This window comes from Puntigrus tetrazona, chromosome 6 (genome assembly GCF_018831695.1).
Source record: "Puntigrus tetrazona isolate hp1 chromosome 6, ASM1883169v1, whole genome shotgun sequence".
NCBI lineage: Eukaryota > Metazoa > Chordata > Actinopteri > Cypriniformes > Cyprinidae > Puntigrus > Puntigrus tetrazona.
This window is the reverse complement of record NC_056704.1, coordinates 18625351-18697439: the sequence shown is the minus strand read 5'-3', so window position 1 is coordinate 18697439 and position 72089 is coordinate 18625351. Positions and strand designations below refer to the sequence as shown.

At 37.1% G+C, this 72089-nt stretch overlaps 1 long non-coding RNA gene and 3 pseudogenes across 1 annotated transcript; 3 read left to right on the top strand and 1 right to left on the bottom strand.

Annotated features, from left to right (window-relative positions):
* Positions 1–4826: 4826 nt before the first annotated feature.
* Positions 4827–11155, bottom strand: LOC122347291 (annotated as a pseudogene).
* A 2347-nt stretch (positions 11156–13502) lies between these two features.
* On the top strand, positions 13503–28483 carry LOC122347258 (annotated as a pseudogene).
* A 23254-nt stretch (positions 28484–51737) lies between these two features.
* On the top strand, positions 51738–54037 carry LOC122347289 (annotated as a pseudogene).
* Positions 54038–54086: 49 nt separating this feature from the next.
* LOC122346470 lies at positions 54087–54718 on the top strand. The gene is made up of 3 exons (XR_006251132.1): positions 54087–54224; positions 54323–54423; positions 54680–54718. It is a non-coding gene; the product is annotated as an uncharacterized LOC122346470 (long non-coding RNA).
* The last annotated feature ends 17371 nt before the right edge of the window (positions 54719–72089 follow it).

Sequence of the window (72089 nt, the reverse complement as noted above, 5' to 3'; positions counted from 1 at the left end):
ATTAAAACAGCGTAACGATCAAACGGTGTCGAGAAGGCGCTGAGGCGTGAGCGCGTGGCAGCGGCGTACAGTGTATACAGTCACGCCTTCTAGTCGCTTTCATTTTCATTTCAAATAAATGAACCGACAGTATTAGCGTAGCAGGAAGCGTCCAGCTGACAGCAAGACTTACTGTAAGATGCGTGAACTCGGTGCCGTACCTGTTACGCTTGCCTTTGTTACTCGTTGAATGATCGCCTCATTGTTTTGGTTTCAATCATGCGCACCGCTCGAACACTTTGCTCTTCCGGTTTCTGCGAGCTCCCGCCCCTCGGCGGCTGCGCGCTGGCGCTTCCGCCCCCTCGCGGACGAGTGTCAATAACAAATAAATAATAAAAAGGAAAATAAGAAAGAAAAATACACGAATAGACAGTAAATTAAGTAAATAAATTGTACTGCATGAGCTTTAAGAAATTAAAAACACTCATTGTTAAATCTTTCTGGAGAAACTTAGAAAATGGGGGAGTTAGTAAAAATCTGCATTTTATGAATGGAATAATTTTGCCAAGTCACAGTATTGTTAGCTAAAATAATATGCCACATAATAATTCTGGCATAAAGATAAATATTTTAGTTTTAAAATCAAAGTCAGGTACTTCTCAAACTTAGCCAAACAGTGATGTTATCCTCCATAAATTTACAAGTTCCTGAATAATAAATAATAATAATAAGAATTCCTGAATAATGCATGAATTTCAGACAGTGCCACCTACTGCTTGGAGAAGATTACCTAACCCAGAATTCAGTTGATGAGTTTATTTTTTATCAGTGCTTGTTGTAAATACGAGAAATGATTGAGATACTCCCCTCGTTTAAATATTTTTCGGTCATTTGTTTTCCTAATTATTAAAGATTTATCACATCGCATAGTATTGAGGGGATGAACTCTATACTTGCATACGTGAGTCATTTTCTTACACCAAATCCTTTATTTTTGCATTCTTTTTAATGAGGCCTCTACAAGATGCTGAGCTGTAAAACAATGCAGTGCACATGAAAAACAAAATTGGGTTAATAATAAACATATTTGTTATCACTTTGAGATTTGTAAATTACAATAATAAAAGAATGTGCATTATTCTTACACTGCTACTACTACTAATAGCAAATGTATAAAACTAATAGCAAAGAAACAAAACAATTTATTACAAAGCTAATGACTTTATTTAATGACAGTAAATGGTGGGCTGAAGTGCAGCGGATTGCTGCCCAGAGTTTTTATCTGGCCGCCTGACTCTTTCTGGATAGCACTCATGCACTGCAGAGGATCCACTGAACAAGAAGACGTAATGTTACATTTCAATTAATCTTGTTCTGGAAGCAAGACTAAATCACCCTTGTCCTTAATGTGTGAGTAAACTCCCTCATTAGAATTTCCCTTTTTAAAGTCAACTGTTTATTTTAACACAGATCTGCAACGAAACAAATATTCACTTTAGATTCCTTTAAAGCCAACCATCAGATATGTTATTCATAAATGCAGCATTTGCAAAACATAGAATTTGCTTTTTAATTTAGAAATGAAAAAAATGAAAACAAGCAAGCAAACAGTCAGCTCATTTCCCGCTCTTCTTATTTTTGACTCTCTAGTAGAACGCCCAAACTTAGAATTGATGTAGTTGAGAAGCATTGTGGAATATGGCACAGAATCCTTCTTGTAGATAATTTGTGGTCCGAGTATATTTTGCTTCATATACTCTCCACGTTGTATAAATCGTCATCGACCTGTTCAGCTAAAAAAACTGCATTAAGACAACAAATTTTCATGTTTTGAAATTGACACACACAGCATTATTAATGCTTCAGTTCTATGGCTGCCAGGATACATCTTAAGTCAAAATATCAGCGAGATTAATAGACTTTACCCTCGCTGCATACAGACCTATTATAATTTACCTTTGGCTACGTTGTCTCCGGAACTGTATTTACAAAATAAGCTACCAAATAATCGTCCAAACACCAATAGCATGCCAGCATTGAAGCATTCCGGTACCATTTATCAGGATTAAGCTTCCATAGCATAAAAATCGTAAAATTGCGCGGTTGCCAACGTTCACTGGGACACCCGTGTTTGTCTTCTTCTTCTTATTTCTTTCCGGCAGCGTAGACGCTACTTGGCGTATTAGTGCCCCTCTGCAGGATGAAGTTTGAACTAAATTATTCTTATATGCAGCCCTATATTATGTAGTAACTGGAGAATTTGCTTCAGAGATACCACAAACTGTTAAAGGTGGACTGATGGTCGACGCGACTCCACTTGCTTCCACTACAGAAAGTGAAGACAAAACATTAACAGTATAAAATGAGCAAACAGCGTGAGTCTGCGCAGTAGAGACCGTGAGGTGGGGCCGCGGAATCAAAGTCCCGCCCAAACTCCGCCAGACCCAATCGCACGCTCGCAATCATGAAAACCACCCCGTTTTTATAACAGCAAATCATCACTATGCAAAAATACAAACTACTTATTATTATACTATATTAGAAAATCTGTTATTTTAAATTCTTATAATAAAGGATGGCTTAAATTTAATTGGCTTTAATTCTTAATTCTTAATAGCACCTTAAAAATCAATTGTCTTAAACTTTTTCTCCACAACCAGTCTTCTATTTGGAATGCAACTCCTTAATATGTCTTTTCACAATAAGGTGGAAGGTTATTCTTTATTATTAATATGTAGTTCTTAGCAAAGTCCCTATCAAACTTTTACTGTTATCAGCAAATGCTTTTGGCTTGGAAACTTATTTATAAGCATGATTATTCACCACAGAACTTTTATTTGAAACAACTGTTATATTTTACATAAAAGGAAATCCCTGTTTTTGGAAAATTGGTTTCAGTAATGGTTTGTTTTTAGTGAACCACTTGTTTGACAGTGATGGCAATTTGATGAATTATTTAGATTTTATCTTAAAATATCAACTTTATGCTAAAGATAAGAATCTGCTTAATGCAAATATAAATTTTGTATAAATTATGACAAAAACAAAACAAAACAAACAAACAAAAACTATAAATATCTGTGTTATTTTTATTCGTTGTGCCCGCTTTCTTTTTGTCCATTTTTCTTTTTGCGCTGCTTATTCTGTTATCCATTAATCCATAAGTAGCTTATTACTGAAAGATACTATTTGTATGCTCTGTTGGTTTAGTTCTTACTGTAATCTTTGTTATTTGTTTATTAATGCATAAAACAAACAAAAAAACATTTAATTTATGTTTTTTCATTTTTCATAATCAGCAATGAATTTGCTTAAAACCTGCTGACATTAATTTTTTTATTAAATTCATTCAGATACTATTAATTCAAATAAATTCAATTATTTAGATGAAAAGTACTGTCCAGGTCTATGATTAAGTGTTAAATAAAAGCATGGTCACTTTATTTGTTAGTTTTTCTTAGCGCTGGCCAAAATGAACCAATCGCTGTAGTAGATTTAATATAAACGTTTGATAAAGATTTATTTGGATGGGAGGTAGCAATCTTTGCTACTTTGCAAATTTAATAAAATTCAAAGTTTTTCAAAAAATTTAATAAGAGTTCAGTCACTAAAACAACCTAAGATTTAAATGCGAGTCAAGTTTCTTTTAATGTTCACAAGAGGTGCCAGATTGCACTAATCTAAAACTTTGGTGAAATAAAACTTTTGTCCATTTTGCAATTTAAAGGAGCATCTCAATAAATTAGAATGTTGTGGAATTATCTCAGTAATTCAACTCAAATTTTTATGAAACTCATGTATTGTAAATAAATTTGAATATGCACACACACTAAAGCTCTAGTTGAAATCTTTCCACTTATTTCTATTCTAATTTATTGAGATGCACCTGTAATTATTGTTATTATGATAACATTATGATGATCGTGATGAACATGATATTGGAATGTCCATTGTAATGAAATTATGATAAATTTAGTTAAAATTGTGTCAAAATTTTTTGTTTTACAATAAAATAATTATACGGTAGACAAATGACAAGCCATATTTGATCTTTACAGTTACAAATAATAATGTGCATAAATACAAAGTTTTTTCATTTTCATTTTAATGGTTCCACATTTCATCAGACATAAAATCCTGATATAAATAGGTACAAATGCCTCAGTCATTTTGATTCGTAATGTTTTATTTTAGATCAAGACCAGAGTTTGCGCATTCAAGGTGCTCAACTTCGGGTTTTTCCTTTGAAATGAAGTAAACCTACAATAGATTTTCACTATAAATATTATGCATAGCATTAGTCCATAATTGTAGATCAAGATAAAACTGGAATGTGGGTCACAAGTCACATTTAAATTCTTTACATACAACATTCATTTAATTACAGGACTGGAGGAACAGGAATATAAAACACTGTTTCTCCCCGCAGGTGAGCAGATCACAGGTACAGTTTATGAGTGAGAAGACCAGATCTGTGCAATAAACAACAAACAAACAAACAAACAAACAAAACGAACAAGAGGATTCTTGCAAATAAGCATTAACAGGAATTTCAGTCTAAAACATGCTCGGGAAAGAGCGACAAGCAACATGATGACATTTCTCTTTGGGAAATCAGACGTTATGTTATTAAGGATTAACATGTAACACTTTCTGTTAGACACAAACTAAACTAAATCAATTAAATAAGCGAACAAACATGACATACAAATCATAATTACTTGCGTAGATGAGAATTAGAAAACATCTAACAACCGTTTCTCTGGAGGACCTCCTTAACAAACACAGAGATGCATTTGGTTGGATATGGAAGTTTTTCCATAAGATTAGGCCAAAAGTTCATTTCTTCAACCCTCTAAATGTACATCTTCACTGATCTTCAGCAGAAAGTTTATGCAGAACTCAGAAACAGCCAGTTTCTTGAGATGATCCATAAAAACTTGCAGACTGGCGTGCGTCTGTGAGGATTGGTGCTCAGACTCCTACAAAGGAGGAGATATACCATTAGAGATCAGACATTCTTGTCAAAACTGAAATCATTTCAAGGACCTAAGGACACATAACGAACATACTGCTCTGTCAGAGCTAAAGGTGTGTACCTGGCCCCAGGCGTAGAGGTTGTTGTGTGTCTGGGAGGGGTTGACTTTGGATAGGAGGAAGCGTGCCTGTGAACCTCCATGCTCGGTGTCGATGTATCTGGGCATGGGAAGCGTGTCTGCAAGATCTCCTGAGCATCGTCTAGAGGAGCCTGAAGGAGCTGCTTGAAGTTCTCATACTCTGCCATCTCCTGGTATCCAGCCTTCCTCCACTGAGCGATAGTCTGTGAAGATGAGAATAATACCATCGCTAAACTTACCTCGGACAAACACCATGTAACATTTGAGGAACCTTCTGAAAATAACAGTTTGGATCCGACAAAGCATTTGATATGTACCTCTCCGTGGAAAATCACCAACTGGAAGAAGGTGTCCATCAACAGAATGCGATCAGGAAGGATGCTGCTGCTGTCCAGAAGAACGGGCTACGAAACCAGACAAATATGCGATGAGTGTGAGGTGAATTAAATAATGTTCTGCACAATAATGTTACACGGGATGGTATCAAATCACCTCTGGAGGGCCGTAGAAAGAGTAGGAGTAGAGGATGGGCTGTATCATTATGAGCGACTGTGTCAGATCCTGACGCACAAAATGATGCCTGTAATAGGACGACTTCGTCCGGACTGTTATTGAACACCTGCAGGAATGAGGATCTCCTCAAGTGGAACATGAACTGTAAAAAAACAAAACAATAAAAATAAGAGAAATGTGATATTCTCATTTATTTAATCTTAGTTTTTAATCATACAGTACAATCTCTAAATAAATCATGCAAAATTTAAGTTATATATAATTTTTTTTGATTCATGCAATATATAAATGCAAATAAAATATGATGTGATAATAGCATCATTAATAAACAAGCTACAAGAGTTTACTTTGAATTAAATGTCAGATATTTAGGCACAATTTTTGCTACCTGTGTGCATATATTTTTGCTCTTAATTATAGATAGACTGTGAAACCTAATTTGCAATGTCTAGTACTTCTAAACACCATTACATAAACATTTATTATAACATTTGTTATACTGAAAAGTAATAGTATGAATTGAAGGCTTTTTAAGGACCCTGTCCTATCACAAATATAAGAGTTTAACCAAAGGAGTTTTACCTGTGGGTACAGTGAGAGAGATTCAGACAGTCTGAAGGAGTTTGGATCATCTTTATTGAACTGGCCAAACTTCTGACACTGAAACCAAACAACAAACACAAAAGTTGAGTGTGACGCACCTTCTACATCCATTATTGTTATAATCATAATGGTTCAAAGATTTGTCATATCGCCTCTCCTGAATGGAGGCACTGACCTACTTTTCTTTCTAAACAGCTGTGATACTCACCAAGCGAATGAGTTGCCTGTCTAGCCAGCGAAGAACATCAGGCCCCTCCTCTGATTCTGCCTGAAAACGCCGAGCCAGACCATGAGAGCGGCAGAGGCCTCCTGATCAAATGACGACTCGATATGTTGGATCTGGGACTGTGCGTCAGCCCAACTAGGTGTGACAATAGAAAGAACCGGTTTGTCGAGAACATATGACGCACAAATTGAACACTCAAGAATTCGACTACCGAAGAGCTATTCAGGGCTTAAACTACACATATTTACGCAGCTAAATCTATTTTGAGCAACAGCAAACACAAATAGCACTTGGAAACATGACATAGGTTGACTTTAGATAACTCCAAGGCCTTTTGTTTCACGTCAAAGTTGATATTAACAAAGGAAGACCTTATGAATGAAAGACCAACCAAGACCTTGACTTTAATATGATATCGACTGACAGCTTCAAATATCAACGTCATGAAATTCTGTAAAGACTTACTTCCTGGCTATGGTGGTGACACGAATCCGCCGCTGTGTGTTCGAATGCTGGTATTGCGTAACAAACTGGATGGCTCCTCTTCCTCCTTGAGGAATTGGGGCGTTGTGCTATAAGAATAAAACATACCGGTGTCATTGATACATCAATACAAACATAAGCTCTCACACCCAACTGCATGTACAATAGAATTGATAATTATATAACAATATACCTGATTTACTACTTCAAAGTACAGGGCCAAGGTGGTGGCAGGTGTGAGATTACAAATCTTCCACTGACACGTTCCTCCAACACCCATTTCCTTTGAAAAAAACCAAACACGAGACACTCATATATGTGTGCACATGTGTACAGTCCTGTTTGAAATCCATTGCAAAAGCTGGCATGAAATGGGAGGTTACATGCTCAAGACTTACATTGTCTGAGACACTGGGTCCTTTGGTGTTGAGAGACACACACGGCCCGATTGCACCAGATATCTTCAGCTCTCTTGAGGTCTGAGAAGAAAAAAGGACAATGGTTTAGATGGTTGACTTACGCTACTGCTTAAAAGTTTAGACATGGCAAGAAATTGCTATGCATTTAAATTCAAATATTTTACCTTCACTTCCAAAGTACCACCAAAAGCCATGCGAAACTCTCCATTGTAGTCTTTGCTGAAGACTCTTTGGAAGGTCTGCTTGAAAAGAGATGTGTTGAAGGAATCTCCCATGACAATGTGGCCCCTAAAAAACAGAGCAAGAAATATTTTGAAATGTATCACGTTTCACTTAAATTACTTAGTCACAAAGAAACAATACGTTGATATTGAAGACATTAAATAGCATGTAAGATATATGAAGATCAATAATCTTCGATCAATGCTCACCCTGTGAGGTTTGATAGACATTTCATCTCTAGCAGTCCCGTCTGATCCAGCGCACAGGCATAGATGTCGGCGCTGTGTCCGTTCACTGCTGCGGGTTCGCCAGAGCCTCGTAATACTAAATACACATCAACAGAATGAAAAGAATGAAACAGAATGTTTATGGAAAACCATAAATATAAACAGAATAACACCAGAATGTTGCAACAAAATTCTCTAATCACCTTAGTGGCCTTCTTTAGATGGCGGCGTTGTCTTTCTGGATGTCGTGCCAGGAGCGGATGGGTGTCTTCAGTTCATCTCCAACCACCATGCCGGGCCCCTGTGTTGGGGGCCACCGGTGAACAGCATCACACGGGCCCTGTGTTTAGGAAAGTGCCCTACAAATAGAAGCGACAGAGAGACGTTGTTTTAGTTCAATGTGAAAGTATGTATTTTTCCACATATTACAAACTTCATTGGTGTCTTTCAAATGGAATGATGCAGGCTAAAGTCAAATCTGCCATGCTGGCTAGACTTTTATCAAATAAACTCAAAGAGTGCAGTAGGTAGTCTGTTTCCTATCTTGAGAGTTATGTAAGAATAATGACTGGCTCGAGTACTAGGTACAACTGTTCTGATATGACATGACAGCTAAAGTGGACTTTGAATTTCACAGCCAGCATTACGGACACGTTGCCAATTTAAACTCACAGACAGTTATAATGAAAGGAGAAAAATCTCTGCAGGAATTCTCAGGGTACTGAATATCAGTTTAGTGAAGATATGCAAAACCGTGCATTTCCTGAGTTCTATCCATACATCCAGCTTTTTTTAAATTCTCTTCTCTCTCTCTCTCTTTGGTCGAATACAGATTTATTCGAGAATAAATAAATAAAAATTAGCTTTTGAATGATTAACATCCCGGCTGTACCTCCAGTAGTCCAATAGCAATAGAAAGGGCGATGCCCGTGGAACGGAGAGGTCTCTTCCCCTGAGGAACAGGCCAGGGGTCTCTCTGCAACTCCCCCAAAAGGTCAGTTAGGTTCATGTCTACTGCTTGCACAGGTTGCAGAAATCTAAAACAAGAGCGAAGAAAAAGAAAATGAGCATAAATGGCTTTACATAAGAAATTTTCTTGAGACTCTTATGTAAAAGCTTCCGTTCACTTCTAAGGTGCATGCTGAGGAGAGTGCCGGATGATCGTCTCATACCTGCAGGAAGCAGCAGCATCATGAGGGGCCAGTGGTTTGCCTTGTTGTCCTGACGTAGCTGGTTTCATCAGTCCCAGCATCTCCTGCAAACAGATGACAGACTTGATAAGCACGTATCTGAAAACTCTGCTTCACTTGGTTGCATATGGGTTATTTTATAGATTTAAAAAAGGTAAATAGGAAAGATCACTGACTTGTATCTGTTTGGGCGTGAGCTCTTTTGTGCCACGGAAGACGTAGCTCTTGGCGATACCTTCACAGCTGAGCTCGTGGACCTGAATCATGCGGCCGAAGGTGATGAGACCCACCAGGGCATTAGGTGGCAACAGACTCAGAGACATCTGAAGAGATTCTTTCAGGGCCTGGAGGTCTTCCTCCTCCAGACATGTGTCCACCACGTACAGGAAGATGAGAGGGGTGGTAGGAGCCACGCTGAAAAAATGAATCAGAGAATTAAAATACTACATAATGTTTTTAATTGATAAGTACTTTCATTTAAATAATTTGTTTACACTTGCATGATAGTTAAATAGTAACACATAGCCTACATTACTAGAGTAATTTTAAAGAAAAATTAAGTGTCAGTAAAAGCATTCATAAAGCTACAAAAGATTTTGTATTTCAAACTGATTCTTGAATGGAAGTGTATACACACTTTTAAATTGCAAGGTAAACTATTTATTTAAACAATAAAAAAAAAAAATAGCTTGTCAAAACACACTGAGCACTAGTTTCAAAATGACAACGTGGCTTTTGACGTGCAGCCATCAGTGAGCTAAAGGAGTTCTAGTTAGTCTATATGTTTGTACAGTAAAGTATGCCCATGTACAGTACAGAGTACACAGTAAATGTAAATTTACCTGCACTATGTACTCAATGGTGGAGAACTGAGGCATTAGTTCTCTGTGGGCTGATTCACTTCTGAAATGCCTGCTGTATGATGGAGGAAACTGTAAAGAAATAGATTCATATTTACTCACAGTGACAGGTGTGACTGATGTTAGAAAAGCACACAGAGCTAATCCAAGACAGAAAATGAGTTTCAGTACTCACAGAGTTCCTCTGGAAGCAGAAGTTGCAGGCCCATATCTTAGCTCTGAAGTCCACTTGACTACAAAAGGAAAATGAGCGTTAAAGGTGCTAAACTTGTCTATGACGAAGCCTTTCTAATGTAAGTCATTAGCACACGAAAAGACAGTCGTCTTCCTTTAGTCTCAGCGGTTAAAGGAAACAATTAGCAGTTGATTAACCTGATCCAATTAACATACCAATGCTAATATTGGAAAACAATACTCTTTTAACATTTAAAAAGCTCTGAAATAATGCAATTAGCAAGTCTGCGGAAAACCAAACTTTGAGCAAAACACTATTCTAACCCTAAAATAAAAGTTCCACATCCAATCCAAACCAAACCACCTTTACTGTGCGTATAAAATGACAGCAAAAGCAATGTGATCCAGGACACCAATGTTTCATTTAATAAACAGGGAATTAACTGTTCTGAGCTGATACTCAAAATCCATACCAATTCCAGTCCACCATCTAATCGATAATTCAGATATCACGATTCAAATGATATTTATCTATACTGACCACACGCTGTACAAACAAACAGAACTCAACGCTGCTTGGAAAAGCGATTCAGCCCTTACCAGAGTGGGTTGAGGACGGCTTTGCAGTTGGCCCGGCTGCACAGAACTGGCTCGTACTGGACCGGTGGCAGGTCTGGTCTCTCTTTGAGAGGAGTGTAGAGGCAGGAAACAGGAACCACTAGCCGTGTGGCCTCCAGGCGGCTGGAAGGCCAGAGGTTCCAACTGCAGCGTACTCCATCCCGATCTTCGTTCTGTTGGATGAACTCTTGGTAGGTCGCCATGACAGTGTGAACTGTGGACGACCAGAAACATCGAAATGAGTAAACAGTGAGCTGCGGAGTCTTTTTAACACCAAACCACACCTATTGGGTTGTGCCTCCAAAACTGGACAGGCAGGATAGCAGAGCCTAAAATTAACAGCAAATACTTGAGTGACAAGGACAATTTCACCCATGAGAGCAATGTGAGCAGAAATTACATTCCTTTATGTTTGTTCATAACATAAGGAACTCTTTCACGCAAGGAATGTTCTACGCAACCGTCATCTTCGAACAAAGACACTTGACATGAGTGCTTACCCATGCCAAGCCCAAAACGTCACTAAAACGTGTTGATCAGAGATAAGCGCTGATGTGTTGAGAAGCAAAACCAGATGCTATTTTTGAGCAGGATGTACTGCTGGGACACACCTGTCTTAGAATACCTCCTCAACTCCAGTCACAGGTTTGCTGACTAAACACAAAAGCACTTCAAAATATTAAAGAAGACTTTGGCCTCTGATAACCTAAATCAGAGGCATCCCTGGAAATGCCTGCACTAAACAGTGGCCCAACACCTGTATTGACTGTTTGGTTACGCAATGATAAGAGTTTCCAAACAGACACGAACTCAATGTTCCAAGAGACACTGGACAGGCTGAAAAAAGCCTAATAAAAATCAAATGAGTGCAACAAATTGCTAAGATATTGTCAACACGTTAGCCAACTTAATAACAACTGAGTAAAGGTTTTTAAATCAAACAGGGGTTAACGTATTGCTATTAATACGTTACTTCACAATAATATATGTTTTAGTGAAAATAAGAAATGTCATGACGTCACGCGTATGTCTACATTTCAGTCGACAAGCTCGCGCTGGCTAATTCCATCACACTCTCGACATAGCACAAGTAAAGAAGCAGAGGAAAAGCAAGCAATCAAAAAAAGAGGCAGTTACATTATTTCAAAATGTAGAATATCCCGAACAATAATGTCAAAGCATACGTTACTACTATACACCCGAGTATGCCGTACACACACACTAACGTTGATGACTTCCGCCGACCTAATCTGCGGGGTCTGCGGGTTTAAATCTAACAAATCAACGAATCCCGCCTTCATTGGTGGAACACAACGATACACGTACCTTTTAATCGATGTGGCTTTAATAAATAAAATGCGATAACCGCGATCACACGACCATTGAAAGTGAAAATTACTTCGTCGAACAGGATTCGTCTCCAGCCGGTTCCTGGTGCTCCGAAGAGTGACGTGTTACTACACACTCCGTGCGCCGCGATTGGCTGCCCCCGCGTGACGTCAAAGGAACGTTCCGCCGCAGTGTCGAATTTCTGTGCGTAGATGCGCTGAGCAGTTTCTATAGCAGCGTTGGATGCAAATGAGTTTTGCGTAAACACCTGTGACCTCACATTTCTCACATACTTTCAATAGTAGCTAAACAATATTTTCACAAGTTATTTCAATGGATACTTGTTATATAATATTATCCTTGTAATATAATATAATATTATATTATAATCAAATTAATATACAACTAAAGTAGGCTATGCACATTTTGACCAAGCACTGTTTTTAATCGTGGATCGTCACACACACACACACACACACACACACACACACACACACACACACACCATAACAGTACATACCCAATAGCCTAAATTTGTTCTTAGATAACGTATTACAATCTATATTTAAATGAATAATGATTTCTGTTTATGAATGTTGATGAAATTTACTAGGCGTAGAAAGTATGAAAATAATGGATGAATAAATAAAAAGTCACAATAAAAATAATCTTGTTTAGTATGTCATTTAGTACGGTCACAAATTTGCCAGGTCAAACGACAAAAGTTTGAATGTGACTAAATGTTATTGTACATTTATACATATGTTATTTGTCAGTTAATATATTTAGTAGTTTTATAGGTTGTCTTAGAGGCCAGTATTAATTTTTTTTAAATGAAAAAATATCTAATTCAAGAGTTGTCTGACACAAAATGCTTCAAGGAAAACATGTCAGTCCATTCATACGTAGTACTTAAATGTGTCCATAGATGGCGCTCGATACAAATGTAAATGCTAGTTTGTGGGCAGCATCACCTCTTGGCAACACACACACACACACACACACACACACACACACAAACATGCACGACACAACAGAGGGAGAAACAGAGAGAGAGAGAGAGAGAGAGAGAGAGAGAGAGAGAGAGAGAGAGAGAGAGAATTTACTCAGTCGCTGCAGTCACGCTCATTTCTCCAGAGCTCTGGCTGAGGATGCTGCCGTCTCTCCTCCTCCATCTCCATGAGGATGCTGGAGCGCGCAGAGGCGGACGCAGGCGAGCGCATCGGGCCGCCTGAAACCACCCATATCTCACCGGCTATCCTGTACCGTCACTTTTACAAACTTACAAGAACTATGAACGGGAGTCGATGCTGAATTATCTGGGCGGACCTGTTCTGTATGCCGCCCTTCCTTCACCTCGTCAGCTGCATCAGCTGTTGCTTTGGGAAAAGTCGAGGCGAGTCCCACTCTAAGGGCATCGGATACGGGCATCACTCCACGATGCGTCCTCTGTCTCCCTGACTCCTCCTAACACAGCGGATGCTGCCTGCCTCATTAATATTTGATCAGCACCTGGTATCACAGCAGCGGCTCATACTTCTGATGGAGAAAGCACAGTCTCTACAAGCACAGCCTGGATCCAAGGCGCCAGAAAGTACAGCAGAAGATATCTCCAACCTCACGGACGAAGAGCTCCTCCAATGGAGCAAAGAGGAGTTGGTGCAGCGACTCCGAAGGTCTGAAGCCGATAAAATGAGCGTCATTCTGGATCACAGTAATCTGATTCGGGAGGTGAACCGCAGCCTCCAGCTGCATCTGAACGAGATCCGGGGGCTGAAGGTGAGCGGATGAGATCATGGGTGTCTGGAGCACACCTGTGCTCTCTAAAGATGCGCCAGAAGCACCTAGGTGCACATCGTACTGCTTGTATAACGCATTGAATATTTTCTTACTGCATTATTGCATTATATATATATATATATATATATATATATATATATATATATATATATATATATATATATATATATAGTATAATTATTAATTTATTATTAATATTTAATGTTTTTGATGTTTGAACTGTAACCATAGAACACCTGTTGTGCATGAATGTGAGCCTTGCCCAATTTTTAACCATGAATATTGCATATAAAGACACATTAACATAAAAATGCATGTTTTATGATTTTAACACACACACACACACACACACACACACACACACACACACACACACACACACACACACACATATATATAATTAGCCATATAAAGACATTCACAGTGACCACATCTGTCAAGTTCCATGAAAATAGTCCATATGACAATTGAACTTATACTTGCATTTTTTAAGCAATGCAATATATTTTGAAACTCTTTCATCTCAGTTTAAATTCAATCATCATATGTCACGCAAAGTTTGGTAACAGTTGTGCCAAATGCATTTGGTTCTTGTGTGTGTTTCAAATGAGGTGTTGCTCTAATGATTTTGTTAAATCATAGTTTTAGAGTGTTCTATATTAGATCAGTGACATATACATGAGAACATTGCTTGAACAACACCTTTTAACTACATTCATACTGAATTATTAAATCAAAGAAATTATATGATATAGTTTGTGTGGCCTTAGAAATTGTCCTTGAATGGCAACATTTTAAAATATGTAAAAACTTTTATATATTTTGTGTTCTCAATTGTGGTGAAGGAGGTAAACCAGAAGCTGCAGGGCGACAATCGGGAAACTGCGAGACCTCTGCTGTTTTCTGGACGATGACCGGCAAAAGGGCAAGCGAGTGTCGCGCATGAGTGGCAGCGTCTGGGCCGCTTCAGTGCCAGCGTTATGCGTAAGGAGGTGGCACTGTACCTTCAGAAGCTGACAGAATTGGAGCGCAAGCAGGAAGAGGTCATTCGGGAGAACCTGGAACTTAGGGAAATTTGCCTGCTGATAGACGAGGAGAAAGGGGGCAGTGTAGGGAAGGGGGCCAAAGTGGCACGGGTCCGTTGGGTGCCGTAACTCCATTGATAGCCAGAGTGGGCTCTTGGTACCCGGCTTGATGCGGGGCGTGGGGACGGGCCCAGCACTTCGCTAGCGCTGGAAGCGCAGACAGCTCTGAGCATCCACACCATAAGCAGCCACAGCCACCGTCTAGCGGAGGACCTGGGAATAAAAGCCCAGAGATCCAGAAGGCTCGCCTTGGGAAAAGAGGGGAAGGAGATCGGGTGGAGATCTCTAGCCCTGACCCTCCCGTCCGACACAGAAGCACCAGCCTGGAGTATCCTTCGTACTGCCCCAGCCCTGCCGACCACGCTGTGGCTCCATATCTGTGCCTGACCATCGGCTGATTAGAGGGCTTAGTCCGGGAAAAATATGGTCGATCCCTTGGTCACGGGTCAGAGACTCATCCAAAGCACCATCTGGCTCCAGGACAACCAATGAGTCCTGAGCTCTACATCCAGAGGCACAGGGGCAGCTTAGGAAGTGGGCCTGGGAGTCCAGAAGCTAGACACCTGCTGCTAGGAACGTCAGAGCTCCACCATGACAAAAGCAAGCTGGGGAGGAAGTAGTCCTGAGATGTTGAGGCACCAGTACAGCATGAGCCCTGAACATGGGAAGTTTGGCAGCCCTGGTAGAGACGTCACCTCGGAGGTTGGCAGGAGAAGAGCTGTCGCCACACCATCGGAGCCTTTACAATGGTGTGAATGGTGGGTCTGAAATGCAAAATGACATAACAAAACAAAGTTGTGCTTTTATGCCTGAAAAATGTTTCTCCTTTCTCTATTTTTATCTCACGTTCACCAGTTCAGTATCTGATTAGTAGCTAATACACCAAATATACGACCTGATAAATGGTAAAAAGAGAAACAGAACTTTAGGAGGTTTAATCAAAAAACTTTCCACTTCTGATGTCGTGATGATGAGTTTGTCACGTTCAAGTGCTTTGTTGTTGGAATGAATAGAAATCGTGGAGGATGGCAAGTTTATTCTTGCCTATTTCTTTGGAAAATCTGATCAAAGCCAAAACATATACAATATTTTTAGTCAGTATTTAACTAAATGTAACATCCCATTTATTTGGCAACCATATAAACATCATCCACACTGTCTAGATGAGGGGTGTTCAATCCTGTTGTCGGTTCCTAGCACTATCCTGCAGAGTTTACATCTGAAAAGAGTTTACCTCTGATTTACTCTGCCTGAAACAGCTAATCAAGATTAGTAGACACATCTGGTGTTTGGACAGGTTGGAGCTAATCTCTGCAGCACCTCTATCACCAGGACTGGACACCTTAATCTAGCAATAGACTGTCAAATAAATATTATAAATGCTATAACATGCATACAATATGCATCATATGGTTATTTATACTTTTGGTTCTCTCCTACGCCATATTTAAAGTTTCTGACCTGATCAAAATGATCTCTAAATTCCTAATCATAAATATGGCTTCTGAGGTAATTTATGTCCAATTTGCAGTAAAACAGCGTTACCCGGATATCTGATGATTGCTGATGTCAAGGTCTTTGAGGTTTCTAGCGTGCCGACCACTTTCAGATTGCAATGGACTCTGCTGAAGTTACTCATGATTGGCTCATCTATCTTGAAGCACAGTTAATTATTTCTCCAGAGACACCAGACCTACTCCTGGTATGGCGAGAATCAAAACTAAACAACTTGGACATTGTGTTAAACTTCTCCATTCACTGTTTGGCCTCCTTTATGACATGCAAATTTCTGTGCAAAGTACTAAAAATGTATAATAGCATGGTTCGGTACTTAGAGGACCTCTATAGAGAAATGTAATACTGCACATTTAAAACCATAGAATTAGACATCACAAACATCTTTTTAAAACTGAAACATCTTTCAAAAACGTCAGCACAAATCAAACACATATAAAATCACATACTTATTACACTGGATGAAGGACTTTCTTTGTGTCTGTTAAAAAGTATCTTCTATATATTCTATTTGTCTGCAGTAAGAACGTAACTGGGTCATACTACATCCGCCATATTGTTTTTGTCATGTGACCTAATGCATCAGTTCTGCCGCTTCACTGCCATTCACAACTCCTCTCCTGAGGCCTATAGCAATAGTAAAATGTATCTATTTTTTTGTACCCTATATGGCAGGGAAGTAGGCATATTAAGACATAACTCAAAATTTTGTCTTTTGCTGCTTTACATAAGTTATTTGTGCAATTGACTACTTATGATATAAAAGATGTGCTGACTGTTCAAAATCCCCATGATTTTAAATAAACACACACAAACACACATTAGAGAAATGGTGCAAATCAAAGGAGCTGGGCAGCTATGTGCATATCCCACAGCTGCAGATAACGATTTCTACAGGAGAACATGCTGAGTAGCCTATAGTTCACGCCGCCCATAAAACACTCACCTCAAGGTGAAAGATGTGACTCACTTTGCATTCATTAGCTTCAAGAAATGCCCCCTTAAGATGAAATAAGAACCAAGAAAGAGCAGATTGATGCCCCGATTTAAATAACTCAGAATACAGAACTTCTTTAGCTGACTTTCGGCAGTTAAACTGGCTTCTCTCATCTTTTCAGAGAAAATTTATTCGTTACGTTTAGGGTAGCACCTTCCTGGTGATGAAAAAACATTTTCTAACTTGACAAGGTCAAAAAGAAATCGATGATAGTTGTTGAAAGATATAAGCTTTACAAATGGCAGAGAACCTCAAGAATGGCTTTCAGCTCAGCACTAACAATAAAAGGTAATTGCTAACAAGATGACTGTTGTTGGATGCTGTGGTTTCAGCATTGTCCTATGTGTCTGTAATGCTGCTGTAGACATTTGTCACTGTCACAGACTGTTCTGGTGTTGGTCCCAAAGGGGAAACCGCACGTCCACTGACCCTGTACACTTCCACATCATCCATATCTTCCCCTGAACGACCCTAATGCTGCTCTGAAATGCCTTGCGGTGTCGATGATCTAATAGACTAGAGTGTGTGTGTGAAGTATTGGGTTTTAAAGGGGTAGTGCACAAAAAAGAAAATCCATGGACATTTTCTCAGCTTTATATAACTTAGAACCTTCTGTAGAACAGAAAATAAGATATTCTGAATTAGAATTTTTCCGAACACTACAAGTCAAGGGAGTTCAGAATGTCTAAAATGATTAAAACGATAAAACAATCCCTTTAAAATGAATCAGTTTACTTTAGAGTGTTCATTTATTACTTAGATAACAAGGATATTGTTGATGTTTCTGTCAGTGACCGGTTTTATAGAGAATCTATCAGCATTGTCGGCATTTACCGTTGCAGTCACGATGCTCGGACCAATGCTATTTATTTATTTGGTTCATTCAACTGTAGTAAACTGAGTTTTATAAGATATATCACAGTTATATCACAGTTTAACTGGGATTATATCGCAGTTTGTGACATAAGAGCTTTGGTTGTCTATTTGCAGCCCGGCATGATGGAAGTCATTACCGTATTGACATTGCATTGTGTAGCTATTAAAAAATCCATCCATTCAAATGGAGGTGTGTTGCAGTGTGTGCAGTCGCTACAAATCATAAACGTAGTATTTGTAGTGGGAATTAAACTTGTGCGTAGATGTAGTGATGTTGAAGCTCTGGATAATCCTGTAAGAGGTTTTCAGAGAATTATTATTTTTCTGCTTTCTTAGCGTGTGGCTCTTATTCAAAAAGCCAAAGCACATGATTATAAACATCACATTGACTTTAGCCAACAAAGTTCAGATAAATGAGCATCTAAATAACAGCGTCACAAGACAATCCCTCTGCCTTTTTTATGAAATCCTGCACAAAAACAAGCACCTCTTGACCTCCTCTAAACTAATCTTTATGCCATCACGGTGCTAGCTTTTTTTTTTATATTCTGGTTAAGATGCAGGGCGGCTTTATTTGGACTTTGCATGGGAATCACGTTGTACAGTAGCTAATGCTGTCAGCTCATGCCGGAAATTTGGTCGCTGGTTTTGGATTTCACATGAAAGCTGTTTCCATACAGGCAGTACAGTATACGGCTACACTGAGCTGACAACATCTGTCGATATCCAGCTTTATGCTGAAGAAAACGTGTCTTGAACATTAAAATGAGGCATTGTTTTATAGGCAGAGAAAAATGGGCACTCTATTCTTCGTTTCTCTCTCTATATCTTGGCTCAGATTTGTATTTTTCAAATTTTTTGCTGACCCCGCACTATGAGCAGATGGAGGGACCAAGGTGTTTTTTAAGAGAGCAAGGTTAAAAGACCAGATCCCCCAAAAATGAAATTTCTGTAATAGTTTACTCATCAAAGCGAACCAATCATTACTCATCATGCCAGAACCAATGTCCTGTTTCTTATGTGTAACATAAAAGACATTTTAATAATACAGTGGTCAATCTTTTCAACCAAATATGAACCATAAAAAAATCATATAAGCGGTGTCCATGTGACTTACAACAGCATTGTGTGATAGTGAAATAAATTTGAATTGATACTATTCAAGTCGTTTGAAGCTGACATCGCTATTTCTCCTAAACGCAGTGATACGATCATGTTTTCTAGCCTGTTAAATTACGCCCGTGTGCTCGTCTAAGCTTTTCTACTTGAAACACTTAAAACTCTTATGCACGTGAGATTTCTTTCTCAGCTACTTTCACTTCAGTTTAAACATGTGACGAATATGAGACCTTCCTAATACCACAGATAAGAGGGAGGCTTTCAAAGAGGAGACAAAGCGGCCATTGCACAACTTCTGGAAAAAAAAGGCCATTTCCTGATAATACAGAAGTCAGACCTCTTCAGACTCAAACTCTCAGCCCTCAGGGAAGCCTGTGGTTTAGGCAGACCTGTATCTCAATTGCTGTGTGTGTGTGTGTGTGTTAGTGTGCGCGTGAAGGCTGTGTTGTGTGCGCTCCTCCGTGACCTTGGGAGATACCCCCCTCTGACTCAGACTCTAAATTTAGCCCTGAAGCTGATGGCTTTCTCAGTGTTTACCTCTACACATACAGTAGGCAAAGACCTTTCCCCCACTTCCACTAACGCAGTCTTACAGGTGTCCTGCTGAATAATCAGGTTCAACTTTAATGCCTTTGCTAAATATATTTGATTACATTTTACGTTTTATTTTTCGTAAAATTGTATCTCTTCATTACACATTATAATGAAAGTTACATTTAATATTTTTTTACATAATTTTATTTATTTTAGTAATTTACAGCCTTTAACAAATTTATTATATAGTGGAAATTATATTTCAGTTTTGTTTTTTTACATTTTATTATTTAAATGTAACTCTTTTTTTAGTGAAGTTTACAAAAGCATTGTATAGTGAAGGCCACATTTTAGTTTTGTGTTATTTTATATTATTAAAATATTAAAATAAAAGAAGAACTCTTTAAAAATAAATCTAATACATGTTTATTTTAGTACAGTTTTTTTTCATCAGTTATTAATAAAGGTTGCTTTTACTATTATTCTTTTTTATTTTCAACGACACCTATGACTTCAGTTAAACAAATATAAAAATAATAATAATAAGCTATAACAAATTAACTATGTACGACAGAAATATAATTTACAAATATTTGTGGCAAAAATATATAAATAGAAATCTCATATAAAGGGGGGAAAAGTCTCGCATGTGAAATGTATTGATGTATATATGGCCTCCTTGTCTTCTTTAGCAGTGTTTAACTGATGCTCAAAAATGCCATAGAGAGTAATAGGCTTACATTTAGGCAGTGGTTCGGTTTAAGCTGATGAAGTGAACAAAAACAGGATCTGGCAAGTGAGAAAACCTCCTATAATTCTTGCCCTATGCACCGTATTTGAGTATTTTTATTTCCCCGGGAAAGAATATTACAGTGAGCTCTTAGTCACGGGCCTCTAATGGATTGTCACGGCAGGCTCAGCTCAGACTGTTGAGTCATGGCTTTGCGTGAGGATTGTGCGTTTCCCAAAAAACTCTGCTTTGCATCTCCACATGTTTTTGCACAACTAAGCATAACTGCAAAAACAACTGTTTTCTGACAGGTTTCCCAGACACTGCAGCTACAATATTGCAGTGAGAATGTAAAATATTTAGACCATCTTTCCATGTATTTCAGAAGCAGCACGCAGCAAATCCAATTGTTTTTGTCTTTAATAAGAAGGCATGTGTGTGATTAACACAATGAAATCTGCGCTACAGTGGAGCCAGCAGCAGGCTGAACCGAACGTGACTCTGCCTGAAGGGATATGGTTTAACGCAGTCATGAGATGCATGAATGTGCATTGAGCTTCATTAGGCAATGACCTTCAGTTTGCATGCTCTCTGAGGGGCATCGTGGCTATTCTTTATAGGATGCAGCATGTGACATTATTTTAGTGTGTTGAAAGGTGCTATAAGCAGTTTAAGCCGCTTTAACGTCAACTACACAACCTGAACTGATAAAATAATTAATGTTCAGGAAGAATTTATAATTGGCTATTTTGCAGAATCAGTGCTCAAACCTTGTTAAGAATCGAGTCCTTGCAGCAAAAATCTCAGAAATTAGATTTTGGTTTATCTTACATTTCACGGGTTATTTTTCTGCACAGTTGGACATGAAAGCATATGGCAAGCGCTGTCGTTTCTTGTGCATTTTTGCTACATCTATTGCTACATTTGGAGCGGAGTACATGAAGAATATGATCAATAGAGGTGCAAATGTGTGAAAATGGTCAACTAAGACAACATATGTTTTTATAGGCAGTTACTTGGAATTATGCCTTTGGATAACGAAATCGCCCTGCAAAAAGGTTGCGGGCAAATGTCCACAGCGGTGAGCAAACAATACATGTGTAAAAATGTACCTTATCTATAACTGATTTCTTTTCGTTATTAATCCTAAACAATTGAGAGAAAAGCAAGTAGCTGCTCTTCTCAGCGAAAAAGTGAATTTTGTGATCCCCCCCTCCCGCCGTCAGAGCTTAAGCGTTCCCATGATCTCTAAAAATATAGGACATTCTCCCATAATCCCTGTTTTACGATGATGGAAATGTGTAAGTCTGTCTGCGTTTGTGTTAGCGGCTGTTTGTGTGCATGTGTGTGTGTGTATCGGTTATGGGAGAATGTGAAAGAGATATTCATCTTGACAGAAGTTTTGAACTTGTACAAATACGATTTCGCACATCTTGACCTCCGAGCTGCCTCTTTCAGGACAGACTCCGTCCGACAGATCTGAGTCGCCCGCATGGCATAAATATCAGCCCATGAGCTCTCAGGGCAAATTAAACATTATAAGCTACCAGCCAAGCCCACACAATACAATTTCGATATTCAAGCTCAAGAGCTAAACGCATGCTTAGGGCTTTATTATAATGTAAAGCCTAGTATAATGATTGTTAATGTTAATGGCAGGATACAACAAGAGATTTGGAGAGATCTCCTGCCATGTTTCTAAGAAATGATCTAAGAACTCAATAACCCAAAAAGACGCGTCATACCTAATGCGTTTTATACTGTTTTTAGCAAGTAAAGACCTTTTATTGTAATTGCAATTTTTTTCCTCGGTATTAAGTATTTTATATCAGGCATTTGATTAAAGTTTATTTTTCATCTCTCTGCATTGTGTTGTTATTAAGTTATTATAACTTAATCAAAACAACCCAACTTCCTGGAAAACAATTACTGGTTATCGGTTTTTGGAAATGATCCCATCATAAGTTTTTACCTCCAGAATAAAAACTACAGTGCATTTTAAATATCATAAGCATTTAAATATCATTGTGATCAGACGTTATTGGCAGATTTAGATTGGCAACTGATATTTATATGCATTTTTTTTTTTACCAAAATACCTTCTAGCCCTTCTAGCTTTAAAGTAAAAATAAAGTAAAAACAGCAACAGATATTTTCGCTCGTATTTTCTGTTATGTGATTGTTCAATCAACACCAATCATGATATGTTGTATACCGTGCAATAGTGTCATACGTCACCAGGAAAAAATCTGTTGTTTTCATTGAAAGTGAAATATTGCAGTTATATTTTGATTAATAATCATGCGGCCGAAAACAAATTTCGCAATGACCCATATGCATGGGTGAATCATAATCACAAAACGTTGTCTAACATGCATTTAGAAAACAGATAGGATGAAGTTTTATTATTTGCCAAAATGAATAACAGCAAAGCCTGATGATCATGTTATCTGGTATGATTTGAGAACATTCTGCTTCAATGGATGCAAATCTCAATCGTGATTGAATGATACTGAGAATCCTTGCTTTTGATTTTTATCATCACCAAATATTGATTGGATCCTTATCCTTGATCATCCTTTGAGCATTTGTGGAGCAGAGTCCTAAACCTCTTTGTCGTTCTTATTATCTGCTGTTTGATCAAAGCGGAGGGCCAGTCTCTCTTCTGGACATCAGTTTTGGTTCACGTTCCCGGTTGTTCCTGCGCTTTATCTCTTTTCACGTTGTGAATGTTAGCGGATAAACCGGCCAGGATGTCTGCTAAAGCCTCCTAAAGTGTTTCTTAGAAGTCCACAGACTGGCATGAATCTTTAATGGCTGACTGCATGTGCACGCCTGAAGCAAATATGATAACGAGATGAAAAAACTGAAGTGGTGAATGAAACAGAGCACTATTGATGCCGGCTTAATGGAGGCAAGCTCAGAAAGAATGGATGTGCCATCACTCTATCCGAATGAATATCGAATGACTTTGAACAGTCAGAGTACAGGAAAGCTGGCTAACCTCTGATTAACCTGCCAATGAAAGCTGCACTTGTGCGTTGTGGTGTCAGTTTGTAGCTACCCATAAAAGCAGTCAGTGACATTGCGAATGGTATTTAACCGTATGCTCTTACTTTGCTAAATTATACCCTCAACAGAGTGTTTCAGCCCAAAGGACTGGTGTGTGTGTGTGTGTGTGTTTGACAGGGTGGCATATGGGAAAAGCAGACAGGTTCACAGTTGGTTTAGCCTGGGCAGGCATGCAGGACATGTTGTCACCACCAGGCTCTGTAAAGCAGGTAAACAAGAGGGTTTGCCTGTGGTCTCCGGTGTGCAATTGAACCTTAAAAAGAGAAAATAACTGCTCAGGCGCTGTGAGGGCAGCAAATTATGTCAAGAGCCTCTTATTTCCTCTACAGACCACCCTCGGTGTCAAGCTTAATGTGCGCCAATCACACTGAAACTTACCAACACCTCTGTGGAAAAATCAAATCCAAATGCTTTCAATTTTTGTTCATTGTTGAGGATTGTATTATGACAATAAGCTGCTATTATACTTTTTCAGTGGCTTTGGCTCTAGAAGTATTTTTGTCCCTCATACTATTATACACTCCTACAAATTAAGTTCTTTTTTGCATCTATGGATGCGTGAAGAACATTAAACATCCATGCTAACGGTTCAGTGATCAAAAATGTTCTTTATTGTATAAAGGTTCCCCAAGATTATTAAAAAAATAGGAAAAATGTTTTTTTAGAGCTCACTGACAGGTTGTTTTGGGACCCAAAATTGTTCTTTAATGGCATTTCAGAAAAAAACCCCTGAAATCTGTAGAAAGTAGGGTTTCCTTTTATGAAAAAACCCCCAAAACAACCAGCTCCAAGACAAATCATGACATTATAACCTTTGATGCACTGAAAAAAAAACTAGGCTTATGAAAACTGAATATGAAAAAGTTGTATAAAGGTCTATTATGACAAACTCAAACTTTGTAGCTACACAAAAAGATGCAGATAAGAAGTATAACTATTCAACTTTTGCTTACAAGAGTAAAATCATTGTATTCTCAGTGTATTGCAAAATATTCCCTTGTAACAGCATGGCTTCCACAGAAGCAAATTAATCTTTGCTTTGGTATTTTGTGGATTTACATGCTAGCATTAAAAATCTCCATTTCCCTATAGAGAAAATGAATGGGCTTTGTTCTTCCAGATCCGACTGCTGTGCAGAAAAACTTAATAAAAGTCTTTTTTATCTTCACAGCTTTGATATCAGCAGGATGTTGCAGCAACAACTGCAGGAACGTGAAGCTCTGGGACAGGTGAGTTCTGCTCAAATGACTTCGGCTCTGTTCCAAACCCTAGTGGGCTGCCTACATAGACAGCATTTTAAGGCATCACTGGTGTGTTCCTGAAGTGAAGGCTGTTCCAAAACGGTAGGCAGCTAAATTATGCTGCCTTATAAGAAAGGCCAACATCTAAGGCAGCACTGTATCCTTTGCTGATGCATCGCAACAAACTCCAGTAAGTGCAGAATTTCAATAAATATGACAAAATGACAAATGCAAATATACTTTATTCAAAGTATAAATGAAAAGAAGTGCTAAGTTATTACAAATTACAATGTAATTATTCTATCAAATATTTGTGCATTGTATGTGTTTTATTGTGCTTATTAGAGTATGGAATTGTTATTTTAGATTATAACTATTTGGGACAGTGTTTTTAACTAGTGATTTTTAACTAAAAGTAAAACTTTTTAATTGAAACTATATTTTATTGAAATATTAGAAATATTGCTTTGAAAGTTAATTTGAAGTACTAACAAAATTACAACTAAAAAAAATTAAAAAAGAAGAATTACTAAAGCACAAAAATACAACTTAAAATTAAAATGAAATAATAAAAACTGAATCAACATATTAATAAATACTATAATAGGATAAATATTGTTCAAATAACATTCAGGCCCATTTTGCAGCTTATTGTGGTAAAAAAAAATTGGTCGAGATGCTGTGACAGAATAAAATAAAATAACCAACCACATCAGAATCAATGACGCCACAATTACAGGCCGACAAAGTCATTGAAATAGTTCTACAGGTCAACAGAAAACATCACGTTGCAGAGAAAGAAAAAAATCACAAATCCAGACACTAGTTCTTCCCACCAAAGTGCTCATTATATTAAGTAGGTACACAGAATTTTATTTCCTGGCAGACTGACCCGCTCACCCTAACTCCCGAAATTGTGAAGCAGTCAGAGTTCTGTCTGATCTGATTTTCACAAGTGCTTTCCAGTTTTGTGTGCAATATGCATGAACAGCCTGCGCTGTCTGAGGCTGATACTAATGGGGTTGCTGCCTATATAGAGCCTTTCAATTTCATTTCAGTTGGATGGAAGAGACGTTACACATCGAGGCAGCTTACTATAGTTAAAAACAGAGCCCACATGTCCCTCTGGTCCATGCATGTAAGCGTCCATATGTGTAATACAACGGTAGAGAGTGACCCTGTCTGTCCGTGATCTCGCAAAGCTGCCCAGCAGGGGCAGAAAATGGCTTTGTTAATATTTAATAACTGAAAGGCAGACGTTTATCCTTAGGGATTACTCACCAATCCCAGTAAGATTTCACAGGAATGCTGAAGGTTTTCAATTTCTTGTTTGTTATAAATTAAAGACACCAACTTCCATGCCATACATGGATGATTTCTGTAATCCTCTTGTTAAACCTGCCATTAAAGAAACAGTTTTGTCATTTTGTAAGCGAAAATGTTGTCATCACTTACTCACCTTCATGTTCAGATCCCTGTATTATTTCCTTTCCTCTATAAAACAAACAGTTATTACATATACTACCAAGCTCTTCTCAAGTTCTCAAGTCAGTCGACAAATGCAAGTTTGAAAAGCATATGTTTGAAATATGGCACTTCAGAAGACTTGAAATATAGAGCACAGGTTGCACGGACTTCATTTATGGTGCCTTTTTCGCCTATTTTGGAGCTTGACAGTATAAATCACCATCCATTTTACTTGAATGAATAACTAAAGCCCTCCTGAAGATCTCTTTTTTGTTGTTGTTGTTGTTGTTTTGTTTTGTTTCACAGAAAAAAGAAACTAATACAGGGTTGGAACAAAACAGAGGTTAGTAAATGATGACACATGTATGTGTATATGTATGTAAAGCAATCTACTCTTACTATTTCCACCATATTTCATAAACATTAAGAGTAATGCTGGTATACAATTCCAAATGAAGGTACTTTTCTTACTGAAGAAGTAAAAAGCGGTTTCTGGTGTTTGATGTTACAGATCTGTGCTGGTCAAATTGCCTGTTTATGTGCTGTATTTTAAGCTCTCTTAATTGTAGTGAATGTTCACTTGTAGTGTCTTTTAAATTTTGAAAAGTCTATTTTAAAAACCTATACTTGCAGATAATATAATACTAAATATAATATAATATAATACTAAATATGATATTTTGAACACTTTTTTTGACTGTGATGTTGACAAACACACTAAAACCCATGTAAAATACTTGATTATAATTATAATTTAATTGTTACTATATTGTAAGTGTAGTGATATATAAGTATATGTAACTTTATCATTAAAATTGTATAACATTTACATGACGTACAGGTTTAAAAAGAAATGACACAATAAGAACAGACTTAAAATTCAAAAAGTTTAAAAAGCTTAAAATTCAAAACTGTAATTGTAATATTGACTAGGCAGAGGTAGTATATTTCAGCAGAACAAAAAATTCACACAGGCTTAGAAATACTTGAGGTTGAGTAAATGTTGACAGAATTTAAATTTTTGGGGGGGTGAACTGTTCCTTTAAGGAACATTTTTGGTGGGGTGAACTTCAATTTAACATATTCAGTTGGTGAAAACAAGTGCTGACCAACGCTGACAGAAACCAACAATAATGGCCGTTTGTTGACAGTATATAAGTTTTGTAATAAATGCTATTTTTTAAAGGTATGCTGAAGAGTAATTCTTTTGGGAGTATACACAATAAAAAACAATGAAAATTGAAGGCAACCACCTTCAGCAGATTTTTACGTTTTCTCAACTTAGAAAACGCCTACAAAAATAAGTTGAGAAAACTCAAAAATCTGGTTGCCTTAAAATTTGAAGTTGGCTATTTTTTTTACAGTGTAGGGGGACATCAGTATTTTAACAAAAAGTTACAATATATGTAAATGCATATATGGGAGAGTAGAGTACACTAACACACAGATGGCTTCAAACTCCGAAAATCCTATTTTGGCCTTTTTATTGTTGAAAACATGCCTTAGCTTAAAGCTAAATTTCTGTCTCCGCAGTTTTGATGGCTCCTCTTGACCACGCCGTTGACCGGAGGTATGGCTTGACTCAGGGGCCCCAGGAGTCCCGCTCTCACCAGGCACATATTCCATCCCTTCACCTCGACAGTCAGGCCCCATTTGAGTTTTCATAACAGCAGTCGCTTTGTGGGACCCTCTGGTGCAATCATTCGAACGGGGACTGGAGCGAGACCCAGGATGTTTTCGGGTGAAAGACGACGCTCGCGCAAACCACAGAAACAGACACACCCACGCACGACTATGAGAATCTAAATGTCTCCTGTGGTTTACAGATGTTTAACAGTACTGCATTTGGGTAATCAAACACTCGAGCCGTCCCTCTCTCTATATCGGTGTCTCTCTGTATCATCCTGAGTAGCAATAGGACACAAGAAACACAATGCTGTGGCTTCTCTGAAGGTGCTTCCCTGCCCTTGATGTTTATTTATGCAGTTTCTTTTCAACCAAAGCAGTTTGAAATATCTCTAACCATGCATCTATGATGGAGTATCAGTATCATGTTTGCTAGTTTTTCCATATCTTGGATTGTTTTTATTTTTACATGCGAGGTGTTTCTGAACACCAACGAAAGCAGAATGGACTCTGTACATGTTGTCAGTGGCTGAATAACCTCATCAGTGTTTTCACTGATCCTGTGTGTGTGTATGTGTGTGCGTGTGTGTGTTTATTGGCTTTATTATTCCTTCCTTCAAGCTCCTGTATATAAGCTAATGAGGTGTTTCTTCATGTTGTTTTATATACAGAAATACAACATAGTACAATAGTAAATTAATGGATTAGTTTTATATGCATATAATGACTATTATTTTTGACTTACAGTTATTATTATACCGATAATAATATGAATATATCTATGTGCAAAATATTAAAGGATTTTCATTATGTACGCTTGCGTGCCATTTATTATTAGTTTCACTAACACTAAAGCGTAAAGCTTTAGTCAGCAATCTGCAGAGACACGGATAGATTTCCAAGTTGTCTGTTTTCGTGTAAATTAGAGACGCGTTCTGCCATTTCAGGATGATTTAAAATTAGCAAAACTATCAGATTTGTTTTTAAATCGTATTTATTTTGTCATAGTTTTGGGCTTTATTAGTCATTTTTTTCAAATCATGAATAAATTCATATTTTCTCAACTGTTACACCCATGAAATCAGAAGCTTTTTGCTCTGGTTTTGAGATCAGGCTTCAGGGCCGACCTCAATCCGCTTCATCATTTCTCAAGCAGGAGGCTCGGTCGGATTTTAGTTTCTGAGCATTTGTCTGTGATGAAATCAATTGATCCTCTTATCGACACCAGAAACACTTGTTCAGATAAGAACTGTGCTGTGCTTTAAGATCCCTGTTAAAAAGGCCTTTTATCATAGAGCTGCGCAGACCTTTATGTTCTTTGCAGACGCTTTTTTCCTAGTTTCTCAAAAGAGTTTATAGAGTTTGCAATACACGGTGGCTTACACCCAGGCTGCAACTAAAATCAAATCCCTTGTGGGTATATGGCTGTGTTTGAAATATAAAACTAGTGTACTATTCACTGTATACTACACAGAAGCTGCATTCTATTCTTAAGAAAATAAATCGTGCCCCCTTCGATCCAAGTGAATTTTGAATGCAACTTCTAAAAGACAAAAAATAGCTGAATAATATTTTCTATATTTGTTACAACGCCACCAACATGATTAAATTGTTCAGTGCATCATATCAGCTGCTAAATTCAAATCTGAGTTTTTTTTACAGTACTGCGCATTATAACCAATCACACACGATCCTATTTAGTTTATAAATGCAACGGCCAATCAGAGGCGTTCAGATGAGTCAACGCTAAATGTTGTTTTTCTTCACGCTCACTGACTGAATACCTCTTTCCGGCGAATTCTATTGTTAGAGACAAAACATTTCATGTGTGAATGAATAAAATATTTATTTCGCCATGTAAACAGCTTCAGTGATTTTTGAGAGTGCTTGAACACTAGACTGTCAGCGAAAATATTCCTTGATAATGTAAATGTTCTTTCCTCTCTTTTGGACAATGAAAGTGTTATAAGTAGCCTAACTTACTGTGATTTTATTCACTTTAACTTTCAATGTTAAATTCACAATAAAATGTTATTGCATGACACCCGTATATGTTACTTAACAGACGTGTTTTTAGGCAGGCATAGTTAATAGACTAGCCTACATTAGCTGCTTTGACCATCACTGACCATAGATCAACTAACATAATCAATGAGAATAGGTGAGAATCGAGATTTTTTTATGGTACAGGTTATGAATTTGGGAACGGTTCGAATAAAAATGGAGAAAAAAAATGAAATGGTTCAATAGCAGTTTCTGTTTCAAACAAACTGATCCAGTGTAGACTGTACGCTTGATGTGGAGAGTACAGGAGAGAGAGAGGCAGCGCAGTGTGATTAAGACGCATCCTTGCCAGTGCAGGCGAGATGACAGAGGGCTGCTCTCTCAGGTTCCCTGAGCTGCGCCCAGTTCCGCTCTGCTGCATTGCAGTACAGTAAAGGAAAGACGTGGATGGTAGAGAAGTGAGGAGAAGAGGAGGTAAGCAGAGATGGCAGAGATGAGCAAAAGAATGGTGGACAAGGAGGTCCGAGCGAAAACTATAGTGGGATAAAGAACAGAAAAGTTCTGATTATAGAGAAAGGGGTGAAGTGGAGAAGATGGAGGGTGGTTCGAGAGTGGAGTGTAAATTTGTGGAAAGGAGGTGCACTAAAAAAGCAGTTATGTATACAGAGGAGAGGAGATTATATGATTATAGGGACATTAATGATGATGGCAGATGGCTGGAGGTGGAATAGAAGAATTGTGATTTATAGGGAAGGTAGTGCAGTAGAAGAGGTGAAGAAGCTGAGTTGTGATTAAAGAGAAGGAGGTGCACTGGAGGAGAGTTGTTACTTATAAAAAAGCAGGTGTCGTTGAAGAATGATGGCTATAAAGAAGGAGGTGCATTAGAGGAGTTATGTCGGAGGAAATTATTATAAGAGGGTTAAAATGTGATTAGAGGAGTAAGGTGTAGAAAGCGAGAGGATTTTGATCTTAGAGAAGGAGGTGAAGTGCAATAGAGGTATGATGAGAGGGTAGGAGGTGCAATAGAACGTTAAATGAAGGGGCAGTAGAGGAAATATGATTAGAAGGAAGGAGGTGCAATGAAGGTATAGCTAAGAAAAAAGATTATATAAAGGAGGTGCGGTTGAGGGGTCATGGCTATAGGGAAGGAGGTGCATAATAATTAGAGGGAGAGAGGTAGTTTTGATTATTCGGAAGGGAGAGCAATTAAATGTATTGCAATTAGAGAGGAGTTTCAGCAGAGGAGAGGAGTTATAATTGCAAAGAAGGAGGCCTTTAATTATAATAAGAAATTGCATAGTAACAGTTGAGTGGATGTATAAAGAGAATAAAGAAAAATGGAAACGCTGAACAAGAAGTGTGAAGGAACCTGTCATTGCTCTAAGGAAGGGCACTAGTACAGTCTGGGCGTTCCAACAAGGTCGGAGCAGGTCAATTGCTTCATCTGCATACAGAGTCCAGCACAGAATCTATAAATACTGAGATCCGGCACATGATCTGGTTTTGATGAAGGTGCACTGACTGCTCATGGTTTTATAATGTGATGGAGACGTCAGTCTGTGAGGAGCATCACACAGTGAACGGTTACAGTGTTTTCTACAGCATTATAGGTCAACATTCAACATTTTACAAACACAACTGACTATTTGATTGCGTCACGTAAAAATGTTGTTTAAACTTCAAAAGTTGTAAGACAAAACCAAAAACAATTTTTTTGATTGAACCCTTCTTTTGATAAGACCTGGCAAAAAAAAATGACATTTTCTCATTAAAAAGTGTGTCTTTTTTTAAAGGTTTAGTTTTAAAGGTCAAATTTTCTACAGCTGAGAGCTAATTTACATAAAATGTACACATGGTGGTTTCTGAAGGTCAGAATCAATTATCTGTGTCTATTTAAAATGCCACCAAAATTTTCTAACTTTTTAGTTTGTTTGGAATCGATGCATATCTCTGCACATTTACCACTTAATCAAGGATTCGTTTTGTTCTGCAATTTGTCACCATGACTAATTGGAATACTCTTAGATCGTGCAATACATCTGTCTATCAGAAAACATCAACAGACAACACCGCCTTTGTTCTAACCAAAAATAAATGATCAAAATTGGAGCTGGACTGGTCTCAATAATAATTCACAGAAGAAATATGATGCACACATGTGTAGCCAAATTTACATGCATGAAAAAACGTGATACATTCACAAAAAAATAATTCACATTGCAAAATAAAGGTACGTATTAGTAAAAATAGGTAACACTTTAGTATTGGGATCACTTTTCACTATTTACTAGTTGCTTATTAGCTTGCCTAATATTAACATACCAGTACATGACCGTATTCTATATTTCTAATCCAAATTTTTAACTTAAGCAGCTATTAATAAAAAGCAATTATTGTGATAAAAGTCATAGTTAATAGTGAGAATTGGACCTAAAAAAGCTTGACAGTAAAATACATGGCACAAACAATGTTAAAAAATGTTTTGTTTTAAAATTGCAATGATATAAATTATGTTGAACGTTCACTGCTGGGGGATGGTTGGCACCACCATAACTGTGAATGAGGAGACTAAAGGTCTCGATGGAGATCAAAGGCAGAGATAATGCAGTTAGGCACTGTTCCATAAGCACTGTGTGAATGATAGTCTTTAGCCTGAACGGGGTCCAATTTACCAGCCCTAATTACTGACTGCTAGTTCTCCAAGTGCAGAGAGATAGCATCAGTCATTAGACCCTTGCTAATTTCCCAGTCTGTCCGTTTTCTACCATACCAGCCTTTATATTATCTGCTCTGTGCAAGCAGCAGCTAAGAATAGAACAGGAAAGAGTGTTTTGGCTTTGCGAATGCAGCTACATTCTAATGCATTGAGATGGGTAACTAGCAGGTTACAGCAAAGCAAAAAAAAAAAAATGTTAGTTGTTTGTTCACATCTCTCAATTATGAGGATCATGAGGATTCTCTAAAAAGAGAATAATTACGTCGATGCCACGGTTTTCATGCGTTAATACCTGTTTGTTCACCCAGCGTGCCCCGTGTCAATTGGGAAACGGAAGCTCTTTGTAGATTTAAGAGTAGTTCAGAGGATGTTTTAAAGTGTTGTAGTGTGATAGATGTTGACAGCTATAAAGGAGTACAGCACAAAGCTTTGCAGGTCACTGCGCAGTCATGCAGGGCAGAGACGAAATCTAAATGCAACTCACTCACAAACTAAGGAATAAAACAACATTCAAGAGCGTATGAAACCCAGTGCATCGCTGACTGAATATTAACTGCATGTCGACACTTTTTATTATAAATTATAATGTGTTTCCCTTACGCCTGTGAAGCATTTTGTGTGGAATTATTTAACCACACTGCCGTGCCTGTCTTTTCTCTGTAGCTGCTACCCATGAGAGCATAAAACCTGACGGTGCATGAAAAAAAGCTCAAGTGAAATAAATACCACCCAATTAGAAGCTCTTTACCAACATCTCAGACGAGACAGACTGTTGTAAATGAGAGAAATCTGTTCTAGGCAGTTCACTGAGTGTCTTTCAGCAATACAGAGTTTGCTATAAATACCAGGTGCTGTGAGCTAACTCTGGGCTGGAAATAAAAAAAAAATTAATGAAATAAGTGAAGAGAAAATGCACTATTCACACTGCAAATTAGATTGGACTGCATTGTCTGTGGAATGATTCTGAATATGAGGCTTTTTATGCTAATGCGATGAATGAATCTGTGGAGATTTCTTTGGCCAGTAATCCATATAACCAGACAGAATTAGTCACAGCAGTCACTGCCAAGTATGCATGAGTTCTAATAAGAAGAGAGAAACTTCTCTGAGTCATTTCTACAAACACTTTTAACCTACTGGTGCTGAGATGAACTGTCAAGTCAGTTCTCCTCAAGTTGTCCTTGATAAGGAGACAGATAACGTTAGGAAAATCCTTAGGAATTCCATTCATCTCAGTGGCCAATGTACAATAATTGTAGACATTTGTAAGTGACGAAAAACACATATACTGTACATGTTTGCATATTTGCATAGACACTGAAATGCACATTATTATTATTGTATGAATAGCATTTACATTTAAGCTACTTAATATACTTACATTTAAATGAATCAGTTGATACAAAGTACTTATTGTGTACGTACATGTTTTTACATTGTACTTAATTATTTTAAGGTACACTGTACTTGTTGTAAGTAGATAGTAGTTAAGTGTAAAGTCAAGTATAAAGTGTAACTAGATGCAATGGCATTGAAAATATTTAACGAATCTCACTGAATATTAATTGAATATCTCATATAAATTAAGTAAAATTATAAAAACCATAAATTAACATGCAAGTATTTCTAAATATTTTTATGTCGTTTAAATGTAAATATATTTTAGATGCTGTTGATAAAATAAAAATAATGTGCGTTTTAGTGTCAGTATATGTGTTTTTTATCACTTATATCATGTTTTTATATTATATTTCTTACATTTTCATATTGTATTGTAAAACAATTTTGCTGCTATTGAGGTGGGATATGGGTGAGGTTAGTGATGTGTAGGTTTAAGAGTGGGTCAACAGTGTAATTATAAATGCAATTAAATTAATTACAGATGTGATTACATATACTGTAGGTATTTTTAAAAGTATAAGTACAATGCAAAAACATGCATATGCACAACAAATACACTGCATCAAATGATTCATTTAAATGTAAGCACATAATAATTAAATCCACCTAATATAAACCAAGACTGAGAAATTAGTTACAAAAATGTTAGCAATTACAAAGGGTTCTATCTGAATACTTATTGCCTTAATATTATTATTATTTTTTAAAATCTGTGTTTAGCCTCAGGATGATGTCAAAGTAAAAGTGGTGCTTACAAATAAAATGATAATATTCTTAAATTAAGAGATGAAGGATTTTGAAAGTTGGTTAACCCTATAGTCTAAATGTTTGAAGTGATTGAAAGTACAGTTGAAAAAAGTTGTTCGAAATTTTGAGAAGTAATCAAACATAATAAGTTACATTACTTTTTGCGTAACTTGTAATCTGTAACTTATTATATTTCCAAAGTAACCTTCTCAACACTGTTAACTAATGTTAATAAATCAGAGCCCTTCTGTGAAGTTTTACGATGAATGCCTGGTTCAATATCTTATGAATTCATGCACGGCACATTTAGTTTTATTCCAACTCCGACTCTCCTGACACACAGTGTTCTTGTCAGTCTCTGTCCTCTTCCACTCTGTCATTACTGTCAGTCAGGGGTATGAGATAGATATCATATAATAGATTAATGGGCCTTATCTTTACTCAAGCTCACTACATATATACCACTCACGGGTCGTCTGCTGTACAAATTCATCTTCCAGTATTCCCCGTAGACTTTCAGGCACTCACTACAGCTTCCTGTTAAACAAACAGATCGGGGAGCTGGTGCTATCTTACAAAATTTATCACGAGTAATCGTTCACTCATCAAACATGCAGCTGCTCGTTCTGTCTGCGGAGTGAAACGTGCATAATGCATACAGTGACTCTGAATCACGGTGCTCTTTCATTGGCCGATCTGAATCAGGCTCGCTGTCAGCGTGATTGATTGATTCTGTGTATGAGCGTTGTACTTCCTGAGTGCACAGCATTAGATGAACATCACATGAGCCGAATCACTGGAGTAGCCAGGAAACAGAGCTGATTGACTGCGCTGTGGTGTTCATAAAGAAATATTCTGAAATGCAATAGGTCATTCTCCTATATGCATGAAGTGTTTACAGTAAACATACTTATGAGGGAAATACTTTATAACTGATATATAATTATAAATCAGACTATTTTATAGTCTAAGTCTATTTCATGCCTCCATAAAACACCTCCAATATAATTAAATATTTGCATTTAATGTTTTAGAATAAACAGCTACTAAAATATGGTATTTTTCTGAACTAGTATCATCTTAGACATTATGCAAAACATTACTTCAGATAAAAGTGTTTTTATCAGTACTGTGGGTATTTTGCCACATGCTGGTGAGCCTTCTATTTTTTGTCACCACTACAATTAAAAAACATCTTTACTAGATATTAATAATGGACTGGAGTTGTGCAGATTACCATTTTTTGGATGAACTAATGTTTCCCACAAACCCAGTATGCTTAAAGTGTTAATGTTATGGGTTATGAAAGGTTCATATTTTGGGATTCCCAAACAACACATTGAAATGCCTGCAAGGTCAAAAACACATTCATTTTGTTAATATGCATTATAATAATATAATACAATTTTTTACCTTATTTGTTCAATGACAAAATAATTGATTGGTCGATTTAATTTAAAGCAGTGTTTGTGACACTTAGTGGCAAAAAACGAATTTGCATTTTTATTCAGAACCAACACAGAAATCAACAAGTGGGCAGACAATAAGCTAATGTGTTATGCTGATGTCACCATGAAACAGTTTGGGACTCGTTTCAATGATTCAGAGTTGACTCTTTCTTTTGTGAGACAAAAACTTCACACACATGCACATTCAGATTTAAAATTTTGCAGGATGTTTTTATTCACTTAGAGCTGTGATACACACTGCATGAAAGGTGATTTTCAACAATCCATAATGTGAGAAGTGGAGCATATTTGCCTTTTTTTTTACTTGTAGAGACGTGCAAGGTCAAGTGTATGTATGAATGTATAAGTGTATGAATTTAAAAGGTAAGGTAATAAAATTAGCCAGATACTTATATGTAAATACTCTACATATAAATCAGTGCTAGACGGGTGAGGTTCGTTTGGGAAACCTGTGCACAAACAATCTTCCTATGTAAGATTTACTGTACATTTTAAGTGTTTATTTGTGCCCATTTCCTTGGTAAGCTTCCATTATAAGTGTATTCCTGTAAGCATTCCTGTAAGTTTCCTGTTTGTTCGGTCGCAGGACGAGTCAATATAATTGCCAGTGCTAATCGACAGCAAGACACGGATGTGGTACACAGACATTAGATTGGAAATATCCCAGAATTGTCTTTTCCTCCTGCAGAGTATGACTGCCTTATTAGACCCACTGGAAAACTAGACCACTGCGATTTGCTTTCTAGACAAACTGCCGCCCACCTCTGACCCAAAACTCCCTCAGTGAACGTAAGAGTCAAAATGACCTTTCCCTCTCAGCCTTTCTGCCTCCTCACTTCTCCTCTCCTTCTCTCTCTCTCACACACATCTACAGTCACACACACATCTCTGGCTCTGATTTTTAATTACTTTGAGGCGGCTCCCTCGAGTGTTCTCCCCTTGGCTCAGGCTGTTCAGTGTTGACTCAAATCCGAGATCTGATCCCTCTCATCATCACACAAGACAGTCACATCTCACAGCGCCACTCCAGAGGCCGTCACACAATGTGCTGATTCATCCTCTCATCATTCTCAGCCACACGACTTTGTCTCACTGTTACTGCAGCCAGCGAGCGTCGGGTTGAATGTGTAATGAATTTAAAAACGGGTGGAGCTGAGCAAGCAAAGAATATGAGCAGATAAATATATCATTTCACCAAAGTAATCAACATCAGTGTCCAAACTGCCCATATATCCTTCCTGTTTTGCACCGCCTTACCCCCGATCCATCTTTCCTCCTACTCCTCATCATCAGAATTAGGCATCTTGTACGTCTGAGGAGCTATTTGTTAGAATCTTTTTTTTTTTTTCATGACTCTATGTGCTGCCAATTGATCCAGGTGTCTATATAGGTTGATCAACAGAAAGAAGTGGGGTGAGAGATATAAAACAAAGAGGGAATGGAAATGCACCTGGTGACGAAATTATCACTTCCCTATAGGTACTGTTTGCCAAAAAGGTAACTGTGGATATGTGCGAATTGTTTTGACGTGAACCTTTTTAAAAATGCAAAGGAAAAATATAGTGGTTTTGTAAATGCAGCGTTAGTTTGATTATTTGATGCCAACCTTAAAATTAAAGGACGTCTGTTATCGCTTAGCAGAAAAACTATAAAACAAAGTAAACATTTCTATTTTTTAGCTTTTTGGTTAGGGTCAGGGTTGCCTTCACAGTGCATAAGAAATAAGATTAGAACACCTTTCACCTTAACACCTGACGGTATGCAATTGTTTGTGCCAGTCTGAACAGATGCATTAACACTCATTCATAAATATTCAGTTAAAATCTTTACACAACAAGTCTTAGGGTGTCATGCAAATATTGTATGCTGTAAGAGAAAGATCCAACTTATCACTTGAAAATGTGAAGAGAATAGACAGACTTAGCCTTTTAAATCCACGTAGAACTGATTGAAAGTTCGATATAAATAAATCTAAATCAAAATTTAAATGTCAGTGCATTGCATTATGAGATAGTTTCCCCCCCAAAACAGTCAAAAAGCCAAGAATTTATATGTATCACCTTACCGTCTTTCAAACCATGGTTGTCATAGTGTGTATTGTAGGGAGGGTGCCAACCTCCTGAGTGAGAACCATCTCTTTCCTTCTAGGAGAGGAAATGCTTACCAGCGGGATGTAAAAAACAGGCCAAGTTGGCCTTAAAACCAGGGCCAGAAAAGAGATTGATTACATTTCACCTGCTTAGATAAAAACAGCACATTTATGCCTGAATTTTCAAATCGAGGAGCGCTATCTTATTTTAGCTAGGCTTGCATTCCAGGATGTCAGGATGTAGGCTACATCCCACAGATCAGCAGAGGAGTTCAGAAATAAACTATGCTTACTGTTTAGTGGGAAGTTATGTTAGGCTGACAAAGCCAACACACTGATATTCTACTGAAGCTTATTATTATTATATGAGCATAGGTTCTAACAATAATTCAAACTGCATCCATTGATTTCAGCGCATTATTCTGAATTAATTTGCTTTTTTTATAGCGGTCTTTACCATGATTTTTTCATTCCAAACCAGTTTAACCCTTAAACCCCCAGATAACTCATCTGAATAAAAAAAAGCTTATTTTTGTGTGGTTTCTACACTTTGATGTGACTATACAACACTTGGCATTTGCATCACACATAACACGTTTACTTCTCACATAGTAAGCTTGCTTGTTAGCGCACCGGAACAGTGATCGATTCATGATGAGGAGGCTTCTTCAGATGTTTTCTATCTCACATTTTGCTTGTGTTAATTATAATTAGGTTTTGTATAGGCGGTATGTTATAAAACAAGATATTTTCTCTATACAATAGTCAATGGTATGTCGTGAGGGTGAGTAAATGATGACAGATTTATTTATTAGTTTGTGTAATTTAATTATTTGTTGTTAGTTAGGATAATAGCAAAAATTGGACACTATATTGATTTTTATAGTAGTTTCTTGGTTTATTGTAAGAAAGGTAGTTTTTATCAGTGTGCGTGCGGGCATTCTCCTCGTTCCTGTCTCAGATCAATGTCGTGATCGGGTTTGGCTGGAGCTGTGTGTTCAGCGTTGTGTCTGTGATTGTCTCTGGCAGACAGAATTGGCTGGGAGGTGTGGGACAATCCATCTGCTGATCTGCATCCTTAAGCGCCTCCAGTACTGACTTGCAAATTGGAGAAAGCACACAACACACACACCTTTTCCTCCGAGCAGATCCCAAACAGACCCCTTAGGGTTGTTTTTTTTTTGCAAGTTTTTTCCATGTGGAAATTAAATTTCACAAAAATTAGCAATAAATATGATGAACGTCACCTAAGTTAGGGATCACCCTAAGTTACCCTAAGCAGATATTGAAATAAATCTTAAATAAATCCTGAGAAGTGCACACTGTGGATTAAACCATACATCAGTCCTAATTCTCAAATGCACAGCCTTAACATCAGTAAGGGGACCTACATTTGAAGAAGCTTTCTCAGTCAGAATCACTCAGTCTGTCTGTCTATATTACTTTCATTATTTGGTGCAGAGTATTTTTGTCCTCTTCTTGCGGGTATGTTTCTCTGAGGTGAGAGAGCTTTATTCCTGTTCGTACACAACTGCTCCAGATACTGAACCGAGGGGGGTTTAGAAGAAGAAGAGAGGCTCTGTGACTTTGCACTTTTCTCCTCGTTAAAACAGCGATTTCCAGACTGTCTGAGGCAGCGTTCTTGGGAGTGTCTGGGGAATAGGTAATGAGATCTAAACTATGATAATTGATTGGCAGTTTTAATTGGTGCCTCGCCAGTGAGGAATGATTGATAACCTTAATCTCAGAAACACTGTGAAAGGAAGTGATATTATGGATGAAATATATCAAGAAATAAATGAGCAATATAAAAGACACTGCTAGCTGCATGCTTATGAAAAAGCACAGGACAGAGGGATGTCTCAGCATGTTACCTATTATGGGTGAATCTCAACAAACTAGCCAGGAACAGTCAAGGTCACATTTCCAAAAAATGTATAATATATATATATATATATATATATATATATATATATATATATATATATATATATATATTTACATGTAAAAAAATCTACAAAATGTTGAAATGTTAGAAGTCACTCCAAGGTTGATTTTCTTAAAACAGGGTGGTAGGAGACCTCATATAAATGTTTGACTGGTGTGTGTGTGTGTGTGTGTGTGTGTGTGTGTGTGTGTGTGTGTGTGAGTTTCTGCAGCAGGTGGGCATGTTAGGCCCTGAAGGAGGGTGATGGGAAAATAGTCCCCGAGATGCCCAAGTTACCATGATGCACTGGGATGCAGAAGGACTATAATATGACATCAGAGAGCAGCAGAGCTCTCTGATTAGACCTGCAATGGTAATGCATTATAACCACACCCAACACACAAACACAACCACACGTAATTGTTGAGAGATACAAAACACGCACACACTTCCTGTTCAAGACTGTTAGGTTCCACCCAAATGAGTTCTCCTCGTGGGAAATCTCATCCACACACAACAACTGCAATGAAAGCTCCAAGGTTACACGTCCTGCACTCCTTTGTCTTCAAGGAAACCAGAAGCCCATGTATGTCTTCTGACCCTAGCGTTATCTTATTGTGATCGATTGTGTTGTTTATAATGCTTTTTGATCTCTTTACCAATAAAATGAATAAGGATAATAAAGACTGACAGACTCTGGAAAACACCCAGCTTTATAATGGACACCATTAAGCCGTTGGGTGTGGGTTTTATCTATATACTGTACAGCTGGTCTGCCTATCAAACAAAACACTCTTGTGCACTGTCTCTCCTCTAAACACTGGGTAATTAAGACTTTGAGAGGCTCTCGAGCTTCCAACAAAACCCAGCTAATACCATTAAATACCACAGGGCTCCAAACAGGGTGCTGTGCAGTGATTTGTTAGACAGGATCACTGCACCGAAAGACCTTAGTCCTGCGAGCCAGACTAAGAATAGGTGTAAAAAGGTCCACTTTATGGCTTTTTCTGGCCAAGAGCCTACTTAGACAGGAAGAGTGAGTCTGGCCGACATTTACAGCAACTAACCACACCATTTTTTGTTGTTTGAGGTTGGCTAAAACTGAAACCAAACATACCGCAATAGGAGACCTTGAAGCACAAAAAAGCCATTCAAATAATAGTGTCAAAAGCTACAAAACGGATCACATCATTGCCACGTTTAATTAAAAACCTTAAGAACATGATAAAAAAAAAGATTAATCTTTGTTGAGATATGGCATGGTTTCAATAATATGATATTTACGGAAATGAATATTCTGCAGCTTTTTATTGTAAAAAAAACCCTTCCTGCATTTAGTGTCACAAGATACTTTATATAAACATATTTATTTCTTCTCATTTTTGTCATATGTATATTTTGTCTTTTTGACCCTATGCATGTGTTTGTATTAAGATTGTTTTTATACTCTGATTTGTACCATTGAAAGTAAAAAGCACATTTTGATACTTGGTAGCAATTGGTAGCATTATATCTCTTCATGAAATATACAACTTTTTAAAAATGTATAATTTATACAAATAACATTTCTTAATTCCTGAAACACTGCTTTTATTTGGTGAATTTCTTGCAACCATAGCTTACATTAATTTAACTGGATACTTTTTACAGAAGAGACAGCCTACCCTGCATACCTTCATTATCTGGAAGCAATATAGTTTGTTAAATTTGATTTGAGACAATTGTGAGGATAAAAAAAAAATAGGATCTACTTCAAAATGACCTGGAAACTTTTAACCCAGCCTTTGTCTCAGTTACTCTGTTTCTCTCTTTGGCTCCATAAGAGCCCAGTTTAGACTCAAGGAGAACAGATCAATATGTGTGAAAGCTTTTATGTGCATTATAGATTCATTTCCTCCAGCGCTGTATATGTATACATAAACTAGTGTAGTTGCTTTTCTATTGGAAACACAGTTAGACACGCAGAGAAACCAAACCACCTGAGGATCGGATGAGTATCACGCCACAGGACATTGTTTGTTATCTTTTCAAATTCTCTTCTATTAATTGGAATCTTTCCCAAGACTAATTACCAGCAGTACTAAGGCAACATCACGAAACCACGAGCACATCGGTTGATATTCGGAGAAGCTGTACTCATTATAATGACCTCTGATAACAGTAAACATTTTGTTTCTGCAAAAGAGATGATATCAAGCTCCTGGCTGCCTCCTGACGAGGAGAAAGTTTAAAGTTAGCAGACAGAAGCCAAAAGACTGACTCACACCGGCTAAATAAAAATACCACAATTTTCAGATTTTCTGCGTTATATCACTGCTGAAAAAACTAGCATAGCTGGTCACCAGCATGTTTTTCTTGCCCATTACCAGCAAGAGATGCTAGCATGCTGGTGTCCAAGCTGGTTGACCGGCATTACCAGCTACATTTTGGCGATAAACAACACCATCTACACTTTAAAATATAACGCATCTGAAAGGAGATTTTTTGCAGTGATGCAATGGATCTTTTTACACAATTAAAAACCTTTGCAGTAGGTTTAAGGATCTTCTTTGAACAAGACGGCAATATAAAACCTTTCTTTTTAAGAGCGTAGCACCAACCCAGAACTAATCAGCATAAAGCATGTAGATTTTCAGGAATCAATAAAAATGAGAAATTGGTGTAGGGTGGGAGAAAAAAGGGTCCAGTCAAAACACACCGACACCTTGATTTAAGCAGGCACAGCTGACACAAAAAGCTGATGCACACGGTTGAGAGTGTAATCATTTATACTGCATCCTGCACAGAGACCTTTTAATTTTAAGTGCACCGAGTCATGAAATATTCACAGATGTGTAAATACTTATTAAAGGCTCCTTTGTAAATCCAGGGTTCTGTGCATGTACTGCATTTTAACATTTTCGGAAGAAACCGTGAGTGGAGCTGGCCTGTGCAAAACTTAACCACATAATGCTTAATACATTTGGGCAGCTGCCAGCACATTTCTGTTGCTAAGATGCTTGGAGTAGTACATATTTTACAACATGGTTGCATCTTTATGATATTTCCAAATTTGCTTTTTATTAATAGTAAGGTAGTTGTTAAGTTTAGGATTAGGGGCATAGAATATATCCATATAGAATAAGGCATTAATATGTGCTTAATTCCTAAGGCTAATATTTTAGTAATATGCATGCTAATAAGCAACTAGTTAAGAGACCCTAAACACTATAATATATTAACACTTTAGATTAGCAAACAATATTCAATATTAACTTTGCTTACTAGCATGCATATTACTAACATATTGGCTGTGTATTAGTACTTATAAAGCACATAATAATGCCTTATTCCGCATGACCATATTCTAAATCCTTTAACTAAAGTGTTAACAATAATCGCGTTCACATTCATAGTACAATTGGGGTGGAAGTTTAATAATAATTTATTTTTAACCTTTCAGTTAAGGTGTGGTCATTTTTACTGTTGCTCTGAAATATTTCACAGGTGAAATCCAGCCATTCCAAAGGAAATTATGGTTGTGTGAATATGAATGTGAAAATATTTCTCATGCAGATTTCGCTCATTTGTAAGTTGGCCACATGAACTCGGCCCGCTGACCAACGGAAAGCCGCTCGGTTCGAAACTGAATTGTGTGTGAGCTGTGCTTTCGCTACATTACTGACAATAGACAATGGACCTTTTTTTTTGCTCACAAAATATGCTGACAACGCACCTTTAGAGAAATGACTGCAGGCAAGATGCAACGAAGAAGCATAGTGTTAATAAGAAAGGAAACTGAAAAAAATCAGTTTTCCAAAATAACAACTAAATCTAACTAAAAGAAATAAAAAGGCCACAAATCAATTTTAGCTACAGTGTCTTACATGATAAATCACATAACTTGAAAAATATGTAACGTCTACATTAAACATGGAAATATTTTTAAATGATAGTAGTTAGTTTAATATCTCTGCTAAAATTAAAATGACATACTAAAACTAACAAAAAAAATTATTAAGTGAAAATATTATCAAATAAAATTTTATAGGAAACTATTAACAACTCTAGGAAGCATACCTAAAAATAAAAGTACAAAGGAAGTCAATAAAGAAGCTTTGTAAAAGCTGGAGGTCCAGACCACGGCCTGAGCTCGGCCTGTAAGACAGACTCCTCTACTGTCACACACAAGGAGACTGTCATCTGTGTTGAACTCCCTGGAGAACTGCTGTAATCACTGAACTTACTCACAACAGTGAGTGCAAAGAACTGTTTGGCATCTCCAGTTTGGCAACTGAGATGGGGTTTTTTCGATAATAAGGGTTTGCGTATGTGTCCCTGCTGACAGGTATACATGTACATAAACCTATGACATATACTGCATCTCCTATGACATATACTGCATCTTCAAGTCTCCTTGGGAGACTTGCCATAATAACACGACAGCATTATGCCTCTGGAGATGCCATATGACTGATCTGATTGGGTGTATCCTCCAGCTGTGAATGCTCTGTGCCAGACACACAGCTAACCTACACAAGATTTTGTGCTGCATAACAAGGAAGCATCATTTCATTTGAAAACGATGGTGATTGAGTTTGGAGTAGATTTTAAATGTCAGTTTCTGAATAAATAAAGCATTACCATGCAGTTGTTCTAAGCATGATTATATATGGGTCAAAGAAGAAAATGTGTTTTCAAGCATACTCCACCACGATCCATTTAGTACAGGGGTATCCAAAGTCTTTTTAAAGGGGGCCAGATTCAACCATGTGGACACTGAGGGACTGGATGCTTTCCCCTGTATATATATATATATATATATATATATATATATATATATATATATATATATGTGTGTGTGTGTGTGTGTGTGTGTGTGTGTGTGTGTTTATATATGTATAAACATAGCAGTTTTCAATATATATATATATATATATATATATATATATATATATATATATATATATATATATATATATGTGTGTGTGTGTGTGTGTGTGTGTTTATATATGTATAAACATAGCAGTTTTCCAAAATTCACTCAGCATTTTGAATTGGGAAATTATATTTTAGATCACTGAAGTCACTGCAAACTTATTAATCTATTAAAATTGATTTACCGAATTTAATTGATTGGACCAAATCTAGCAAAAACAGTTTAAATTGACAATATTGTCAAAAAAATTGCAGTCGATTTCATTCACATTTAATTTGTAGAAATAAAAAAGTACAAGACCACATATAACAAAAACAATATGTATATTGTCCTATGTTTCATTTATTACATTCAATTGGCTTATATGTCTAAAATTTGGCACAAATATCCCACATTTCTGCCACAACACCACAGTTATTATATGCATTGTAAATGCTGGTGATTTGTGGATGTGCCAGCTTCCAAATATATGGACCTAACTGTATCCCTGAAGTCAGGTAACTGATCACAGGACTCCTGGCAACCTCTGAATAGATTATGATCAAAATAGATTGCTTCAGTTCTGAGGTAACGCTCTGTGCTCGTAGGGTTTAAGAGTACAGTGGCAAATACGTTTGTAAAGAAAGAGAGGTTGAGTTCTGGAACATTACATAAGCAAAAATCTTTTTAAATGCCAAAGAATGCAGCAATATTTATTGATGGGAATGTCACATGGAAGGACTGCAGCTTACAAAGACAGACAGGATCGTGGGAGCTGTATCTGTCTTAAAGTTAAATGTAATTTCTGTTTGAAGTCTTATGGAACGTCAGTTCAAACTAGAGATACATCTCATGAGACTAAAAGCATCTATATCTAAAACTACTGTATGAAGCATATATAAAAAACATCAAAGCATTGACAGGCCTGCGCTGCTTTCTTCTTCTCCTTTATTCTGTTCTCTGAAGCTAGACAAACTGCAGAACTGAATATGGCTATTCTGTAGGTCTTATGCTGTTCTGTTCTTACACTTCATGATTATAAACATAACCACAAAGAGCTTAATTTTTTTATAATCTTAGAACTTATTTTGATTAGGTAAGCACAAAACTGCTCGTCATGTCCTATACATTATTATAACAGTAGGGTTCAAAACTACACCAAAGATGAAATTAAATCATTATTTTAAACCTGGAAATAAACTAAATTGTAAGATTTTTTTGTTTGTTTTAAACCTTATGACATTAAAAAAATTATATATATATATATATATATATATATATATATATATATATATATATATATATATATATATATATATATATATATATATACACACACACACACATCTTAGATGCTAGGACACTGATCAAATACTAAATCAGATTTGACTGATTATATGAATTGAAACACAAAATGTTTTATGCAAAATGTGAAGTTCATGCAGCTTGAGAGTCATTAAAGCAAACACCGAATACTTCTTAATTCCAACTTTTCATTCAAAATGTAATGCCAATAATAAATATTAATCACATTATTGTATTTATATTACTTATATTTAGAATTTTTAAACTGATAAAGGTAGCTTTTTTACTACTGGATTTGAACCACACTGTACATGTTGGGAAAAAAAAAAAGATGCCTATATGTAACTTTAATGGGAGAAATTTCATATCTTTCTTTGGGCATAAATCCATTGTAAGGTATGTGCATTTAAGATTAGGCCTATAAAGGCGTAATATATGCGGCTTCAACATTTCTGTGTCCCGGTCATCCATTTTTATGACAGCGTGACATCAGATTGACATCAAGAGAGACTGAGAGTCCCTAGATGAGAAAACATGAAGCCTCTGCAACAGGAGGGAGCAAACAGCCACTCAAACCCAAAGAGATTTTAAAACAGCATATATATATATATATTTTTTTTCAAATTGCCATGCATGTTGGTAACATTTTTCAAAGCAATAACGGCATGTGTGTGGCCATTTTGCAGTTGGCGGGGTTATTATTGAGTGTCATTCCGTCACAACTTCATTAATTGGTCTCTAGTGCTACAAGACAACAAGCAATGAGTTTTGGATGTGCTCGTAATCCCGTTGCCGCCACACGGATTGCACTGCTGGAGCAAGGCCAAGACGCATATTACACAAATAAAACAGGAGCAGCGAATGGAAACAGGAGCCATTTTATCTGAGCAAGTTCATAACCTGCAGTCCTCCTTCACGCTGCCTCATATATCACAACAATGATTAGGTCACGCAGTAAATGGCAAGAAAATCCACAGGACAGCTGTGAAACACAGCTAATTGAATGACAGGGTTACTGCCGCATTTTCAGTATTAAGATGGGAAAACGTCCGTCTCGTGATGTCTTTTGCGTGGGTAACTCGCCCTAAAAATTTATGGCACAGTTGACAGCTTTCCAGGCAGGAAGGATTGAGTTTGTGTGTGACAGTTCCAATCTGTCCGAACATCACGGCTCAATTTGCAGGCCCAGTACTGTGTCACGCTGCCAGAGTGAATCCATTCATTATGTGCAACTAATGGCTGTCTGAGCCATGTCAGTCATAAATTATGAAACCCCATTCTCTCCCATTCTCGCTGCATACAGGATAAATGTACACCACGTGAAGTGCTGTAAAACTCGGGTCAGATCTTGCGTTTAGGGCAGTCGTATAATGCAGTATATAGGACGTTTATTTGTAGACAGGACAATGTACAAGCAGCCGCCATGGTCAGGGTTGTTATTGCCAACCAAATCTATAACTATTAAAGCTGAAATAAAATATAAATATTACTTGAAAAAACATGAAATTATAATATAGAAAACATATGATAACTGAACATACATAAAAAGAATATGACAAAAGCAGATAAAAAAGGACAAAAATGTCATATAATATCTAATGTAATTTCAATCAGACTGTATTTGATATCCATGTATTTATGGCGAGTAGCTGTGCAATAAGCAGTATAACGCACAGTCATTAGCCATTATAGCCTTTTTTTCCTTTCAGTGTTTAGAATATAAAAGGCAAGCACAAAAAAACCCCAAAACTTTGCTTAATATTTAAATGAATTGGTCTGAGAGGAAGCTGCTTTAAAGTAACACCCTGTTACTTGCTATATTCAGAAATAAGTTACTGAAAGTTTTTGTATATGACAACAGATAATCATCAAAAATATCAGAGTGTTTATAAAAAAAAAAAAATTTGTAAAAAAAGGACATGTGCCTACTGTCCCCTTTGAGAGGCACCTGGCATCCTCACCTGTTCCCTCTGAGATGGTCTATAAGCATATTTGTTTTTTCGCTGTCTCACTGTCCGTTCTCTGACTTTGGGGACACAGCGTGAGAAGTGCTGAATGTATGTGCGTTTAATGCAGCTTCCTGTCCACCTCCATGCATTCTTAGCCTGCAGTATCACGTTACATTTCGCACATCCCCCACAACAACAGCACACACTCAATTCACATCAAAATAGATTTTCTGAAGGAGATAGTTTGGCAGCACATTCCGTGAAGGTTATCTATATTATGCTTTATAAAGGAATTAAGAACGCCTTATCCGCAATATCTAAATAGTATTTTAGTCATTAAAAAATTCTGTCGTTATTCATTTAACCGTTTGATATCATTCACTGTAAATATTCTGGCCTCACATGCAGTGTTTGTATAAATTTGTAATCTGTGTTTTGTATGATATTGTCACGCACCGAATCAAAGCACTAAAAACTTGAACTACAAAAAAACCCCCAAAAAAGGAAACGTGCTTATTTATGCATCAAGCTAAATGACACCATTGAAATCCACAAGTTCAAAATTCAATATTAAACATCTGTAAGACTATAAATCAGTTGTTAACAAGAACAACTGCTTGAGGAAACAAATGTTCTTGTGACGGATTGTTTTTGCTTTAAATTGCTCTGAAACTATTCATTTCCATTTCTTCTGGTGTTCATTTAGTCTTGTTCACCTCAGCTAGCTTGCCCTGACTCGCTGGAATCTTCTCGGAAACAAAAGCGCCTCAGGAAAGACATCCATGCAACAAGAAATGACGGCCACAGCCAATTTATTAGAGCAAATGTCTCATTTCACCTGGAAAATCGGGCACAGCCTACAGCTCAGCGCAGCTGCTGCAAACCAGATCACAAGGAACAGAAGGGATAGAGGTGGGAGATCAAGGGAAAGAGAGAGATAAAATCAGGAAGTGATGAATGAGGGAGAGGAAATCAGAGGAGATGGATGGCAGTAAACATAGATGAAAAGAAGAAGCGAGTGAGATACGTCCTCCAGGCATGTGCCCCAACAGCTGTTGTTCCTGCAGTATTAGCTTTGTTCATGTGGTTGTCCGATACCACCTATCTATTCTCACGCTTGAATGACACATTACAATAGATAAAATAGGGTTTTAATTGAAAAAAAAAATGTTGCAAGAAGTCCCATATGGACTCATGTAATTAGTGGGGTAGAAGTATTGAGAACAAATAAAAAGAAACGCATAAATAGAGAAAAACCGAAAGGTGGTTGACCCTGGACGCTAGCTCAAATATATCCCAGTTAGCCATCTGCGCTTCTGTCTCCCACTTGTTCTTGGCTAATCAGCTACACGAGGCAGACAAACCGAAGAAAAGCCAACAGGGACAGGATGTTAGTTCATACCAGCCCTGTAGACAGTCATTCACCCTCTGCCAATATATGCCTACATCCTGGGTGAGTGCGTGACAGTCTTCCTCCGGTGAGGTCAATGTCTACAGTGTCGTGTCGTCTGATTCCAGGTCGCAGCTGATAATACCAAACCCTGTCAGACGTGCAGTATGCAAAAATATAGATGATGTGAAGATTAAAACAGCGGACGGAAGCGTAAGGTTGCTGATCGAATCTCTACAAATACCAAATGAGTGATACTCAGTATTTTTTTAGGCTCATAAATATTAACAAATCTGCGTATTAGAATGATTTATGAAGGGTCTTGTGACACGGAAGACTGGAGTGATGATAATGAAAATGCAATCACAGGAATAAATTGTTTTAAAGTACGCTGAAATAGATAACGGTTATTTTAAATTATAATAACATTTCTATAATCATGTTTTTCCCGTAGATTTTAACAAATAAATAAATGTAAAACATATTGAAGTGATAATCATATACAATATGGTGTTATTGTATAAAATTATATATGTTTTAGATGTAAAGCAAATCAGTGACTTTACAATGAAACTTATTGTGATATAATACAAACACCTAAATAAATAAGCTATATATACAATTGTTAGTGTTTTTTTTTTTTTTATCTGCCACAGTGCTTTACATTGGAGCAATGCAAGAGGATTTCTCCTGTTGCTAATGACTAATTATTCAGTTAGATTTCAGGCTAAACACATTCGATAACCGACCCCTTACATCTCCTCTGTGGTCCCTACCGCTGTATGTACAGCAAGGTCTTCATGGAACCAATCATTTGCTGCTTTCCTTGAATAAATGTGACCCTTTTGGACAATATTGTGATTTTGCGACTGGTAAAAATGATCCTGGCTCGTGACCTTGCATGCTTCCCTCTGGCAGCGGCAGTGTTTCCTCCTGCATTGATTTTCATTTCAGTGCCACATTATTTGGGCTCCTGATTATAGTCTGGAGTCCCCGTCAAAATGAGAAGGAGTCAAGGCTCCACACCTCACAGACATTCATCATCATCCATTACTTAAAAAGCAGATGGAATAAGAAATAAGTAACTTACCTAGCTTACCTAGTACAACTCTGTCAGTAGTTCTGCACAAATACATTGCTAAATGGTGCAATATTATATGAAATAACCACTTCAACGCCATTCTAACTCTCAAAATGATGTTAAAAAATTATCTGAACGAGTTACTTGATATTAACTTTTTAACACAAGGGTCATCACAATAGTAGACAAAAAATACTTGTCATAAGAGTGTGTTGTAAAGTAGCGATACCTTTTTTTTTTTTTTTTTTTTTTACAACTTTGCCCTTTCATGTCAGCAGCAACAAATGAGTTGCTTCCAGTGTATCTTGAAGATGCTCTGTGAATTGAACGAAAGCTGTTGTGCTATAAATACACGTCGTGCCTCAGGTTTTAAAAGTCTTCTAGAATCCCACTGTCATATCCAACTAGCTGAGATATTACATTCTGGATTAGACCTAAGGGTATACCATTTATCTTCGTTTTAGGACGTCCAACGTTTTAGATCACATATAGACGAGTACATACTGCCACCTAATGGCGAGCCATCTGTTTCACCAGCTTTGGCTCACCAATGGTAGATATATCACAAAATGTTTTAAATGTTGGTCAGATTTGACAATGTTGCTTAACAAACCATATACACAGTAGTTTGAAGTGTCCGTTCTCCAAGTGAAACACAGCAGAAAATTAAATGATTTCGGTGCGGGAGAAAATGAACGTGCAGCGTGAGAATCGTGTCATTTGCGTGCGTCTCACGCGGAATGCGTGAGAGTTGGCAGCCCCGGAGCTGCCTGACTCAAAAGCACTTCTGACCGCATCCATTTTGTACAGGAAGGCACTGGGTGTCTCAAATAAAAATAAATCAGTGGTGGATTAATTGTAAATGTATGACTTGACTATAAAAAAAATGCTCTTAAAATTAAACCAGACGTGTTTCCATCTAGAATGAGAAAACAATTCAGAGACTCACTCAAACAGCTAGATGCTTTGCTTGATGCTGTAACGCACAGTGATTCGAGTATGAGACTGTCCTCATACCACACATAGTATTGTACCGCAGTTTATAGCCGCTTGAAGGAGCTCTGACTTGTATCCAAAGGGGTCCTTCTTGAACTAGGAAACAATAATGCCTGGGGGCGGGGAATGTGACGTCACCAGGAAACGTTTTCAAAACAACCAGATGTAGCTTTTACGTTTCAGCGTGCAGACACAGTGCCTTTTAACTGTAGACTATAGAAATGTGCGAAAACAAAACACACAGCACTGGTCTTCAGAGGAAACCAGCGTGCTGCTTGCGATATGGTCTTCCACGGAGATCCAGAAGAAACTGGGAGCTCCGCAAAGAAGAAAAGAGTTTACGATGAGATAAGCCAGGAAATGCTGAACGGGGGCTTCAGTCGCTCGACCGAGCAAATCGAAAATAAGTTAAAGAAGCTCAGAAAGGAGTACAGGGACCTGAAAAGGAAACCGAGTGAGAGTGATAGTGGGCAGATTAGTAAAACATTCGACCACGAAGTTATGGAGTCTGTGCTGGAGCATGGACCAAGCAGTCATCTGACTGGGGCCTTTAATTCAGCGACAGACACTCTTGAGAAAAACGCGGACTTCGTTGCGTTTTCTGTAACCGAGCTAGGTTCGTTTTCAATGCTGTGTCTGTATACTGTGTACGATGACTTGGTTACTGGTCTAGTCACTAATGTTGCACAATTAATCAAATTGAAGCTAAACATGAACATGTAAAATAGGTTTTACTTTAGGTTCACTCAAAAACAAACAAAAAAACAAACAGCCCAAGTAAATTCTGACAAAAATGCAGAAATGTTGAATAATAATTCTAGTAATATGCAGTGGCTGGTTAAGTTAATTGCTTAGACTAGTCTTACAATTTAGTAGTCTCTTTTTTGAAATGGTGTAACTTTATAAAGAGGGTTGTACAAATACTTTGTCAAACTATTTAAATCAAAACCCATTAAGAAAAAATGTCCTGTTATAGACAATTAAAGTAGAATAAAAAGAGATCTGAGATTACTTTGCATTTACTGTAAGTAAAGTGACTTTTATCAAAAGTATATATATTGTATGCAGTAAAGTGTTGCAACCTTGACTGAGTTGTTATTTTATGTTTTTGAAGGTAGCAAAATATCTGAGCCCAAAACAGCACAGCACTGGTCTTCAGAGGAACCAGCTCGCTGCTTGCGATATGGTCTTCCACGGAGATCCAGGAGAAACTGGGGAACGTAAAAAGAAAGAAAAGAGTGTCTGACGATATATGCCAAGAGATGGTAAACGTTGGGTTTACTCGCACAACCACGACCAAATCATTAACAAGCTAAAAAAACTTAAACATAAGAGGTGTTCAGGGACAATAAGAAGGAGAAAAGTAAAAGTAGCAGCCAATGGAGCGATAAAACCATTAACTATGATGTTATGGACTCTGCGCTGGAACAGCCTACCGTCAAGTCAATTTACTGAAGCATTAAATTCAGCAACAGCAATGCTTGAAACGAATACAGAATCGGCGTCTTCTATAGCTGATCTCAGTAAGTTTCCATTATCATCTTATTTTGTTGTTCTAATTTCTAATGCATACGGCAAAGGAATAGCTCACATTGCAAATTTTGCTATCCTCGTTTTGACAATTATTACGCAAATGCATTATTCAGATATTAAAGTAAGACGCTGCTTTTATTACATTGAATTCAGACTCTTCACTTGAGGAGGTGCTGGACAAAGCTGAACCGTCCTTCAGCTCCTCTCATCCCCAGCAAAGAAAGTCTCTAGGAACAAACAGAATAACGAAGAAAGATTCAAACCAGGAGCTGCTGGAATACTTGAAAACCGCTGATTCGAACGGTTTATGGCTCACGCCAAAGAACTTAATACTGCCATTCTTAATAAAATGGACGAAGCTACGAATTCTATGCTGGGACTACTGGGACGCATGGTAGCAATAATGGAGGAACAGCAGGAAACAAGCCATGAACACTGGATTCCTTTTGCAGCCTTAATTGTTGAAAAAGTTGAAGCGAGACTCAAATGGAACCTTAAGTTACTTTATTGATATACATTCCAGATTTCATTTGGAATTGTTTTGTGCATTTATTATAGCATTTTCTTTTATTAATCCGCCTTCAAAATATAATTGGGTTTTATGATTGACAACATCAACTCTTCCCGTCATCCACCTATCATATAGAGACCACGACCAGCTAGTGTAGCAAACACTGATGTGTTTGACAGGAGCAAAGGTAAAGTAGCTAGAAGTTAGAAGACTATATTAACCATGAATAAACTATTTTCTTGTTTATTGGATTTTAATTTGTGTGTTGAAATTTCATTGATTCAGGTGAATCACTCTCTTCATGACTTTGATTAAAAGGCCCCAGATGGAAGAAAGAGCAACCGATCTCACAAACACACACGATGTCAGTCAAGAAAACAATGAAAGTAAGTCCATCCTAGCGTTTCAGGTTGTAAGATGACATTAGTAAGTAATGCTTTTCCAGAATTGGATTGTAGTCACAACTGCACATGAGGCTTAAGGGAATATTTGCAATTTTGCTAGCTATATTTTTGAGGTTGAGGAAAAGTGCAAGATAGTGTTTGTGAGCATTTTGCATGATCTGTATTTTTTTGATTTAGAACCGATTTATTCAGATTAACATATTTCTGTCCTGTTTTGTATAATTAATTTGTTCTACAGGTTCAAGAGCTTGACTGAGGCCTGACCATCAGATTTCTCTGGAATAAAGGCAGAGTTATTGCCCAATATTAAAATTTGCTTCAAATAACATGGTGTTATTTTTTATGTTCTATGGTTTCTACTTTCTACACAGACATTACAACACTAATTTACATTCTGTGCATGCTGACATAACCTGAAAAAAAAAACCAATGCGGTTGAGCCATTTCCTTCGTTCCTTTTTTTGAAAACTAAAATTGGTACTAATAAGACGGGTCCTTGCTGCTCTTTGCCACAACAAATAAGCAGCAGGTTCAGTCTCGGTTGAGTAGTTCAAGGTTATTTGTGAACTTGATTTTTAGAAAGCTAAAGGCCTTTGTTAGGTCAGCAAGGAACAATATATCAGCAAACATTTTAGGAAGGGAAAATGCAATGAAGGAAATGGCTCAACCACATTGCAGCACTTTTTTTCATGTTAGTAACATGCAAAAGGATGGAATATTCCCTTTACGTAAAACAGCATCAACATACAGTGTGTTGGATGGAGTTTAGACTGCAGAACTAATATCTGTTACAAATGCTTTAACAACATTTGTTTATTGTTTACTTTGTGTTGTTGCTTCATGCACACATGTCTCAAGTTTACTTTTTTGTCTTTGTACCTCACAAATGAACACTTCACATGTCAAATGTATTTTTTTTTTTATTGCAATTACTTTATAATAAATCTATATACATCAATTGTGGAACATTTCTTGGAAAAAAACACCATCTAAAAAATAAAACAATAGAAAAAGTGATACAAATTAAACTGCTCCTTGTATAATTTCACTGTCCTGTCTGTTGAAGTAGTCTAATAATGCCGCTTGTACATCCGTCCCTTCTGGTCGTCCGTGCTCTGTTAATGCTTGAACGGGAGGCTGCATGTTCACATGGATGGCCGAAAGGTCTTCGCTGAAGCGGTCTCCGCGTTCCTCACAGATATTGTGTAGCACACAGCAGGTCAAAACCATCTTCTTTATCAGCTCCAGTTTACAGTCATTCCTCTTTAAGAGACACCTCCACCTTGCCTTTAGCCTTCCAAAACTCAAGTCCACAACCGACCTTGCACTGCTCAGCCTGAGATTGAACCTCTGCTGCTGTGGGGTTAGACTGCTCGTGTCCATAAATGGTTTCATCAGCCACTTTTGCAAGGGATAGGCTGAGTCTCCAATCAAGTAGTATCCAACATCAGAACCAGAGATGTGCACTTTGCTTTGGTTTAACGGGTGTCCATCGTTCAACATCTTCCACAAATGAGACTCTTTTAGGACGCTGGCATCATGTACGCTCCCAGGATAGCCAACACACAAATCCCAGAAAAGCCCTTTGCCATCCACTACCGCTTGCATTATTATTGAATGCCACCCCTTCCTGTTAAAATAGTCACGAGGTAATCTTCAGGCGCTATTATTGGAATGTGGCTTCCATCTATTGCACCCACACACTGAGGAACATTCCAGCCACTTTCGAAAACATCTGCCATCTCCTTCAACTTTGTAGAATCTGGGAATTTAACGTGTACAGCCAGAAGAACTTTTATTACAGCGTTGCAGAAGTCCTGCACACAGTTGAATACAGTGCTCACGCCGACCGAAAAAGCTGGCTGACACTTCTGTACTCGCTGCCAGTGGCAAGCTTCCAAAGGGCAATGGCAATTCGTTTTTTCAAAGGTACGCACAAACGGAAATTGGTGTTCCTTCGTTGAAGTACATGCCTGAGACGACAACAGATGTATTCAAAAGACTCCCGCGAGACCCGGAAATTCTGGATGAACTGTTCTGGAGTGAATGCAGGGACAATGGTATCCCACCACTTGTGCTCTCGAGGATAGGACCACACAGCAGATGTTCGTCTTCTCATGATAACCAAAGCAATCTGTTAAATAAAATGGTCTGCAGATATTATATAATGCCAGTCTTCTGTTCTGTTATAGCCATACAATAATTTTTTTTTTTTTCAAGGTTCCTACTCTACGTCATGTTCTAGGAAGTTTTACTACATTTTTGCACATTTACATCGCAAGACAGGAACGTACAACGTTGTAAAGCATGCTTATGAAAATTCAAAAAATGCAAATCATCGAAAAACTAAAACTAAATTTTTGACAGACATATATATATATATATGTCTTTCTACTTTGTTTAAAACCTCGACAAATGTGTGAGTGTGACATTTTACCATTTAAAAGAAATACATTTACACGGTCACACACACAAACAGTACTGCTGTATGCCTATATCTATAAAAAATAAACCAGATAACGTTATTACTTTAAAAACCTAAAATATCCAACCATTTTTAAAAACATTCCGACCAAATTTAAAGGTATAAACAGTGCTTAAAAAAGATGTGTGTATGTTTGCAGGATAGAAAAAACGCAACAATCGGTTTTAAGTAAACTGTGTTTATTATTTTTTTTTTGCAGTGAACTTGTGCCAGGCCTACACATAACAAGATATGTTCAGATATGCCTCAGAGAAAATTGACAGTTGATTACGTTTTTACTTACATTTAATAACAATTACATTTTTTTATTTGTTACATTGTCTCGCCCCGAAATATAAATGGTGTGAACACAGACCAGATCGTGCTTTGTACTATATCGTAAGCGAATTATTTTAAAGGACACCGAGTTAATAATTGAAAGTACGGGAAATCTGCACATTTTTGAATACATGCAACAATAAAACTGACCTGTCGTCTTGAGCGTAGACGTTGTCTATGACATTGTCGTTGGACGGCATAAAGACATTGAATTAAATTACTTTGGATGTTAAAATACGTTCTCAAGACTAAAAGGCAGACCTGTAAACAAAGACTGTGACGCGCCATGTTTGTTTCAGGCGGCTACGTAGTCACGTGGTCGATTACGTAATTGTTCGACTCGCTCAAATAATTGCAAACGCTGTTCTTTCATTTTCTATTGCAATTAAACGCTAAATATGTACCAGGAATACAACACTATATAAAATACCCCTTTGTACTCCAAACCTAAATTATTTCCATTGGTGATAAGTGACAACTACTATAAACCAGCACTGTAATGAATTGTGAACACAAAATACCATAATTATATTATACGAAGGCCTGTCTTAAAGAGAGCCAAAGGTTTTTCAGCTATTTTTTGGTGTGTGCAGTCTGTGTTGTGTATTGCACCCTTGTGCAAATCACCACTAGAGGGCGGCAAAACTACACATCTCAAAAAAATTTGATCAAAAATGTAGGCCTACTTGTTCAGTAAAACATAAAAAGAAAGTATTTCTAATTTTCATTCTCATTTTAAATCAGTCATCAATAATTACACAATACTTAATCAGTCAGGAATAAGTTTGTATGCTCTACATAGGCTACGTTTGCTCTCTCATTTTTGTTTTTTGTTTTTTTCTGCAGTTATGCAGTCCGTGATGTTCATGTTAAGTTCGTTATAACTGCATGAACCTTGAGAAAAGGTGGGGATGGTCACAGGTGACTATCATTAGTGATAATTACTATCCTCCTGCACCTGCTGCCATGCACTCATTAAGTCTCTATATGCAAATTAGACTGCCCAGTAGAAGAATTCCTCCTAGTTGTTATGTTAGTTATAATAAATTAGGTTAATGAACAACCAGTATGTCAAGACTGGCCTGAAGAAAGGACTGCAGAAGTTTAGTGGAGGTGCATGGGGTATAGATTTTGCTTTGTTTGTTAAAATCTCTTCACTTAAATTAAACAAACTAAAACAGAAACATGCAAAACACAAAGAAAGCTGACTTTGCATATTATATGAACAATTTAGCAGCTTCACTTTATCGAATTAATAGACTTTTTTAATTCATTTTTTCTATCAGTTGACTTATAACGGGATAAAGCATTGCTTTTAATATTAAAAATCTGATGGCAATGAAGCAAGCGTAATAATTACCCAAAGAACATCATTGTTATTATTGTTAATCATTCTATTTTAAGCAATAGTGAACACTGAAATATGAAATATCTGTATTTGGATTTATTCCCTATTTCATTTATTAGTGTTAATTATGACAAAACAGGACTCGGTCTCTTGACGTAAGGTCATAGCTGTGAGTATAACATACATCTTACAATAGCTTCAGTCAAACAGTGGCTGAAAAAGCAGTTCACACCATTTCATGTCACTTCACTTAGCGAAAATATTAGTATGCACATAGTGTTAATATTTAGTCATTTAGCCACTATGTATAATATGGCCACTAAAAGAAGCATGTGTTTTTTGTGTGCAACGTGAGATCCATTTTTCATTTAAAATCATATTTTTATTTGCTGTCCTTAATGTTTGGCAAACCAATGGTATGCATTTGGGACATGGCTATATTTTTGCTGACCAAAAGCAGATGGGGGTGTTCACAGGGAGACCTGTTTAAAGTAGTTTATTTATTTATTTTTTCATTGCTACTTGTAGTAAACACAATAGGTCATGTCTGTGAATCTAGTAATATGACCAGTGCAGTTTTATATAACATTTATTTATGCATAAATACGCTGAAAAAAACCCCATAATGTATAATCTACTTAGATTTTTTAAATCTATTTCTTGTGTGGTAGAGCATCCACATTGGGCTTTTTTTTTTGCCTAATTGATGTTTTTATATTACATTTATTTAAAATTACTGTTCATAAAATCTTGTTCATTTTAAAGTCGTTATTATGGTGATCAGTGCTCATACTAAGTCGGACGTTTTAAGGTCAGCGAATAAATCTTATTAAATGTTTGGTATTACTCACTCAGATATAGCTAAAATGCTTTGAACTAATGATACATATCTTAATGTAAATAAACCAGTTTCCCTTAAATTGTGCCTTTTTTATTGCAAGACAACACTAGATGGCAGTTTTGACATGCCTGCACGTGTATGTGTGTGTGTGTTGAGGAGAGGGGGAAAGCAAGCAAGTGTCCTGGCAGAGGAGGGTCCCATTCTGAAGATTTGTACCCTGAGACTCTGCAGCCTTTAGAAACATGTGGAAGCAATTCCTTTGTTTTACAGCCAGAGTGTATGGGCAGAGAGAGCACAGACTGGACTGCTGCATGTCAGGAGGCCTTAGGATCAGGTTACTTTGACAACCCTGACATGAATTGTGTGTGTGTGTGTGTGTGTGTGTGTGTGTGTGTGTGAGCTCCGCTGGGTAAGTGGTTAGACTCAGGGAAAACTGATCCCCTCTTCTAGATTCTGGTCCTTTTCATAGTTGCTGATCTGTTTGTGTGAAGTCAGGCCAAAGAGGCAGAGTCACTGCGAGAGGACAAACCTTTCACCCTTTCCTCTGCTGTTCTCATCTATCACGCTTTCTGACGTTTCGGACTTGAAGAGTTGCTGAAAAACTTAAAGATGGCAGACTTCACAGTACATATATGATCCGTTAAGGTTTCTATTAACCCAAAAATGAAAATTCTGTCTTCATTTGCTCACCAATGTGTCGTTCCAAAACCATAAGACACTGCTTCTTCTGTGAAACACTCAAGGATAAATGGGGACCTGTGCTGTTTTCCATTTTACCTCGGAAGATGAATGTCAAAGCCAAGACGGACATGTCCGTTGATAGCAATACCACTTGAGTAAAGCATCTGTATTTTGCACAGATAACGCTATAGAATCATATCCACAAATAAAGCTTGGATAGTATGTGCACCAAAGAGTTTGAGACGCAGACAAGTACATTCTCTTATTTAAACAAAGCATTTGTTTCTCAGTGCAGCAGGTTATAACTTTAGTTTTCTTCATATTAAAGGGCAATAGTATGAATTTCCTCAAGTGGACTAATACAGTGCAGCCTCTGTTATTAATGCAATAATTATGCATCAGGGTGTAGAGCAGAGGGAATTTGCGTAAGATTAATGAAGGTCACTACTATTCCCAGATGTTTTCTCGTAATTAAAGCTTTGTTTATCACAAAACCCAATAGCCACATAAAGAGCAAAAATATGCATGGTAATTATTCATAATGCTTACTAATTCAAGTGTAGCCACCTCGGTTTGCACCTAATTAATCATGCTAATGTCTTGAATAAATCTGCATAATTACTCATGGTCACCTGTTGCAATTGGTGACCGCCACAAAGTTCATGCGTGTCAATGATATTAAAGTGACGGTTTGAATATTCATAGATTAATGAGTGTTGTGTTGTTGAATGCAACCTGTCCTGATGCTTTCAATTGAAGCATTTGGTCAATTTCCCAGGGTGGTTGCACTTAGGACCATGATGTTATTGGAATAATATGTGCATATGAACATGCACATTAACATTTACTTGGGAAACGCTTATCCTTAGAGGTTCAATGAAAACAAAAGCATGATAATGGAGTATTGGAAACTGAGCAAGGGCTTCTACTATATCGCGACGCTGCTGCACCACCGTAATAATCATGCCAATGGGTATAACTGGCTAAAATAGTCAAGTCAAAATGAAATCAGAAGTAATCCTGTCATGTTCTTGATGTATGTTCTTGGTTACGTTGAGAACATTATGTTTTCGGTCATCAAACATGCCTCTGAAGAATGCAATCTGTTTCAAGTCGTATATTATTATATACACAAATTGTAACAATTTCATCTAATAATTCAGATTTACAATTCTAAAAAAATCTGAAAAGAACCTCCATCATAATTGCAGGATATAAATTCAGTATTCTGACTTCATCACACCAAGTTTACATCTCAATATTCAGTTTTTTATTCTGTAATAGGATAAAAAAGTAGTTGCAACTTTTATTTCACATGTTTATATCTTGCAGTTCTTGCAAGGAAAGAAAAAATGGTCAGAATTGTGAAATTAAACATTAACAAATACCTTTTAATTTTTTTAAACTCAGCTCAGTAAAAAAAACATGAAACAACAAATAAAACGATAGGACATTCTTATAAAAATTTCATAACTTAAAAGACATCATTTTTCACTCATGTGTTTTGGACTTTGCTCTCCTAGAACACTTTTGTCCAAACCTTGTAAACTCGCGCTTTTGGCCCGGTTCACATATTCATTATTAATCCTCAAAGTCATTTGAGTGTGGCTTTAAGTCAGTCATCTCTTTTAGTGTGGGAGAAAAAAAGCTCGCATTTGTCATGCTAGAAATGAATTATGAATAAAGCCAGAAGCAGAGGTCTTCGTGGACAGCGGGGTATCATCATGCAAAAAGGAAGAACATGAAATTCAGTCCATCTTATTTTCGATTATGACCTGCTTTTGAAAAGGATGAAATCATTTCCTACAGGAGGACAGGCAGAATCCTGATCGCACATAATTACGCTAAACACATCCGCGTCTTGATCCTCTCCAGATGAAAAGGGAGTTTTCCGGAGTGGAGGGCATGGGGAAAATGATGGAGGGCTGGATGGTTAAAAAGGAGAGAAGATGAAAAGTGTTTTTTGAAGTGGCTTTCTGCATTAGCCTCCTCTCCCTGAACCCTCAGGATCAAGCCATTCTACCTTGACCAGCACTAACCTCTCAACGCAAAAGCATACACACGTACACACTCCATCCCACGCTATTCACAAGACAGCATACGAGGATCATTTCTCCGATTTGAACGCCGAGGCTCTGTTTGGAATGGAATACTTGCTTTTTTATATCAAAATATGTTTATGTTTTATACCGAGTGCCAAATCCTACTCTGTTGATTACGTTATATGTCTGGGATGTCAAACATTAAAACATATTAAGCAAAGTTTAATTCAAAAAACAGAAAATTTGATAACTGATGCTACATGATGCTAAATTTTTGTATTTTGGTAGGCCAATAAGTTCTGTAACCATGAAAAGTGATTTAATCTTACACGTTTTGTTCATAATCTTCACAAAGGACAGTCGTGATCCACCAGCAAATTCTCGAGTGGCATGTTAGCAACCGCTTTTTTAAACAATGAAAAGAGTCTATAACCAATTAAATTTTAATGTCTTAGAATAAAACATGAAAATATCTTGAGTTTTTAGGCATTTAACCCAACAGACGTATTAGGCATTTAACCTGAAAAACTCATGCAAAAAGCACTTTCAGGGTGAAGGAACGCCTGGCCACAGCCACGCAACTGCAGATGACAGGTAGACAGCTAACGCAGTTGACTCTTAAGTGCACTTAAAGCATACTGAACTGGTGATTTCAGAGCACTCAAAGCTTCCAAGCAGTGGAAGCATGTTCTTCTGACGTACCACATGACACACTACATGTGGTTTCTGTGTGTGTGTGTTTATTCTACGCTTATCGAGTGAGACTCGGGTGAATGGACGCTATCTTTTGCGAATGTTTGACAAACACCCAATCACATGAACATTGCCACAGCCATGAGAGATATCAGCACATCAGCCACCACACCTAAGGTGACTATTCATTCCTCTCTCTCACCCCATCTTCATCTCTCACTCTCCATCTTGTCCTCTTTCACCCTGTCTTCTTGTGCCTCAGGCTTTCATTCCATGAATGTCACACAGTGTCTCAGCCTGTGTAAAATTGGTCTTTGGGATCCATAACTGATGTCAGCCTTCCAGATTTCAGAGCGCTCAAAGCTCCAGATATGATCTGACAAACCTCTGGTCCAGCAGAGTGCTACCAGCAAGCATGCATGACCACAATAAACTGTTTTTGATGTGCTGAGGCATCGGCCACAGAAGTTATGTCCTTTAGACTCTTCAAAAGCGTGAAACATATCGTGGACACGTTTATTTGTTGTGCCTCATGAGCAAGTTTTTATTCCATAAAGAGTAATTCTGGAAGTCATATTTATGGTAGATTAGCCACTTTCCATGAATACTTTGGTGTCCCATGACTATTTAGATGCACAGATTTTGTGTTTTTGAATTATTCACCAATATTTTATCCACTGTTTAATATATATATATATATATATATATATATATATATATATATATATATATATATATATATATATATATATATATATATATATATATAAAATAGTTTTAAATCCATTATGAGGATTTCTTATTAACTGTATCCAAAACTTTAAATCTGACTATTTTATACCTGATTTAACTGACACATATTTTGGGTGCAACCCCATACTGTTTTTACCAAAAAATGTAGCATATGGCTAATATCAGTTTAGGCTAACTGTATTATTATTATTATTATTATTATTACAAAACATTTTATTTGTTTAAAATATTTGTCATTTAATTTGTTTAACTTGTAATGTGCAATTTAAATAGTATTTAAAAATAGGTTTAATTAAGAATTTAAAAAATTATAGAACTGTTTTTATAAGAAATCTTATGCAAAAAAAAAAATAAATAAATAAATATATATATATTGAATTTGCCCAAATTTTCTCCCTCTAGCGATGTCACTCTTTGGTATCAGTGACCTCCTCAGCAGCTTTGGGGCTAATTAGCACATGCTAGCAATTATCAAACATGAGTTAGACATATGTGTTAATATAGACCGTTGCCACTGGAAAGGAACCATGGGAAAATCCCCTTCTCATCTTCTATAATAAATGACCATAGTCAAAATGCCAAGTGTTACTACACTGGTTTCATGGCTAAGAGTGCAGGGCCTGTCAGATTAATGCTAATTTACGATGATTATCTTATTTGTAAGGATGAAGCTGGTTGTTAAGTGGGGCTTCATGCAAAAGGTTGTATTGATTTCTATTAATTAGATTTTTTATCTCATATTAGATTATTGTTTTATTTATTTTAATGCTACGGTTTCGCAATGGTAACAAAGTCTGTTACTGTATATTAGTAACCACATTAGTGTTTGGTTGGAGTCCTTAGAGGTATAGTTCTCCTTAAAATGAACATTTTGTTAAAATGTTATTCGAACCTGTATGAGTTTCTTTACTCTCTGGAACACAAAATAAGATTTTTCGAATAAAATTGGGTAGTTGCTGGTATCCATTGGATTCCATAGTATAAAGAAAAAAAATTACTATGAAAGTCAATGGCTAGCAGCTTTGGTTGGGAGATACTTATTAATGCCTCATTTGTGTGTTAATTATTTATTTATCTTTCATGTTACACATGACGTGTGTTTGAGTCCAAAATATACGAGTTTAGTATCAAGCTCAAGTCCACCTGAGTGTGTCCAAATGGACTGCGGTCCAAATCCTAGTCTAAATCGCATCTCAAGTTTTCCTAGCACCATCTAATCAGATTTTTGCCATTATATATGGTTGAAGCTTCTCTCATGTCCGGTTTACTGTAGTCAACAGTGTTTACAACAGTCTGAAACAATCAGCATCTAAACTTTACCTGGAGCAGATATTCATGTAAGGCCTGGAGAGGCCATCAGTGGCAGACTGTATCTGGATTATTCATCTCCTGTCCTCTACTCCTTCCCTTACAAAGCATGATGGGAGCCTGCAGTTTGTTTTGGCTCTAGTCTATTCCTGTGAGACCGTCTGGCCCCTGTGAGGGTCATCCTCTTGATGCCATGCGTGTCATCGCCCTCAGTGAAACAGGAGAAAATGATGGATCTGATACATATGAAACAGTGCTTCATACATATGCATGCCACTGAGGCCGGGCGGGGTTGGGCCATAAGGAGTGGAGCGGGAAATTGCTTGCTGGCCAGACACGGGGTTGGAGCTATTTAAATATGCATGAGGCCCAGTGTCGGGCATTAGGCCACTCCTCAAAATGCATATTTATTTGCATGGTATCTGTAATAATGAAACGGCTTGTGTCATTTTCATGTATGATAGAGTGTAGTTTGGGGCTCGGTGCTGGGAAGACATGAAGAAGCTTCAAAACAAACTGACGCAGCGTAAGATGATCTTTCGTGTTTCGTGGCTCGCATCTTTTTTGAAACTGTATATTCTAGCCATGCATTATTGTTACTGGCAAAACTGCACCTCGTAAGAAAACAATTTTATGAACTGGCTATGCAATATAAACTTATTTCGTGTGATTTGCCTGGAAACATAGTCATCAATGGTGCGTTAACATATCAAATGTGAAATTGAGAATGAACGTTTGAGACAAATCGGTGTGGGCTCAATTTAAAATATAATTTAATATATATATATATATATAGAAACTGTTACTAAAAAAATGTCATGCAACATTGAATTAATCATGAAATTTCAAAGTAAATAAATAGTTGTTTTGTAAACAACTTTTTTTTTTTGTCTTTTTACACGTTTACATTTTTTTCCATATCTTGCAAGATCAGCTGATCCAAGAGAATATTTCTGCATTAATTTAAAGCACAACACTTTTGCTGTGTTTTTCCTCATTTAAGTAGAAATTCTGCAAAAAAAACATAACCATGACTCCATGACAGATTAGCATCAGAGCAATAATATTGCCTTCTGAGTTGCCACATTTTTAAAAATAATCAATGGCTCCATGAAGATCCTTTAAAGGAACACGCCACTTTTTTGGAAACAGGCTCATTTTCCAACTCCCTTTAATTTTACATTTTTTTTTTAAATCACTATATAAAAACTAGCTTTTTTGATCAATGAAAAGTTAAAGGAACATGATACTGTTTAAAAAAATAACTGCTCTAAAGTTAAACAGTTGAGTAATACCGTTTTCAAATCCATTCATCAGCTGAATGAATTTGAAAGCGGTAAAACTCAACTTTAACTGGAAAATGAGCCTTTTACTTTCCATTGATCAAACGCTTAGTTTATATTTAGTGATTTTAAAATGTTCCTCACAAATAACAAAGTAATAAAAAAAAAAAGAAATAAAAAAATGGTTCTTTTGTAAGCGTTGCCTTTAAAATATCTTTTTTTTGAAACTGTATTTTTTTAAGAGACTGCAATGTTCTGACACATATATGACTGATTTGAAATTGACTGAAATACACAAAGCCTGTCTGTCAAGTGTATATTAGCCGCCATGTTTTCAGAAGGTGCATCTTCATTTACGCTCATAAATAAATCATTCAGCAGCTTACATGAACTTCAAGATGTTATTTGATCTTCCAAGGACATGCTATATAATCGCACAAATAGCTCACCGACGCAAACCGGTTCTTTGCAATTGGAGTGAGGTGGGGGTAGAGATGGAGAAGCAGAACATCATGATGGTGTGGCTGTTGTCTGTATTAGCTTTGCTGCAGTCCCAGGAGCTCTCCCAGCTTCCAATCAGTGTTAGGGCTTCTGGGTTCAAGTTCAAGTCGAGAGCTAGAGAAACATGGCTCACCACCCACGAGTAGTACACAGCTCTGCACTGGAGGGCCGTGAACTCTGTTCAAAGCAATCAGGCCAGTATTCCATTCTCAGGGTTTTACATTTAAAGGGTTGGGGCTGCTGCGTTTTGAATACACTCTGCATGGACGCCCAGGCTGTAATTATGATAATGATGTGTGATTTCAGCTCTCAGCTCTTTTGAATACACCTATCTGATTTCCTCTACCCTGATAATAGTTTTGGATCCCATTCAGACAGGACAGTTCAAGCAAGCAAATGGTTTATTCGGGAGAAAATCAGCGGGGGAAAAAAGAAGCCGGATGAAGACTGGCCAGTCTGGAAGTGGGCTGGGGCACCCCCTCGATGAATATTAAACCCATTGTAATGGAGAGAAAGACATAATGTGCGATGCCCTCAAGTCAGCCTGTAATGAAAGAGAAAATAACACCATTTTTCTACAAAGCTTGCATGCATATATGTTTGTGAAGAGAGAGTGTTAATGTAAAAGAAAAGAGAGCTGTATGTTACTGTGGAGATAAAGCCATTACTTTTAAAATGCACAGGCGAATTGCCTTATTCATCCTTTAGTCATTTAGAATCTGTGTTATGTTTTTCTGTAAACTACAAAAGGAGATCTTTTAAATGAAAGCATATTGTTATTTATTACGGCAGGCTACGTAAGTGATCGATAAAACTTCAGACACAATTTCTGGGTTTGATACCATGGGTTCATGTCTATCATGTGACAGATTGTGGCACATTTCTTGCTCAACAAGGCTACATTCATCTGTTTGAAAAATATTGTGAAATATTATTACTATAAAAAGTTTTCTATTTTAAATCATTCCCGTGAATGCAAAGATGCATTTTCAGCATGATCACTCAAGTATTCAGTGTGACATGGTCCTTCAGAAATCATTCTAATATGCTGATTTTTTTTATTTGAAATATTAATGATCAGTGTTGCAAACAACTGCACTGTTTAATATTTTTGTGTAATGTTATCTTATTTTATTTGTTTAAAGCTTAAAACAAACGGCATTTATTTGAAATAGTAATATTTAGCAGCACTGAATGCTTAACGCGCTTACTTAATTCAATAACATCAATGCTCAGTAAAGCGATCAACTCATCTAGTAATAAATCATCTATTAATTTAGCGATCCACATTTCCCGTATTATACATATGCAAAAAGATCAGCTTGCACAGTCTGTTTAACTTTCTTTTGTGGTTCTGTAAAATGTGTTTAACCTGTAAATGTTGGACAGCATAGACCTGCCGTATGTTGTTTGCTTTTGTTCCTCCTAAACACAAAAACCTGTTTTGCTTGGCGCTCTTCTTCCTTACTGTACCCCTCCTCGGGAGCCATTTTCCCTTCATTTGATGGAAAACCAAAACACATATGTCAGGCCGCAAACATCTCAATGACATTCTGCAGAGCTGCACCCTTTACCACAGAGAGCCTCCCTGCCTGAGGGGATGTGACAGGATCTGTGCACTAGGGGAAATATTACACAGCTTTCCATTAGCTGCTGCCTTTGCTGATATACGATTGTAGATCCTTTGTAGATCTCAGGCACCAGGTCTAGCTTGTGACCTGACATGCATATATGCTTTAAAGCCGCGTGTCACGGGGGATGTTGAGAAGAGACAGAATGAGTTTGAAGGCATTACTGTGATGGAGATACTGAGAGAAACGGGACTGGACAGATGTAAAGAGCAGACAGGAATAAACTAGTTTGAAATTGACCACAAATGGCCTCTTATGCCTTTTTGATAACGTATTGATGCATTCCTTTGAGAGCTACTATTCTTTTCTCTTTGTTCAGTCAGAATCATAGAGCCTGAAGGAAGTCTCTTTGGCGACGAGCTGGTACCTGGTCGAATTTTCCTGGTGGGCGTCATATTGAGCAAAGAGCTGCCTGTCTGCTGAAACAGATACTAGTACTAACACACGATGAGCCGCATACAAGACATTACTTAAAAGCATATTGTTTCAGTTTCAGTCATTCCTAAATGAAGTACACTCTCTTTATTTTCATCAGTAAAACAATTATTTCCGAACTTGTGTCATTTTCTTTTTGCAGTGAAACACGAAATGACACGCTTGGATATTCAGCCTGCTCTTTCTATACAGCGATGATTCAGGTGGTGATTCATAGGATTTCTGAACTTCTGGTTCCATCTTCCAGTCAATAGGTTTTTAAATTGAATTTTTATCTTAAATGGCTAAAAAACAAGGTCTGTGGTTAACACACGTTCAAGACATTTTCATGTTTAATCTACAACATAAACCACATCAGAAATTGTTTTGTTTAAAGCCTTTACAATATGTGTTTCAGGAATATGGCATTGCTTATAATTGGCTAAATAGGACTGCAGAGGCTGTCAGTGACATCAAACGCCATCATGAGAAACAGGTAAACTATTATTAAAAATTAAAAAAAATTTCCACCTTTTTATGAAACTGACAATGTCTTAAACACCACCACCAGTCCTAAGCTCCAGTCAGCATAAACAAATATGCAGCCATGGTTATTTTAATTACAGAAGTTCTTATATTAATCTTATAATGCTAAAATATTTAAAAAAAAAAATTAATGCTCTAAAAATCACTATGACGATTTTATTGCCGAGAAATGTCCATAGAGAGTTGATAATATTTACAATAATAAATTTCATAGGTGTCTCTCAAATTGTCCCAAGGAAAGATAAAAATGAGGTGTAGGTTAGTGTAGAATGTTTTTAATAATAATAATTTTATTCTATTTAGTATTTCATTAATTTAACATATTTAATATTGGGAGATCAATTTATTTAACATATTTATTTAAAATTTAAGATAATAATAATACAATGGAATAGTTACTTTCCTGGTAGTTGCTTTTATAATAAAGTAACTATAGCTACTCTTTATTGAAGAAGTAACTAGTAGCTATAATTAATTACTGTTTTAAAAAGTAACATACCCAACATTTTTTGATTAATCGCTTCTAATACATTAAAGTGTAACTGTAAATGAGCTAAGTATATTAGTAAATCACTATAGTAACTTCAGGAAATTCATACTTTTTGGTTCATGTATTCATCATTTAATACTTCCAAATATTTCCTTTTGTGTTTTCTAGAAAAAACTAATAATATGGGGTTGGAAGGCCTTAGGAGGGAGTCAATGAACCAAATATTTTGGCATGAACTATTCCTTCCAAAGCATCAGTTTTTATTTTATTTTATACATTTATATTCATTCCTTTGACAATGCAGTCTGATGATGAAAGGTCCAGGCAGGATATTTTGATTGTCTTTCTTGCTGAACTAACATTTGTGTGTTATGGCAGGATAATATGGCTGATGGTCATTAATCCCACCTAGTCACCAGTGTGAAATGTAGGCATTCTAGGTAGAAATGCTTTCATCCCCTTCGTCCCCTAACCAAAAACTGCCTACATACGTACACCACGACGGAAGATGTGCAGCGGCAGGGTTTTGGTGTCAGATGTGCCAACAGTTCTGTCTTCTGTGTTCTACTGAAGAAATGAAAAGCCGTCAAGGTTTGGAAATGAAACGAGGTGAGTAAATGATTACAGCGTTTTCAATCTTGGTCAGCCACTCCCACTTAATACTTTATAGCTGAACAGAAGGACAGAATAGAGCCTTAAGTGAAGGATTTAGATATCTGTGATTTCTCAGAACCTTCTAGGCTTATCCATGGCCTTATAGGTAATTACATTGTTTGTGTCAGCCTCATTGTCAAAGCGATCATGCCGACACTCTGTTTAAAATGAAGATAAGGTAGAAGTTCACCTTCCAGCACCCCTTAGGTCCTCAGAACTGATCATAGTTATTGTAGCCTTGAATGTTTTACTCTTTAATGCATTCATCCACAATCTGCGATGATATCTTTTAAATTATGCCATCTTTGCCAGCCTCACCTTGTCATGTTCATCTGCCACCTCTCCATCTCATTCTCACCTTCTCTCACGCTCCAGATCACAGCGTTGACCTCTGCAGATTTCATCCCCATCAATTGATTTGTGAATACTCTGGAGCTGGGATCGATGCTTTATCAGAGGGGTGATAGGTTGCACTCTCTCTCTCAAGCCTAACCTGTTAAAGCAGTGCTGGCAGCCATCGCTGTTTTAAAACTCTTGGGGTAGTAAGACAGTGCAATGAGAGTGTTGAAGAGAAGAAGGAGGAGGTGGCGGAGGGCATCTGGCTCTTTGGAGTGATGATTTGCTGCTCCGATGATTTTAGTCCCATCTGCATCTGATTACAGCCAGACTAAAGGTTCTGTCCTTCACCCGTTGACACCTCCATTCCCGCTGTAATGTGAAGCAACCTCACAAATACATCACTCACCTCTGGCTTTACATGAGGAAATAAGAAATAGACCCATAAGCGTGGCTCTCAGAGCAGTCAACTAAATTTACAACCTGGCTAATACTCACACTAAAACCATATTTGATTTCCAGCCTATTGAGAAAGTCCATTTGCACTGAAAAAAATCTCAATCAGTATTTTTGTCCGGTTAAACATTTAAAACATCAACATGAAATACACCTCCATTAAAGGACCAAAGCAGCAATGTGCAACAATGCCACCTCAAAATAAAGAGGGTTTGCTTAGTTGTGAGTTTCAGTTAAATTTTAGTCTTTTATACTCTGCTGTTATCGATAACAAACCTACAGCATAATGGCCTGTCTCATTATAATAAGATTCAAATTTAAATAGTAAAAATGGACTCACCCTCAGGCCATCCAAGATGTAGATAAATGTGTTTTTTATCTAAAGAGGTTTAGAGAAATTAGAATAAGAGTCATGAAAAAGCTGTTAAAACTTCTCACAATAATCCACAAGTAGTCCACGCCACTGTCACATTTCAATCTTGTAGAAGTAGAAAAGCTGAATGTTTGTAATAAATGTTTTGATTTATTTATTTTCCCTGCTGTCATCTTACATTTATCATCTAGCAACAAATTTCCAACTAACTATCATTATTAACTATTAAGAGTAGCAAGACTTAAATGAATTAGTTCAGAAACACAGTAGTTCGCAGCTATTTGTTCACATATGTGTAGTTTTAAGATACATAACTACCAAAAGATCTTTGTTGTAATAAATAAATAAACAATATATTGTCAAAAACAGTCTTTCTTAGTATTTTTAAGCGATTAAGAAGAATCATTCAGTTCTTTAACAATAGCTATCCCTATTCCTCAATGCCTGTCAGTTATTAAATTCCTCATTTATCCCTATTGGCTATGCATTTTTTAT